The sequence below is a fragment of the Coffea arabica genome, chromosome 6e (assembly GCF_036785885.1).
Source record: "Coffea arabica cultivar ET-39 chromosome 6e, Coffea Arabica ET-39 HiFi, whole genome shotgun sequence".
NCBI lineage: Eukaryota > Viridiplantae > Streptophyta > Magnoliopsida > Gentianales > Rubiaceae > Coffea > Coffea arabica.
In genome coordinates, this window is record NC_092321.1 from 44,801,531 (window position 1) to 44,873,619 (window position 72,089).

General features: G+C 38.9%; 1 protein-coding gene across 1 annotated transcript; it reads right to left on the bottom strand.

Moving 5' to 3' along the window:
• Nucleotides 1-11,731: 11,731 nt before the first annotated feature.
• Nucleotides 11,732-50,397, bottom strand: LOC140009894 (uncharacterized). Its single transcript, XM_072056229.1, has 4 exons — nt 49,288-50,397; nt 48,908-49,056; nt 47,847-48,481; nt 11,732-12,000 (listed from the first exon to the last, which is right to left on the bottom strand). Exons 1-4 carry the CDS (start codon nt 50,395-50,397, stop codon nt 11,732-11,734), a joined length of 2,163 nt encoding a protein of 720 aa, XP_071912330.1.
• Between the last annotated feature and the right edge of the window lie 21,692 nt (nt 50,398-72,089).

Genomic DNA, 72,089 nt, shown 5'->3' on the forward strand with positions numbered 1-72,089 from the left:
GCGAAAATATTAGTCATTCTTTCTAGCCAATTCTCCGCTACCTCAGGATCAGGCTCACCAATGAACTTAGGTGGGTTGAACTTTAAGAATCTCTCTAAGGCTCTATCTTCCCCTCTATCCTGGCCCCCAGGTTGGTTAACTGGCACTGGTTCCTGTCTCTCAGCTAATCGTTCTAGGATGTCAGTCATCCTATTAATGGCAGTAGCCATTTGGTTAACCTCCATATTTTCTTGTCCTTGGGTCGGTCTAGTGGCCGATCCTTGTTCATCCCCTTGAGGTTGGGTTTGTCCAGTCCCTCGCCCACGGCCTCGACCACGGCCTCGACCCCTTCTTAGCCCTTCCATAACCTAAGTATGCCTAGTGCAAGAAATAAATCAATTACGCGAGAAAATACTTGAAACAAGGACCAATTGCGAAAACATTGAAAATAATAATAATTTACATTCATTAACATGTCAAAATCCATACAATTAGCAAGTCAGGGGAAAATCACAAAAATATAGTACACAGGTGCCACAAAAGTACTTTTACTCACAGAAGACTAAAGTCAAACAAGTGCCCCAAAAGTAGGCCATACAGTCATGCAAAATACAATGGCCTCAACACTTAGCATCACCCCTGACAATTCTAACTATATCAGTCAAAAGGGTCTAGTTTTTTTTTTTTCTCGTTCATTTCCCATAATGGAGATCTCAAGTCCAATACAAGAATCCTCCGGGCTCTGACCTTTGCCATCAGAATTTATCTCAAATCCACTTATGATTTTTATTCACACTATAATATACGAGACTATATCTCTTTCGAAGTCACAAGTATTCTCTCAGAAAAAGTATTTAGTACTCAAGTACAAGAATCCAGAACTAAGAGAATTTACAACTCAGGCCGTACGCTCCCAAGTGCAAATTAACAAAGTTTAAGATCCCTACCTGACGTACATATCTATCTACCTCAAATAGCATGATAAAGGTTTTACACTTACCACTTTCATAGTTCACAACTTACGCACAAGAAGAGTACTTAGTCTTTTATACATATTCACATAATTGGGACCATATCACGTCTTGGCCCAAACTCACTCCGTGCAGAGGCCACGCGAAGTTACTCTGATTTTTTTTTTTTTTCCTACAAGTAGTCACTTAACTTTCAAACCAGTCCCACAGTCCGGTATCCTAAACTTTTAAGCCTAGGATACACTACAAAGATCTAAAGCCTAAGCTCTGATACCAACTGTGACGCCCCCACTTCTCCCAAGGGCGAACCCAAGGGTATCCGCGGAACGCCTGCCTAGCTCTCGCCAGGACTCGAGACAAATCAATTCAAACTTAACAATATATAACAATTTATACCAGTCTAATAAGGAAAATTCGCTTCCAAAATCGAATATCCAAGTCTTGTACCACGTGTTCAAAATACATCCGTTATCCAATTCTTACGTCAGGATCCAAAAGATACATCAATTCCCAAATATATACAATAGCCAAAATGTCTAGCCAATTACAATTGAACCCTAATACAAAAGTACATCCAAAGGGTTCCAACGAGTTTCACTCCATCCATTCCTGTTAAGGAAAACAAATCTACGGGGTGAGCGAAACGCTCGTGAGGCCAAGAAAACACACATGCAAGCACGTTGTCCAAATAACAATCCCAATATTCAAGTAATTTACAGTTCGAGCGAGAAAAAAAAATAAACAGAAACAATTCAAGGATATAGGAGCTCTCAGGAGCTATTTTCCTCTTGCTTCGCCACGGCTCGATCCGATACCCCCTCGTGATGACACTCCGTTATCCTGGTGGGTATTTTATCCGTAGAAACTTCACTTATTACTTCCTCCGACCAACATTCCACCCTCTCGGATCCGAAACCAAACACGCACGAAAAAAAAAAAGGGCGATACTCGTCGAGTATGCCACACGAGATCTCAGGAGATCAAGTTTTGATTTTTGAACACGCACGAAAAGGGCGATACTCCACGAGTATGCCGAACAAGATCTCAAAAGATCAAGTTGTGTTTTGTTACTCTCTTGGTTTATCAAGCTTCTCGACCAAGCCCATGCCGGCTCGAGTTGCAAGATTGGTTAAGAGAATTGGGCGTCCCCATAAGTCGAGGAGGTTCACTCCACCCGACAACAAGACACGCACGACATACACGACATGCATGGCAACACGACACGCACACGAAAACGGGTATATTTTAATCGACGAGATTCACTCAATCGACTTTGAAAACCAAGTTAATACAAGTAAAGTGCAAGTAAAGGAGAGCGAGTGCGATAAAGTACACACTCGTCTCATCAAGTGATATTCACGTATATAAGCAGGTAAATCAAGTAAACACGACAAGTCATGCACTTGACACTCACCAATTCAAAAGTAATTGAGCGAGAAAATCCTTAGTTGTCCCCTCCGGGATTCTTTTCAAGACTCGCTTGAGCACCTGAAGCAATTAACAAGTATTTTTCACTCACAATCACGTATTAATCAAGAAAGGAGTTACGCTCATTTGGACTAGTCAATACCTCAAACCAAAAACCTTAGCCACTCAAAATAAAGGTTCAAAAGTGAGGTTTTATTAGCACAAGAAAAACTGATTTCCTTCATGAAATCAAGTTTAAGCGATCAATTATCATCAAGAAGGAGTAACAAGTTTTCAAATTTTCATTTTCTAAGAAATCAGCAAATTTCAGCTTTGCGCGTCAAATTTAGAAAAATCAGATCTTGCACTCAGTAGGTCCAAAATTATAAAACTTGGTACCGTTGGAAACCTCTTAGAAAGTACTACAAGTTCTTAGAAGACACTTTTCCATGAATCTAAGTGGAAGGTATTCAAAAATGGGCATGAAATTGCTGTTCCAGAACATTCAGAATTAAGCCGGGGTTGGTTTTTCGCTAACTTTGGAAATTCGGAAAAATTCACTCGTTGCAAACTAGCCCTTGAAATTTATAACTCAATTAGAGGTGTAAGTAAGGTTTAGGGCAGAACAAACGGATTGAAAATTGGAGTTTCGAGCACCGAGATACGGTAGCTCAAAGTTAGGAAAATTCAAGTCTGGTGAACAATTTCCAGATTTGAGTTTTCAAAATTGGAACCTTAGCTAAGAGTCAAAACGAACTTGGATTGGTATAAAATTTTGTAATATGTTACTCCTATATGAAAGGCATCTCTCTATCAAATTTAAGGGAAAAATACCTTCGGAAAGATAGTTAATTAATCATCCAATGTTCAGGAAAATTTCTAAAGCAACCTGTCTTTTGACTTCATTTCCCAATTCAAATCGTTTAATCAAGAAAGCTATCCAACCATGGTTCATTTGTGAAATAAAGGTCTAAGATACATCCATGATACCGTTGGTAAGTGTTTAGCATCAAGAACTTCAATTAATAAAATCATTCCCAAGTTTTGCCCCAAATCAGTCCAAATACTACGTTTTTCCAAAACAGGGCAGTCCTCTTGTTTTAGTCACAACTCAATCAATTTAACTCGGAATGATGCATGGTTTATGGCGTTAGAAGATACATTCACGGGACTAAAAGTTCACAGAAGGAAATGTTCTGAAATTCGGCAAGCAACCAGCTCAAAATTGAGCCTCAAGTTGCTGCCTCAACAAGCCATTCCAGCAAATCCGAGAGACAGGACAGCTAACTTAAAACGTTTGGTTCGGATCACTCACAAAGAATCAGAACGTGCATTTTATCTCAAATTAAAGCTAGGAATGTCTAGTTTCAAACGCCACTGACGGAACTTGATTTCGACACCCGAGGACAGAGTTATGGCCAAAATACTACCACTGGTCAGATCATACGCGAATCAGTTTTTCCACATTGCTAGTTTCGAACAAAAATTTCATTTGCCCAACCAAACCTCATTATTTTTCAATGAAATTTTCCACACCTCTAATACATCATATAGGCATCCAATTCAAGCCATTAGTTCGTTAAAAACTGGCCTTAAAATGGCCGAATAAAACAGGGGTAGAATCGGAAGTTTTTGCTTCTTACACCCAATGAAGTTCCTACTAATTACCCACCACTAATGCATCATTATAATCACTAAACCAACAATATAATCACCATCAATCATCAAATCAACAACAACAACCCAAGTGTGGGAATTCCAAGAGCCCACAATCACATTTTTACACCATAATCAAGTAACTAAGTGCATGCATGAGTTAAATCTTGCCATATAATCTCTAAAAGATAAGAATCCATGGGTTGATCATTACCTACTCCTTTGGTTTGCAAGATCAGAATTTTCGGCCCTCTTAAAGTTCCAAGAAACCGTGAAAGCTCCCCTCTTCCTTAGCTAGATATAATCTCCAAGGGGTTTGCTAAGTGGTCTCCAAGTTTGGTGTGATTTGGATGAATTTTGGTGCATGAATTGAAGATGAAAAATGAAGAACAATGGAGAGCTCTTCTCCTTTCTTGTTGCACGGCCAAGTGAAGTGAGGAGAGAAGGAGTGTTGGTTCAATTGTGGCTTCCTAAGAAAGATTCATTGTGTGGTGCAAAATGCATCACAAAGTCAACTTGAAATAGTGCAATTAGGATGCGTTTGGACTCGATTTTTCTCGTGCGTTTGGTTCACTAGTGCACTAAACCTCCAAGGCATATATATTCTTGTAAATATTATTCACTCTTAATTGTCCCGGAATAAGGGTCTAAAGTCCCTCAATCGAAGTCGCGCGCGTGAAAACGCGTACCGTCAAATTTAACGCTATAACGCGAAACTTTCGGAAAATTCTTATAACGATTACACTACTAACTATCACTTGAATATTTATTCATAAGATTACCTATTTTAGGACCATAGTACAAGTCTCCAATATTCCAAGCTTATTGTGCTACTACGCGGATAAAATCTCCAAGTACTATTCACTATTTTTACGAAACGCGCTCTAGGGAATTAATTTTCGAAACGAATCATTTTAAAAATATAACGAAGTTATATTACCATGTATTTAGGTCTAATAAGACTAGAAAATATTTCTTGGAAATAAAATCCAATTAAATAATTTATTAAGCCATAAATTAGGCATAAAATAATAGTTTTTTTTTTTTTTTTTTTTGCGAGTCCTCACATGGTAGATCAGCTGAGACAGATGGTTAGTGCTCAGGGCGAGAGGATCGCTGAGCTTGAAGAGGTAGTCGAGGGCGAGATGGCTACAGCTGCAGTTGCTCGTGAGGAGCTCCAGAGTACTAGGGCTCGACTTACCAGATTAGAAGAGGAGATCCGTGATCGGGCTTCCGGGATTCTGGCTGATGCTACTAGGTTGGTAGATGAGGTGATCGATGTAGTCCAGAGCCCCGATCAGGAGGAGGATCCTGAGGAGGAGATCCCCCTTGGTAGTCCTACTGTGGACTAGGCCCCTAGTGATTGACACTCTTTTGACTCTTTTGACCCTTTTGACTGGTACAGTTACAATTAGCTGGGATGACGCGAGTGCTGAGCCATTGCATTTTGCATGACTGTGTAGCCTTTTTTTGAGGCGCTTGCTTTTATTTTAGTCTTCTGTGACTAAAAGTACTCTTGTGGCACCTGTGTGCTATATTTTTTGTGATTTTCCCATGACTTGCTAATTGTATGGATCTTGACATGCTAATGAATGTAAATCATTGTATTTCCAATGTTTTCTTGATTGGTTCTTGTTTTCGACTTTTCTTGCATAATTGATTTATTTCTTGCACTAGGCACATCTAGAATAATGGAAGGACTAAGAAGTGGTCGAGGCCGTGGGCGAGGGACTAGACAGGCCCAACCCCATGGGGATGACTAGGAATCGGCAACTGGACCGACCAAGGAACAGAAAATTGTTGAGGGAAATCAAGTGGCTACTGCCATCAATAGGATGACTGACATCCTAGAACGCTTAGCTGATAGGCAAGGTCCTGGGCCGCTTAACCAACTTGGGGGATAGGATAGAGGAGAGGATAGAGCCTTAGAGATGTTCTTAAAGTTCAACCCGCCTAAATTTACTGGTGAACCCGACCCTGAAGTAGCGGAGAATTGGTTGGAGAGAATGACCAATATATTTGCCGCTCTACACTATTCTGAGGATAGGCGAGTGAATTTCGCTGTATTCCAATTTGAGGGAGTGGCACGTGCCTGGTGGGATGTGATAAAGGGAAAATGGGAGAGAGCCCAAACCCTTTGGACTTGGGAGAATTTTTTGAGGGAGTTTAATGAAAAATTTCTTCCACCTTTGATCCAAGAAAATAGGGAGGATGAGTTTATCAAATTGAAACAAGGGACCCTTAGTGTGGCAGAGTATGAAGGGAAATTTACTAAGCTTTCCAAGTACGCTCCTGAATTGGTGATCAATGAATGAAGGAGGATCAGACGGTTTGTACAGGGGCTTAATGTGGAAATCCAAGAGGGCTTGGCTGCAACCCAAATCTCTACATTTACTGAGGCTTTAGAGAAAGCGCAAAGGGTTGAAAGTGCAAGGATGCAAGTTAAGGACTTTCAGAATAGGAAGAGCAACTTTTCTAGTCGTACTTTTGGACAGACTAGTAAGAGTTCACAGCCTTCCAAAATTGGAAGAGGTATGGGAGGAATAAGGACTGCTGGAGCTTCTAGGGGAGCTTTATCCAGAGGAGGACGTAATGGACCGGTTCGAGCGAGGGGAGTGCCTTCTACTGGTTCGGCTGTGACCCCTCAAGTCACTTGTGGGTACTGCGGAAAACCCAACCACTCTGAGAACAATTGTTGGAGAAAGTCTGGGAAGTGTTTGGCTTGTAGTAGTACCGAGCACCAACTCGTGACTTGTCCAAATAAGTTGAAGGTAGGAGGTAGCATCCAAAGACCTAAAAAGTCAACCACTAAACAGACCAGTGTTGGAGGAAGCCGACCAAAGGTACCTGCTTGGGTTTATGCACTGCATCATCAACAGATACCTGATGCGACTGAGGTGGTTGAAGGTACGGTTCCTGTCTTCCACCGTTTAGCCAAGATTTTAATTGATCCGGGTGCAACACATTATTTTGTAAACCCTAATTTTATGAGTGGAATAGACTTGAAACCAATTAAGTTACCTTATGACTTGGAGGTTAGAACGCCTACTAGGGACCAAAGTTTAATCGCTAATTTGGTATATAGAAATTGTGAGATCTGGGTTGGAGAACGTAAATTACTGGCCGATTTGATAGGTTTAGCAATTAAAGGGTATGATGTGATCCTAGGAATGGACTGGTTTGCCCGTTTCAATGCTCAGTTGAATTGTAAGACGAATATAGTAGAATTGTGTATTTCGGGAGAGGCAACCCTGAAATCGGATGTAAGGGGTAGATTAGCCTCATCTACACTTATCTCAGGAATCCGGGCTAGAAAAATGTTAAGTAAAGGAGTTTAAGGATATTTGGCTTTTCTAATCAACACTCCTAGTGATAAAGTGAGATTGGAGGATATGCCTGTAGTGAAAGATTACCCGGATATTTTTTCCGAAGAGTTAGAGTTCTTACCCCCGGAAAGGGACATAACTTTTAAGATTGATGTGACTCCGGGAGTAGCACCTATCTCTTAGACGCCGTATCGGATGGCTCCAGCCGAATTGAAGGAATTGAAATTGCAATTACAGGACTTGTTGGAACGGGGCTTTATAAAAGAGAGTGATTCACCGTGGGGAGCCCCAATCTTATTCGTTAAGAAGAAAGATGGGAGTTTGAGGTTGTGTATAGATTACAGAGGCTTAAATGATGTTACTATTAAGAATAAATACCCGTTGCCCCACAATGATGAATTGTTTGACGAATTGCAAGGGGCGGTATTATTCTCGAAATTGGATTTGAGACAGGTTTACTATCAATTGAGGATTTTGGAGAAAGATATACCCAAGACTACTTTTAACTCGAGGTATGGACACTTTGAGTTTGCAATAATGCATTTGGATTGACCAATGCACCTGCCGCTTTTATGGATTTGATGCACAGGGTCTTTAAGCCTTATCTAGACCAATTTGTGGTGGTGTTTATTGATGATATTCTGGTGTACTCTAAGAATGTGGAGGATCATGAGAAACACTTGAGAATTGTTTTGCAAACTTTGAGGGAACACCAATTGTATGCTAAGTTTAGCAAGTGTGAGTTTTGGTTAAAAGAAATGACTTTCTTGGGACACATAATTTCTAAGGATGGGATTAAAGTAGATCCAAGTAAAGTTGAAGCTGTTTTAAAGTGGAAACGACTGGAAAGCCCTACTGAGCTTAGAAGTTTTATAGGGTTAGCAGGGTATTACCGGAGATTTATCCCGGATTTTTCTAGAATTGCTGGACCCATGACTGAGTTGATCAAGAAAAGTGGAAAGTTTATATGGAGTCCTAAGTGTGAAGAGAGTTTTCAAGAATTGAAAAGACGTTTGACACGAGCGCCTGTACTAGCTCTACCAAATGGGAAAGATAGCTTTGTGGTCTACACATATGCTTCTAAAGAAGGCTTGAGATGTGTTTTAATGTAAAATGACAAAGTGATAGCATATGCCTCTAGGAAATTGAAACCTCATGAAAGAAACTACCCGACTCATGATTTGGAGTTAGCGGCGATAGTGTTTGATTTAAAGAAATGGAGGCATTATCTGTGTGGAGTAACATTTGAGGTTTTTACTGACCACAAAAGCCTTAAGTATTTGTTTTCTCAAAAGGAACTGAATTTAAGGCAACGTAGGTGGATGGAATTTTTGGAAGATTATGATTGCACTGTCGCGCCCCACTTTTTGATGTTGTGTGTGGTGTGTGAGTAGTGGAATGTGAATGTGTGTAAAATGAAAAGTAAAAGGCCATGGGACTTGAGAATGCGACGATTTGGCCAAATAAAGTTCAAAAGGGGTTTTTTTTTTTTTTTTAATGAAAAACGGAGTCGCCACTTGGTATAGAGTTAGGGTGTACCAAGTCACCCAAAAAGTGTTTTTCTAAAGGAAAGGTAGAAAGAAACCCCTTTTAAACGACTCCTAGTCCACGTAAACCAACGAAAAAGGTTCGGGAGTCACATTTGACGAAGGGGAAGGCAAGGATAAAAATCCAAGGCACCCCTTCGACCTAGCCAAGGCTAGTTGCGTGATTTATCCCCACCTTTCCCAATTTTTCTACCCAAGATATGTATCGCGTGTTGGATATGACTATATGAATGCAAGAACCTAGACCTAGGGGGACATGGGGGAAATTTCTCTTCCAAGGTTGAGTGGTGCCAATCACATTAATTGTGAAGCCCAATAATGATCCTTTGGAGAGGTCACACATAATTCTAAATGACGTAAAATGAGTGGAATGCATGTCATGTAAAAATGTGAGTTTGTGTGAAGTATAAAAAAGTGATAAAAATAATAGGATGTAAGTGGAGGTGTGCCAATGTATTTACAAGGTAAGGTGAGTAAAGAATGATAATGTGAAAATAACATAAAGTGCATGTGTGCGAATGGTATTATATAAAGTGTAAATGTAGAAAAGAGATAGAATATAAAGTAAGTGTATGTGATAGTGAATGAATAAAATGCATGAATCCTATAGGAATGCATCAAGACGGGAACGGGGAGTCCTAACTTTGTGACTTTACTCTTCCCTTTGATTAGAAGGGAGAACTAGCGTGCTAAGGCTATTTGCGGAGCCACACTCGCTCGTTTCCCTTGTCGAAAGGGGACTCTCAAGCAAATGTACCCTATAACTAGCATGAGATGCAAAAACCTAAAAATGAGGGGAAAAGGGGTTCGAGGAGCATGCCAAATGATAAAACTAAGAAAAATGCATGACATGTAGTGAACATGCAAATATGCACTATCGAAAGGGACGGCCTATTGGGTCTAGCGTTGAACTAGCCCTTTCTATGAATTCCTACTAGCATTGGACTAGTGGAAACGGAACAAAGTACCACAACTAGCGTTGGACTAGTGTGGTGACGAGAAAGGGGGCCACAACTAGCGTTGGACTAGTGTGGTGACGTCCATTCATCCATCACATTCATTCATGATTATAAAAAGCGAGTAGACATGCGAATCACTTATAAACACGTAGCACATAACACTTAGCATGCTCGACTAAATGCAAGAACCTAATAAAGCACTTAACGCATAACACATAGGCATGCAACCAAGCTAGTGAATCTATTACATTTGCTAACTAAAACAAAAGGGGAAGGGGAAAATGGACCAAATTGCTCGCCAAGCCCTATCTATTACAAGCCAAGAGGTGTACACATACCCCATAATGAATAACTTAAATAAAAGTAAAAATGAAATAAATACAAGGAATTAAGGAAAGGCAAGGAAGGCGAAATAGACATGCATATTCACATAACACGTAGGAGCACGTAGGGTCAAATGAAGTGCAAATAAGGGATAGAATGTACCTCCCTTGAATCGATGCTCTAACGAAGTGCAATTATTAAATTACCCTCCAAAATAATAAAAAGGTCAAGGTACCAATTTATTTGGGAAAATTAAAGAAATGTGCAAAACAAAGTTCACTTGATCATAAAGCCCCTAAAGTCATGACTTAAGTGCAATTGACAAAGCATGGTAGTTAATTGAAGCAAATAAACAACGATGAAATTGCAAAAATTAAAACTACTAAGGATCAAATTGATGAAATTATTCAATTGATTGGGCCATAGTGAAGCAAAAGAGAACTTGGGGGGTCAAAGTGCAATTTCCAGAATTTATTTCATGCATGCAACGAAGGCAAAGTCTTCTTTACTTCTGCAATTTTCGGCTGCCACTTCCGTAGCTTATAGCAACCCAGAGAATACACAAAGTTCATTGTTTGCCAACCCAACTCACATGAATCCCAAATTGTCAACTTTAAGCAATAACTATCTATCATTAGTGATCCCAACAGAGAGTATTCAAGCAAGAAAACCAGGACAAAAACAGCAGAGGTTCTCAACCTTTGTTCAAAACTTCAAACCAGAACATTCAATAAAAACGTGCTAAAAAACTGAATCACAAAGCAGCCAAAATATTAGACATCTGTACAAGGATTTTCAAGGCAATCATCACACAATCCATGAAGATGCTTGCTGCAAATTCCTACAACTAATTCATGCAAAGTGCATGCAACCCACGTAGATTATGCTTCTGCAATTAAAAGGAATGAAGCCGGCTGCCCATTAGCTTCTAAACTTGCTGCAATTTGTATTCAAAAGCTTTTACAATCTCGTGAAACCTTCGGCAAACATGACACATACAAGGCTTTAATCCATTTCCAATTAAACAAGGCTAAACATCTCTTTAAAGTGCATTTTTTTTGTGGCAGCAAACTAACGACTTTTTATTCATGAGTTCTCAACAAGAAATCCCAAAACAAGATTTTTGAGTACAACCTACGGGACTTGCAAAAACAACAAAAACAAGTATTCACAATTAGCTTCCTTGTCATTTCTTGGTTCGAACAGAACCCACCCGACCCATAAAAATGTATCAAACCCAGCAAAACAACAAAAAACTGCATCATGAACCAGAAAAGGGCTAGATTTCTTGAACTTTTACGTGCAAACAGGTTGGAAAAGAAAGGAAAGTGAGGGAGGATTACCTCTTAACGTTTTATGGAGTCGAAATCTTAGGAGCATTTCGCAAAGGGATGAGTGAAATCCACCAGAATATTGAAGGAAGCGAGTTGCAGCAGAACCAGGGTTGATGATGCAGCGATTTTATGGCCAAATTCGAAGTCTTTCCAATCGTCTTTTCAACAAAATTTATGAACGAAAGCTCTTCCTCCAGCTACATAAATGGTGTAGAAATTCAAAGTTCCTCAAGAGAAGCTATGATGAAAGAGTAAAATGCCCCGAAATATGGCTGCAGAACCAGCCTTTCCCACCGCAGCTTCAACCTCCTCAGTCTCCAGGCAAAGAGCCACTCCGCCTCCAACTGTTTTCACTGGCGCACGGGAGTCATCAGCGGTGAGGTCAGAGACGAGGAAGGAAAAAGAACCCAGCTTGAGTTCAGCGGAGAGAAGGAGAGGAAGCTCCTGCTCGGCCTTCCTCTTAGCTCCAAGGCTCCATCTTGCGCAGCCTTTCTCTCCTCCAGCCCGTCATCAAGAACCTCCTCTCTGTCGTTGTTTCCTTTCTCCCTTGTTCTTCAGCCGTTATCCCCTCTCTCGGCCTCTCTCAATCTTTTCCCACAGCCCAGCCGTCATCAAGAACCTCCTCTCTGTCGTTGTTTCCTTTCTCCTCCCTCTCTCGGACTCTTGCCCAGATTTTCCCTTTCTTTGTAGCCGACCACTCTCTCTAGTCCTTGCTCCCCCTCACAAAGCCTTTGCTATCCTGTTTTTTTAAACCTCTCTCTCTTGCGGCTACCCTCTATGCAACTCCCATCATCCAAACCCTTTATCCTACGGCCTCTCTTTTCTCCTTGGTTTTCTTTCTTTTCTTCTTTTTTTCCCACCGCCCGTAACATCTCTCTATCTCTCAAAACCTAGCTATCATTCTAGATTCCTCCCCCCCCTCCAGGTGTCCTAGACACCTGGCCTTTTACAGCTCCAAATTTCATCTCCAGGACCTCTTCCAATCTCATTTGCAAGCTGCGGCAAAAAACGCAGCTTTCTGCATTGCCGTGACCTTTTGTCCCTTTTTTTTTTTTTTGAAAAGTAAGACAACATTGAATTTAAATAAAAACGACTAAAGCATATTTTTTTAAATATTTTTCCTTTTCTTTTTGAGAAATTCTATGCTAGAAACTTAAAAATAAAATAATAACATGAAAAACTAAAAGTAAAAAAAAAACTAATTGTGACAAATAAAAATAGAACAAATAAAAAACGAATAGTAAATAAATAATAAAACACCAAAAATTTGGTGTCTACAGTTTGCCCCTCTTTGTCTGAGTTTTGAAAAAACTTGAGACAAAGAAGTAGACACCAAACACTTACCTGTGTTATTTGGCTGCATTAAACTTGAACGACTGACACTCTAGAAATGAGGATTTCCCCCTTTTGACAAAAATTCTTGAAAAGGGACTGACCCAGACAAGAAAATTAACCAGAAAATTTTTAATCAGGACTGACCCGAGACAGGAATTTAAATGGGATTGACCCACGGGATAGACCCGGACTGAAATGTAAATGGGGTAGACCCACGGGATAGACCCGGACTGAAATGTAAATGGGATAGACCCAGACTGAAATGTAAATGGGATAGATCCACGGGATAGACCCGGTCTGAAATGTAAATGGGATAGACCCACGGGATAGACCCAGACTGAAATGATAGACCCGGATAGAAATGTAAATGGGATAGACCCACGGGATAGACCCGGACTGAAATGTAAATGGGGTAGACCCACGGGATAGACCCGAACAGAAATGTAAATGGGATAGACCCACGGGATAGACCCAGACTGAAATGTAAATGGGATAGACCCACGGGATAGACCCGGTCTGAAATGCAAATGGGATAGACCCACGGGATAGACCCGGATAGAAATGTAAATGGGATAGACCCACGGGATAGACCCGGACAGAATTTAAACGGGACTGACCCGAACAGAATTTGAAACGGGACTGACCCGAACAGGAATTTAAAACGGGATTGACCCGAACAGAAATTTAAAATTATGGGACTGAATTTAAAATCATGGGACTGACCCGAATAAAAATTAAAAAAACATGGGACTTGCCCGAACAAGCTTTTAATCATGGGACTGACCCGAATAAGCTTTTAAGCATGGGACTGGCCCGAATAAGCTTTTATTCATGGGACTGACCCGAATAAGCTTTTTAATCATGGGACTGACCCGAACAAGCTTTTAATCATGGGACTGACCCGAATAAGCTTTAATCATGGGACTGGCCTGAATAAAGTTAAAATCATGGAATGCACGCTAGTGGGACTGACCCACGGCTAGCGGCAGGGTAAAATGAAAGGCGCACTAGTGGGACTAAACCAACGGCTAGTGGCGGTACAAAATGAAAGGCACACTAGTGGGACAAACCCAACGGCTAGCGGCGAATGCAAATGAAAGGCACACTAGTGGGACAAACCCAACGGCTAGCGGCGAATGCAATTAAAAGGCACACTAGTGGCACAAACCCAACGGCTAGCGGCAAAGCAAATGAAAGGCACACTAGTGGGACAAACCCAACGGCTAGTGGCGAAAGCAAATGAAAGGCACACTAGTGGGACAAACCCAACGGCTAGCGGCGAATGCAATTAAAAGGCTCACTAGTGGGACAAACCCAATGGCTAGCGGCGGATGCAAATGAAAGGCTCACCAGTGGGACAAACCCAACGGCTAGCGGCGGATGCAAATGAAAGGCACACCAGTGGGACAAACCCAACGGCTAGCGGCGGATGCAAATGAAAGGCACACTGGCGGGACAAACCTCACGCTCCAGTGGCTGTGAAAATGAAAGGCTCACTGGCGGGACTAACCTCACGCTCCAGTGACTGTGAAAATGAAATGCACACTGGCGGGACTAACCTCACGCTCCAATGGCTATGTAAAAAATGAAATGCTTACTGGCGGGACTAACCCATGTTCCAGTAGCGATGAAAATGTCTTGACAATCGGACAGTGGGATCAAACCCGAGCCTGCCGTGATGAACTTGATTTGATTTTTTGATTTTTGGATTTTTGGATTTTTGATTTTTCCTGACTGAGAGAGACTTGTCGAAATTATTTGCCCCAGTGTAGGGCCCTTTTCCCTTCTTTCTTCTCTTTCTTCGGCATCGGCCTTCCACAACTCAGAAGCTCTTTCGTTGATTTCAACTATGAATACCTGCATAGGGGCTTGCCAAAGTATGACATGCACTTGAATTATTTTTGCAACTACTACTCATGGAAAGAATAGCGTGATTGATTTGAAAGTCTTGCTTGAATCTTTGATGAAATCCTCAAATGAACTATAAAAAATTTGCCCCAGTGTGGGCTTATTTTGCGAAATCTTGCAAATAAAAATTTTGCCCCAGTATGGGCCCATTTGATTGCAAAAATTGGTTTGGATGCCTCTCCATTTATTTGAACAAAGTAAGAAACTGTGTTTTCTGCATAATGTGAAGAAAATTGAATGTCTTGCTTAACTCATACAGAAAATTTCATGATGAATTTCTCAAAATAATGCCAAATTACAAGAGATTTCTTCCTTACCTTAGCATCGAGGCTTTGGGTAATGGGCGTTATTTCTGATTTGGAAATGGGAGGTCAAGATTTGTCTTATTCTTTGTGCCCAAATGGTGTGTAATCCCTTCAATACCACATCTTAGTGAAAGCAAAGAGTTTGTCACCCTTATTTCTTAAGAAAACTTAGTCAACGTATAAGCTTCATGGGCTTGCAAAATTTCGGGTAGAAATGATAGCTAAACATGTAAAAACTGGTTATACCCTTATGATCACGAATGATTGATGGACTTCTTATGAGCATATCCTCACTTTGGGTTGTCATGAAGGAATAAGTCAACGATGGACTTTATTAGCTTGTAATTTGGTTTGAAAACGATAGTTAAAAGATAAGTCTTTCAAGGACATTGCACCGAAGATCGCATTTTCCCAAAATTACCCCTATTCTGAACTCAAAGATCCCAGACTTTGTTTGTATTTCTCAGCATTCACCAGAGACTTTCAGCATCAAATCTTTTTGCATTTTTCTTTTGCATTCGCTCTCTTTTTCCTTTTTCAAAAATGCCCTCGCGGGGTTTCACATGAAGAGCAGTGTCAACCTCACACCTAATCAATTCAGAATACAGCTAAAATTTTCCGGCATCAGAAGTTTTCTTGATAGGGCCATTGCAAAGAACAGAAGTCAGGGCTTTCGGCTTTTGTAATGGGGTCAGGTGGGGTGCTTAGAAAAGTTAAGGCTTGAAAGCGGATTTCAAAAGCGGTTTGAAAAATCTGAGATCGCATTGTTGCGTCAACCCTATTTTAGGGTTAAATCAGAATCTGCCCCAGTTTATGCTCACTTGAGGCTTTTTCTCTTTCATTTCCTTTCTTCTTTTGATTTTTCGGCTTTCTGCCATTCTTTTGAACTTTCACGAAATTTGTCCCAGTTTATTTTTAACTGAGGTTCTACTTTCCCTTTTTTGTCTTTGATTTTGTTGCTTTTCACTTTTTCACTTTTTGAAACTTTTCCTTTTTTCAACTCAAACTTGCCCCAGTGTGGGGTTTGCGATTCTCAGGGGTTGCCAAATGAAGTATTTTATTCTGAAGGCTCAAAAGGGATAACTAGGGATAGAATGCTTGATTGGAAAAGAAGATGGCCTGACTTGTATTCCGTTCCTTACAATAACCCTGAAAGGAAACTTTCATTAACGGGAAATTTTTGGCATGTATCTGAATTAACTGATTGAGGAAGACCCTTGTTCATCCATATGTGTGAAACATAGGCGATCCACGCGGACAAAACTCTTCCTTTTCTTTTTTTTTCAAAATTGGAACCCAAGTGGAATCAAATTTCCCCAACTTGCGGTTCTCTTTCCCCTTTTTCTTTTCCCTTTTTTTCAAAATTCCCCAATCTCCTTCCCCAATGTGGGGTGCGATCATATGTGCACTCGAAAAAGAACCACCAATTTTTGCTCAAATAGGGATGCAAGGGGTAATCAGTGTTTAGGTTGTAGAAACGACGGCCAAAGCGTCATTCTTACACTTCATGACAACCAAAATAACGAAATGGTCGTTGAGAATCCATTCCCCTTTTAATATTTAAAATTTTTCAATGTAGGGTAGTGATCATTAGGACTCTTATTTGAAACGAGATTGTTCTTTCAAAGGCTCAAATGGGAGAACAAATGATAAAATGTGTATAGGTAGAGAAAAGAATGCTCGAAGTATCATTCCAAATTTCCCAGACAAACAAGAATAATGCACATTTTTGCTTTCACTTAGATGTGATTGAATCAAATTAGACACCGCGGATATTTTCAAGCAAAAGTTGCCCCAATTTATCAATCAATGTGACTGACTTTATTTTGGGATTAAGTGCGGGAGAAAAAGGTATCTCATGGGCCTTCTGAATGACCTCTTTCAATTTTTGAGCACTCTTATTGTGTAGCTCGGATCAGCAATCTAGTGTACACAAGGATTTTAGAAAGCATACACTTGCGAATTTTCAGGCTGGAGGTCGAAAAAATCTCAATTCGGTCGTATTTCTTAAAATTCATCATGAAATCTCCAATGAGCAAAAGAATGAAATGTACATGAATATACACAAAACAATAATTGTTCAAAACTTTATTACTAACAAGATTAAAACAAAATTTGTCGATCAACAATGAGAAGAGAGAAACTTGTAAAGAGCTCCACATATACACTTTTCATCTCATTTTCTTTTGGAACAAAATGTATTAACAAATCAAATAAACAGAATTTTCCTTTGAAAAAAAAAATAATTACAAAATCTCTCAGAGGCTTTAGCGTAGAGCTTTCAGATAGATCAGTTATGTTTTCATTGTAGGATCTGCTCAAGAATCACACAATACTTGCAATTTTGACACTTTATTAGATCAGAAGTGTCATCAGATATAGAAAAATATTTTCCCTTTATTGGAGTATTTTTACGAATGCAGGGGAAGGGGGGAAAACAAAACAAAAGAAAAATACCCTGAGTTAGTAAGCAAGAATATAAAATCGATATGCATGTCTTATGGGGGAACCCTTTTTGTGCCAAGGGTAGGCCTAGCATGAAAATGCAATCCTCCAGAGCAGGCACTATACAATACCTGATGGATCCAATCAGCTTATGGGGTGAAAAATGATTTGAAAAAAATTTGGCCCATTGGAATGAGAAGAGACGTTTGTTAAAATGAGGACCTCGTCCGAAGGGATTGATCACTTTTGATCGACACAAGAACTTGCAAAAACGCACGGGTTTGACCTTGACGAACTTCCTATCGGAGAGATTGGAATTCGTTTTGACAACTTTTCTCAGTGAAGCACGGGTCAAAACTCCGACTGGTCAAATGACTGGGTGCAATGGATGCTTTTCTCAAAATCGACTAGGTTTTCCATTTTGAAATTCGACATTGAAACCCTAATTGGTCAAATGACAATTTATTAAAAATCGACCGGATTACCCTAAAAAGGGAAACAGGTCAAATGAATTGAATTTTAATTTATCCAAAATTAATCAGATCACCCTAAAAAAGGGTAAATTGATCAAATAGATTGAACGAAACTTGATTTATTCAAAATCGGCTCGATTGCCCTAAAAATGGGTAAATTGGCCAAATGAATGATTTATTCAAAAATCGGCCGAATGACCCTAAAAAGGGTAAATCGGTCAAATGAATTGACGATTTATTCAAAATCGATCGGATGACCCTAAAAAGGGTAAATTGGTCAAATGAATTGACGATTTATTCAAAATCGACCCGGTGACCCTAAAAAGGGTAAATCGGTCAAATGAATTGAACGAATCTGATGACTTGAATTTATTCAAAATTGATTGAATTGACCCAAGAATGGGTGAACTAATCAAATGAATTGAATGAAATTGGTGATCTTATTCAAAAATCGACTAGATTGCCCTAAAAATGAACAAATTGATAAAATGGACTGGATGTAATTGGTGAATAAAATAGTCCAGTTGATTGAATGGAATTGACGGCTTATGGCGATGCATTAGTCTATGAACCTTCTAAAATCAAATTTTGGCCTTAATTTATTTTTCGTCTCAATAGCGAGGAATTATTTGTGAAATTCTTCAAATTAATGTCCTCTTCGCAAGGGATTTTTACCAATTTTGATAAAGTGGCCAAAAAGTGATTATTAGACGCTCATATTCCAAAGATCGCCCCATGAAAATGATCGGATTCCACCTTACCTTGTGCACTACCCCTTTGGATGGTACAAAATGTAAACGTGCAAATCTCCTTGGATTAAGTATCCGAGACACAAGGTGGCTTATTCCTGACACGGGATCCCCTAAATGGCATTCCCTTTCTAGGGTTTATGCATGATGCCATTTTATTAAAGCAGTAAAATATGCAATTCGAAATGAAACATGACCTAAAGGACCCTTTATTACGCCAAGGTAGGCTTAGAATGCTATGCAATTATTAATCTATGAATGCAATATCCCAAAATCTTTAAACGTGCAATAACCTCTCTACGAGGGTAGGTTCTAAAAGAAGGTCATGCCAGACCTCTTATTTGCTAGGGTTTGTGAATGCAATGGGGACACAAAACCAAGAAAAGTTAGTTCAGCCAGATAAATACACATAACACATTGTAGCAACGAGACAAAGCAATAATAATCAAAGACATAAAGCAATAAAAAGGGGTTGGATCCCTCCCCTCGTGAATCGTGTCCCTAATAGGGTAAGGCAGACTCTACCCTAGGTAAACTATCATGGATGCATGAGGTATTGGCTCACTAATGCAGCTAGACTCGATAGGTTTAGGTCCCCGAGCCTTCAGACTTGGAAACCAAGGGTCATCAATCCCAAGGTTCTTTGTCGGTGGCTCGAGCGATTCCCCAGACATTGCTACGCACACATCGTGTCACGGCTACATGTCATGAGTGAATCTATCAAAAATCCTCAATCTTCAATTAAAAGCTAAAGGCTATGAACCCAAAGCTTAAAATGGAAGATTAAGTGACTCCTCGGATCATGCTACGCACACATCGTGTCTCGATCGCAAGTCCAAGTGAGTCGCCTAAAATCCTAATAGGGTGGAGTGGCGTGACAAGCCACTAAAAGAAAAATAAAAGAGGGGTGACAAATTAAAGCGTATGCACGTATGCTAGTGCTCGTTTGGAGGGGAGGGATCAAGAACCAACGCGAGGCTCTAGGGTACATCCCCCACCCAAATGCAATGCAAAGCGCGGAATAAAACATACATCCAAATAACCAATCATACATACGTGAGTGAGGGAATAGTTTGATACGTGCGCGAGGCGAAAAGTCCTAAAATAGAAAATGCAACCCTAATATCCAAATGCAATGCATAAAAAGGGTAGAAAAGGGAAAAGAATGGCCAAATCAAATGCTTGGACCCACTTAGGAAGTCCCCAGTGGAGTCGCCAATTGTCGCGCCCCACTTTTTGATGATGTGTGTGGTGTGTGAGTAGTGGAATGTGAATGTGTGTAAAATGAAAAGCAAAAGGCCATGGGACTTGAGAATGCGACGATTTGGCCAAATAAAGTTCAAAAGGGGTTTTTTTTTTTTTTTAATGAAAAACGGAGTCGCCACTTGGTATAGAGTTAGGGTGTACCAAGTCACCCAAAAAGTGTTTTTCTAAAGGAAAGGTAGAAAGAAACCCCTTTTAAACGACTCCTAGTCCACGTAAACCAACGAAAAAGGTTCGGGAGTCACATTTGACGAAGGGGAAGGCAAGGATAAAAATCCAAGGCACCCCTTCGACCTAGCCAAGGCTAGTTGCGTGATTTAGCCCCACCTTTCCCAATTTTTCTACCCAAGATATGTATCGCGTGTTGGATATGACTATATGAATGCAAGAACCTAGACCTAGGGGGACATGGGGGAAATTTCTCTTCCAAGGTTGAGTGGTGCCAATCACATTAATTGTGAAGCCCAATAATGATCCTTTGGAGAGGTCACACATAATTCTAAATGACGTAAAATGAGTGGAATGCATGTCATGTAAAAATGTGAGTTTGTGTGAAGTAAAAAAAAGTGATAAAAATAATAGGATGTAAGTGGAGGTGTGGCAATGTATTTACAAGGTAAGGTGAGTAAAGAATGATAATGTGAAAATAACATAAAGTGCATGTGTGCGAATGGTATTATATAAAGTGTAAATGTAGAAAAGAGATAGAATATAAAGTAAGTGTATGTGATAGTGAATGAATAAAATGCATGAATCCTAAAGGAATGCATCAAGACGGGAACGGGGAGTCCTAACTTTGTGACTTTACTCTTCCCTTTGATTAGAAGGGAGAACTAGCGTGCTAAGGCTATTTGCGGAGCCACACTCGCTCGTTTCCCTTGTCGAAAGGGGACTCTCAAGCAAATGTACCCTATAACTAGCATGAGATGCAAAAACCTAAAAATGAGGGGAAAAGGGGTTCGAGGAGCATGCCAAATGATAAAACTAAGAAAAATGCATGACATGTAGTGAACATGCAAATATGCACTATCGAAAGGGACGGCCTATTGGGTCTAGCGTTGAACTAGCCCTTTCTATGAATTCCTACTAGCATTGGACTAGTGGAAACGGAACAAAGTACCACAACTAGCGTTGGACTAGTGTGGTGACGAGAAAGGGGGCCACAACTAGCGTTGGACTAGTGTGGTGACGTCCATTCATCCATCACATTCATTCATGATTATAAAAAGCGAGTAGACATGCGAATCACTTATAAACACGTAGCACATAACACTTAGCATGCTCGACTAAATGCAAGAACCTAATAAAGCACTTAACGCATAACACATAGGCATGCAACCAAGCTAGTGAATCTATTACATTTGCTAACTAAAACAAAAGGGGAAGGGGAAAATGGTCCAAATTGCTCGCCAAGCCCTATCTATTACAAGCCAAGAGGTGTACACATACCCCATAATGAATAACTTAAATAAAAGTAAAAATGAAATAAATACAAGGAATTAAGGAAAGGCAAGGAAGGCGAAATAGACATGCATATTCACATAACACGTAGGAGCACGTAGGGTCAAATGAAGTGCAAATAAGGGATAGAATGTACCTCCCTTGAATCGATGCTCTAACGAAGTGCAATTATTAAATTACCCTCCAAAATAATAAAAAGGTCAAGGTACCAATTTATTTGGGAAAATTAAAGAAATGTGCAAAACAAAGTTCACTTGATCATAAAGCCCCTAAAGTCATGACTTAAGTGCAATTGACAAAGCATGGTAGTTAATTGAAGCAAATAAACAACGATGAAATTGCAAAAATTAAAACTACTAAGGATCAAATTGATGAAATTATTCAATTGATTGGGCCATAGTGAAGCAAAAGAGAACTTGGGGGGTCAAAGTGCAATTTCCAGAATTTATTTCATGCATGCAACGAAGGCAAAGTCTTCTTTACTTCTGCAATTTTCGGCTGCCACTTCCGTAGCTTATAGCAACCCAGAGAATACACAAAGTTCATTGTTTGCCAACCCAACTCACATGAATCCCAAATTGTCAACTTTAAGCAATAACTATCTATCATTAGTGATCCCAACAGAGAGTATTCAAGCAAGAAAACCAGGACAAAAACAGCAGAGGTTCTCAACCTTTGTTCAAAACTTCAAACCAGAACATTCAATAAAAACGTGCTAAAAAACTGAATCACAAAGCAGCCAAAATATTAGACATCTGTACAAGGATTTTCAAGGCAATCATCACACAATCCATGAAGATGCTTGCTGCAAATTCCTACAACTAATTCATGCAAAGTGCATGCAACCCACGTAGATTATGCTTCTGCAATTAAAAGGAATGAAGCCGGCTGCCCATTAGCTTCTAAACTTGCTGCAATTTGTATTCAAAAGCTTTTACAATCTCGTGAAACCTTCGGCAAACATGACACATACAAGGCTTTAATCCATTTCCAATTAAACAAGGCTAAACATCTCTTTAAAGTGCATTTTTTTTGTGGCAGCAAACTAACGACTTTTTATTCATGAGTTCTCAACAAGAAATCCCAAAACAAGATTTTTGAGTACAACCTACGGGACTTGCAAAAACAACAAAAACAAGTATTCACAATTAGCTTCCTTGTCATTTCTTGGTTCGAACAGAACCCACCCGACCCATAAAAATGTATCAAACCCAGCAAAACAACAAAAAACTGCATCATGAACCAGAAAAGGGCTAGATTTCTTGAACTTTTACGTGCAAACAGGTTGGAAAAGAAAGGAAAGTGAGGGAGGATTACCTCTTAACGTTTTATGGAGTCGAAATCTTAGGAGCATTTCGCAAAGGGATGAGTGAAATCCACCAGAATATTGAAGGAAGCGAGTTGCAGCAGAACCAGGGTTGATGATGCAGCGATTTTATGGCCAAATTCGAAGTCTTTCCAATCGTCTTTTCAACAAAATTTATGAACGAAAGCTCTTCCTCCAGCTACATAAATGGTGTAGAAATTCAAAGTTCCTCAAGAGAAGCTATGATGAAAGAGTAAAATGCCCCGAAATATGGCTGCAGAACCAGCCTTTCCCACCGCAGCTTCAACCTCCTCAGTCTCCAGGCAAAGAGCCACTCCGCCTCCAACTGTTTTCACTGGCGCACGGGAGTCATCAGCGGTGAGGTCAGAGACGAGGAAGGAAAAAGAACCCAGCTTGAGTTCAGCGGAGAGAAGGAGAGGAAGCTCCTGCTCGGCCTTCCTCTTAGCTCCAAGGCTCCATCTTGCGCAGCCTTTCTCTCCTCCAGCCCGTCATCAAGAACCTCCTCTCTGTCGTTGTTTCCTTTCTCCCTTGTTCTTCAGCCGTTATCCCCTCTCTCGGCCTCTCTCAATCTTTTCCCACAGCCCAGCCGTCATCAAGAACCTCCTCTCTGTCGTTGTTTCCTTTCTCCTCCCTCTCTCGGACTCTTGCCCAGATTTTCCCTTTCTTTGTAGCCGACCACTCTCTCTAGTCCTTGCTCCCCCTCACAAAGCCTTTGCTATCCTGTTTTTTTAAACCTCTCTCTCTTGCGGCTACCCTCTATGCAACTCCCATCATCCAAACCCTTTATCCTACGGCCTCTCTTTTCTCCTTGGTTTTCTTTCTTTTCTTCTTTTTTTCCCACCGCCCGTAACATCTCTCTATCTCTCAAAACCTAGCTATCATTCTAGATTCCTCCCCCCCCTCCAGGTGTCCTAGACACCTGGCCTTTTACAGCTCCAAATTTCATCTCCAGGACCTCTTCCAATCTCATTTGCAAGCTGCGGCAAAAAACGCAGCTTTCTGCATTGCCGTGACCTTTTGTCCCTTTTTTTTTTTTGAAAAGTAAGACAACATTGAATTTAAATAAAAACGACTAAAGCATATTTTTTAAATATTTTTCCTTTTCTTTTTGAGAAATTCTATGCTAGAAACTTAAAAATAAAATAATAACATGAAAAACTAAAAGTAAAAAAAAAAACTAATTGTGACAAATAAAAATAGAACAAATAAAAAATGAATAGTAAATAAATAATAAAACACCAAAAATTTGGTGTCTACATGCACGATAAAGTACCATCCAGGGAAGACCAATGTAGTGGCCGATGCTCTAAGTCGCCAAGTACAAGTGGCCGGATTGATGATCAAAGAATTGCACTTGTTAGAGGAAGTTAGTTATTGGAACCCTAGACTTGAGCCGAGAAAAGTAATTCTTAGGAATATTGTAGTAAATTCCACTTTGTTGGAACGTATTAAAGAAATTCAGGAAAAGGACCCTGAAGTACAAAAGTGGATGGAGAAAGTCAAAAAGGGAGAAAAGTTGGATTTTATCTTGGGATCAAATGGTATTTTGAAGTTTCGAAATCGGATAGTGGTGCCAAAAGATGAGGGACTTAAGAAGAAAATCTTAGAAGAGGCACACCGATCGAAGTTTACGGTACACCCTGGAGGGAATAAAATGTACCAAGACTTGAAGAGACTGTATTGGTGGGAGAGCATGAAGAAGGAAATTGCTCAATTTGTCCAGACTTGTTTGACTTGTTAACAAGTAAAAGCCGAACATCAGAAACCATTGGGACTTTTGCAACCTTTGGAGATACCTGAGTGGAAGTGGGAGAATATCACTATGGATTTTGTATCGGGATTACCAAGGACACAAAGAGGCCACAATGCTATTTGGGTGATAGTGGATAGATTGACCAAATCGGCTCATTTTCTGCCGATTAATATGAAATACCCATTGGAGAAGTTAATTAAATTGTACTTGGATGAGATTATTAGGTTACATGGAATACCTGTAAGTATTGTGTCCGATAGAGATCCAAAATTTGTTTCAAGATTCTAGCAAAAGATGCAAGAGGTGTTGGGGACTAAATTGAACTTTAGTACCACTTATCGTCCTCAAACCGATGGGCAATCTGAGAGGACAATTCAAACCCTTGAGGACATGTTGAGAACTTGTGTTCTGGATTTTGGGGAAAGTTGGAATAAGTTTTTGACATTGGCGGAATTTGCCTATAATAATAGTTTCCACTCTTCGATTCAAATGGCTTCGTATGAAGCACTTTATGGTCGGAAGTGTAGGTCTTCGATTTGTTGGGATGAAGTAGGTGAACGAAAGATCTTAGACCCAACTACAGTGCCTTGGATCGAGGAGGCTAATGAGAAAGTAAAATTGGTACGCCAGAGGATTCGAACCGCACAGAGTCGTCAAAAGAGTTATGCAGATAATCGGAGGAAGGACTTAGAATTTGCGGTTGGAGATCTAGTATTTCTTAAGATTACACCTCTGAAAGCAAGTTTAATGTCTCGGAAGGGAAAGAAGTTACAACCGAGATTTGTAGGACCTTATAAGATTATCCAATGCGTGGGAAAGGTAGCATATAAGTTGGAATTGCCGCCGAGTCTGTCTCGAATTCATGATGTTTTCTACGTGTCCATGCTTAAGAAGTATCATCCAGACCTTTCACATATTTTACAACCAGAAAGTATAGAGATTGATGAGACTTTGACCTCTGAGGAGAAACCGGTAAAACTTCTGGATAGGAAGGTGAAAGAATTGAGGAATAAACGGATACCGTTGGTAAAAGTTCTTTGGAGGAACCACGGGCTAGAGGAAGTGACCTGGGAAGTTGAAGAAGCAATTCGAGAAAAGTATCCAGACCTATTCGCAGATCAAGGTAAATTTCGAGGACGAAATTTTCTTAAGGGGGAGAGGATGTGAAGACTCACAAAATTTATCTATTTTAAACTCCTAATTCTAGCTCATTTAATTATTTATTGGGCCAATTGCCCCGAATACTATTTTCTAACCTTTTTAGACCTAATCATATGGATCTATAGTTTAGTTATATTTTTAAAGTGACTTGTTTCAAAATTTAATTTTTGAAGGTTCGTTAAGTGAAAATAGTGAATACGCAATTGGAGTCAATAATTGATTTGAGGATACAATAAACTTGGAAAATTGGAGACTTGTACATTAGCCTTAAAATAGGTATTTTTATGTTTAAGTGTCCAAGTGTTAGTTAGTTATACTATCGTTATAAGAATTTCTTGAAAGTTCCACTTTATCGCGCACAAATCAAAAGTACGCGTTTTTACGCGCGCGATTAATTGAGGGACTTAAGACCATTATTTTTAGACCATTGAGAGTGAATAATAATAGTATGAAAATAAGTGCATTAGAGATATAGTGCACAAGTGAAACAAACTCGAGAGGAATCGAGAATGAAACGCGCGCGTGCGCGCGCAGGGAGAGGATTGACTTTTGAACGAATCGTAGCCACACATTAAAGCTTCTCTTGGAAGTTTCATTTCAGACCAAAACCTCTCTCTCTTGCTCTCTTCTGGCCGGCCACCCTCACGAAGAAAACAACCAAGTTCTTCAACTTTTCCTTCATCAAATCTTCACCATTTCATCTAAAATTTCACCTACACTTAGCTAACCACTTGGAGACCACCTCAAGCTAGGAAGAGAGCTTGCTTTTCGCGGTTTTGTTGAGCTTCAAGAGGCCGAAAATTTCTGCTTTGTTCATCAAGAGAGTTAAACCATGATCAACTACAAGAATCTTAGTTTATAAAGACTATTTTGCACTTATAAGCTTATATAATCATGTGGGTAGCTTTATTTATGTTGGAAAGTTGTTGTGTGGGTTTTATGAACTCCCACTATGGCTTGATGGACTGATTTTTTGTGTTTTGATGTTATTAATGTTTGATTAGTGTTTAATCTAGTGGAAATAGGTTGTATTGTTGAAGGAAAACTCAAAGGAAGTGATGAGAGAATTTTTTCATTTCTGCCCCTGTACATGCCGTGGCCCTTAGAGCAATTTTTTGTGGTTCTAATGACTTGTTTATGATGTATACATGTTGTGTGGGTTGTGTAGAAAGTTTCATCAAAAAATTTCGGGATTTGGATGAGTAGATGTTCAGTTTTCGAAAGTCTAGTAAAACTGGAATTTTCTCGAAACTGCTCTGGCAGTGTTTTTCAAACGGCTATAACTTTTTGTTCCGATGTCGAAATAGAGTGCCGTTTGTAGCACAGGAAACTAGACATTCCCAGATTTCCATCGGTATAATATATACATTCTGATTCCACCTGAGTAGTCTATACCAATAGTTTGAACATGACTGTCCTGTTTCGCAGCTACACTGGGAGCTCTGTTTTGAGCAGCGAATTGATGCTCAAATATGAGCTAGCTGTGGATAGATTTTGAAAATGATTTCTTCTAAGAAATTGTAGATTTTTTAATATAGTTTTCAATGCCACTAACCATGCTCAATTCCAAGTTGAATTGAGTAAGTTGTGGCCGAAATCCGAAACTGACTCAATGATTTGAAACCCTCTTTTTGGCTAGTAAATGTCTAAATCTTGATTGGAACTTGTTGTTTCCAAATTCTTGGTGTTAATCACCAACCAAATGCATCCTGGATGTTTCTTAGACACTACCTACACAAAGGGACCATGTTTGAGACATTTTTGTTGGCCAAACGTTTTGAAAACGGAAAACTCATGTACAAGGCAGATTTGCCTCAAAAATTTGGAAACTTTGGTGATCTGGTTAACCAATTTTCCGTGCGTATTTTTCCATGAAAATTGATAGAGGAATAGCTCTCATATGATAGTATAATACTGCCATATTTGGTGCCATTCTGAGTTCATTTCGATGCTCAAACAAAGTCCCAAAGTTTGTAAATTGAACCTGGAAATTTGCCTAACCGTCTCAATTTTTCAGCAAATTTGAGCCACTATATCTTGGTGCTCAAAACTCCGATTCTTGTTCTGCTTATTTTGTTTTAAACTTTGATTACAACTATAATTGAGTTTCAAATCTGAGGGCTAGTTCAAATTCTGTGAATTTTGCCGAATTTCCAAATTTGGCGAAAAACCAACCTCAAAACTGTCTTGCAAGCCTAAAACAGTAACTTTGAGCCAATTTTTGAATACCTTCCGTTGGGAATAATGGGAAATTGTATTCTAGGAACTTTTAGTACTTTGGAAGAAGTTTCCAACGGTACCAAGTTTTCTAATTTTGGACTTGTAATGAGTGAGATACGATTTTTCAAAAATCTCGTATCAAAGCTGAAATTTTGAAAATTTAAGGAAATGGAGTTTTTCGAATTCTCCTTTTCCCCTTGATATCACTTGAACGTTTTATACTTGATTTCGAAGATGAAAACTCGATTTCTCTTGTGCTTTAAAAACCCCACTTTTGAGCCTTGATTCGCGAGTAATTTAGGCTCGCTTTCGTGAAATTTTCTTAGATTGTACAAGTGTACAATCATTCGTGATAATTGGGGTTTATACATGATAGTTCACTATTAATTGCTCAGGCTCGCACGAGGACCTTCAAGAGGATCCCACGGTGAACGTCTGAACTTCAAGTGACATTTCTTCCTTGTTTACTTGGTGAGTGTCAAGTGCATGATTACTTGAACTCCTGAATACTTGATACATGCTTAATTGCTATAATTGTTTGGAGATTTTGAAAATAGAGGCGAGTGTATACTTTACCACACTCGTTCTTATTTGAAAAGAATGACTCATGATTGACATGAAATGAATGAATTATTAATGACTTGATTGAATGGAATGAAATGATTAAATGCTTGAATGAAATGAAATTGTATGCTATGGCTGCATACGTCGTTGGAGTGAATCTCCTCGACTCTCAAATGTACATGGGGGACGCCCAAATTCATAGGCCGACCTTGGGACTCGAGCCGGCATGGGTTTGGTCGGGAATCTCGGTGAGCCATGAGAATAACATGATAAGCTTGATCTATTGAAGAGATCTTGCTTGGCCTACTCGTGCAGTAGCGCCTTTATCGTCGTTCGGGCCCGGTGGGGGGGTTTGTAAGGTGGACGGACATGAGAAGTAAGTGGAGTTCTATGGATTGGAAATATCGACCCGGTTGACGGTGAGTCATCACGGGAAGATATACGAATGAAATTTGCAAAATAAGTGGAAATTAGCTCCTGAGAGCTACAATATCCTTGAATTGTTTCTGTTTACTTTTCTTGCTCGAATTATTATTTATTGCAATATGATTGCTCTACTTGTTAAATTGGGATTGTTACTTGAACAACGTGCCTGCATGTGTGTTCTTGGCCTCACGAGCGTTTTGCTCACCCTGTAGTTTTGTTTTCCTTAATTGGAAAGGATCGAAAGTGAACCTCGGAGAAACCCCTTTTGAATGAACTTTTGTATTAGAGTTTTCAATGTACTTGGCTAGACTCTGGATTATTGCATATTTTGGGGATTTGATGTAACTTTTGGATCCGATGTAAGGATTGGATAATTGTTATATATTGTTAAGTTTGAAAGTTTTCCACACTTTCTTTCTTTTACCATCATGATGGCTGGTATTTCATTAACCTTGAACGGGATTTGTCTTACCCTTTGGTTCTCCTTAGGGAGAAGTGGGGGCGTCACGCTGTCAACCATAGGAATATAGTATCAAATCCAGTAGAACACTACTTAACGCTGATCTCCATCCACTGATCATCTCTTTCACTGAGACCAAACGCCAAATATAACAAGAGGGGTAATACTCGAGTATACCAAATAAGAAACACTATCCATGGTTTGTCAATCTTCTCGACCAAACCCTTGCTGGCACTATTCAACCAACTAGCCAATGGGATTTGGTTTTGGAGCCCCAAGTAATAGGATAGCCAATGTGGTAAAGGCACACAATCAACTTTCAAGTTAGTCACGTGGTGGAGGCTCTAGGGTAAAACACCCAATGCTCAAGTATTGCATGTCACGTGTTCAAATCACTTGTAAACAAGATAGGAATCCTTCCTTTACCTAAGGCAGTCTAGCCTACCCGACCTTGCTAAAGCTGGCCTCGAATGGGGTTACAGCGAAGGGCCCAGTTCAGCCAATGCAATAAAGTACGTATCAGGTCTACATTCATGCACATACATATTCAAGTCTGCATTCAAGATCATAGAATTCAAGTTCACGAATGTCTAGCGCGATAAAGTACACACTCACCAATGCAATAACAAGTCAAGATATCTAGCAATTTCGACCAACAAGTCACATGAAGCATCAATCAAGTAAATCTCATGGTCCTAACATGCAGCTGGAACACTCACCAATTAATCACAATCTTTTCACTTCAAATCCTAGTTCTTCTTCTTGGACATTCTCAAGTCCCTGTAATCGGATATTATATCAAAAGTCTATCAACTCAAAGCCAATATAAATGAGAAAAGTGGAGTTTCAAATCTTCACTTAGAAGACACATCAATTTACAGGTTTTACCCCTAATATAGCTTCCAAAATTGCAACCTTTTCTTGTTCAAATCAAGGGGAAAAATTGCGTGTATAAGAGATCAATGTTTCAAGTATAATATGGAGCAAGAACATGTCGATGCCAAGAATTTTGAAGAAAACGAGACAAGATTCTTGAGATTCAAAGCTGGAAATTTCAAGCAAATCATTTTCTTCCTCCCAACCTCTTTGTTTTGGCTCAAATCAAACACACATGTGTGATGATCTTGATCCCTGTCTTTTGATATTTACAAAATAATTGGATATTACTAATCTCTTTTCAATAAGAAAACTTTTCAGCTCTGAATCAATTTGATTCAAAGAACAATTGAAAGAAGATAAAGAAAGATGAAAGCTATCAGACGCTCACAAAGACAATACCGGACATCTGATAAACAGTGCAGATCATATCGGACACAAAACATTTTCACCGGACGTCCGATAGAAGTGAGATGATCTTTCAAACTCTTTGTCTGCTATCGGACGCAAGTATCGGAAGTACCGGACGTCCGATGGAATTGAGATGATCCTATCGGATGCAAGCAACGGTAGTACCAGATGTCCGATACTCCCAATGGCTAGTTGACTTTTCAGTTACCTTCTATCCGTTGGAAGCATTAATGAAGCACTTTCTTGGTCTCATATAAATAGAGCATGTTCAGAAACTTCAAATAAATTTTGCACACTGAAGATACAAAAGATATAGAGTAGTTTTAGTGAGAAAACACTCTCCAAGGAAGATTTGTAGTCTTAGTGGTGTGAAGTTCATTGTAATTTTTTCATTTGTGAGTGAATACTTCAATAGTGTAGCTCTGTGAGGGTTGTCCTGAGGGATAGTAAAACTTCTTAACTTGACCGAATGGAGCTTGGGGTAATGAGGAAGTGAGCCTTCCTTTGTACACAAGATTGGTTATATTTCATCAACTTGAAGAAGCTTGTTTGAATTGATCTTCAAGCTCAAGAGGAGTTTGGTAGTCAATTGGTTTTCAATTCCTTTCTTCTTATTTATTTGTTGTTATCTTGTGATCTTTAAATTTCTTATAACTTCTATTTCTCTCAAGTGATTTTATTCATTTATTGATTGATTCATTGTGTGATCACTTAAAAAAAAGCGTAAATTTCATATTGAGCAAAAAGTACCCATAACTTGATTAGCTTTATAATCAACCTAATTCATACCCCCTCTTAGGTTGTTTTCGGGTCTAACAATTGGTATCAGAGTTTGGTCTCCAAGAGATTAAGCTCAAGCGACTTAGGAGTAAAGATGACAACCAACAATGTCATGTTTTTTGAAGGACAATCTGTCACTAGACCTCCAATGTTTAATGGGTCGAATTATGTGAGTTGGAAAGAAAGAATGATTATTTTCTTGCAATCGATAGATATTGAATTGTGATTTATTGCTAATGAAGGTCCATATGATGCCTCTATAATAGATGAAGATATTCATCGACTAAGATAAAAAACCAGAAATGAATTGACTGGTGATGATAGAGCCCACCTCACTTTAAATGCAAAAGTTATGAATGTGTTATATAGTGCTTTAGACTTAAATGAATTTATTAGGGTCAAAGGCTGCAAATCAGCTAAGGAAATTTGGGATAAACTGAGAGAAATTCATGAAGGTAGTGAAAATGTTAGAGAATAAAATAAGTCTATCTTGGTTACTAAGTATGAGTCATTTAAGATGGAATCTCATAAAAATATTGATAAAATGTATTGTAGATTCAATGATCTTATTAAGGATTTAGAGGTTCTTGAAAAGGAATACTCCTTAAGAGAGAAAAATTAAAAAAATCTTGAATGACTTATCCAAAAATTGGGAGAGTAAGGTGACTACTATTGAAGACGCTAAAGATTTGAATTCTATGCCTATTGAATCTCTTATTAATTCTCTAATCTCTTATGAGCTGAAACTTAAGACTAAGGTACAAGAAAAAGAAGATGTAAAGGTAAGAACGAGCATTGCTCTAAAAGCATCTCAAGATAAAGATGACTCGGCTTCTTTGGATGGAGAAGATATGGATGTTGATGACAATGATCTTGCTCTTATCACAAAAAGTTTCAAGAGAATCCTCAACAAAAGGAGATTCAAAAAATGAGGATCTAGCAAATTATTTTCAAATCAATTCAACAATGCAAGAAACAAAGGAAAGCAAGAGGCCAACAAAAAACAAGCTGACAAATGCTATGAATGCGACCAAATTGGACACTATATGAGTGAGTGTCCAATGAAGAAGAAGAAAGAAGGGAAAGCTGAAAGAAAACCAAGATTTAACAACTTCCAATTCATATGGAATGAGTGCAACTCTGATGGTGAAATTGAAGAGGAAGAAGAATCTGCTCAATTGCCTTTTATGGCCATTGGAGATAATGAGGTAACAACTTCTAACCCTCAATTTGAAAGTGATGATGATCATGAATCTTTCATTGAAAACTACATGATAGTTTGAAAAAATCTTATACTAGAAACAAGGAATTAAAACATAAAATTGGCTTTCTTCTTCAGGATAATACACGTATTTTTCAAGAAAACAAGAAGCTGAAAACTGAAAATGATTTGTTGAAAAGGAATGAGATTGATTTACAAAATAAGCTTGATAGAAAAATAAGATTTTGTGAAATGTTCAAAGAGGAACAAGGTGATCTGAAAAGAAGAATGGATAATTTAAATGAGTTTCTCCAATATAAGAAACAAAACTGTTTTCAAGGAAATGGAACAAAGCCTCATCTTGGAACTTATGAGAAGAAGATAAATTCTGGTGCAAATGATTTTGTTGTTTATAAGAGAAGACAAGTAAGATTTATTAAACCTATTTATGCAAATGACTCATTGGTTATGTGTAGTTTTTGTTGTAAAAAATGTCACATGAAAAGCAATTGCTATGTGAGGAAGAACATGAGAAGAGGCATGAAATGCATATGGATAGTTAGACATGATGCTAACTCTCAAGAACACAAAAATTAAAAAGTACCAAATATTAGTTCTTGAACTCTTGAGTAGGTGAACCTGGTGAACATCATTAAGGAATCAAAGTGGTTCATAGACAGTGAATGTTCAAGATACATGACCTGTGATCCATCACAATTCATCAAGTTCAAACCAAAGTCTAGTGGTATAGTGACATTTGGAGATGACATGAAATCTAAAATAATTGGAGTAGGAGATATTGGTAAGATTGGTGAGATTCTTGTTCATAATGTTCTTTTGGTTGACAATTTGAGTTATTACTTGCTAAGTGTTAGTCAATTATGTGATAGAAATTTGTTTGTTTTAGTCAAGAAGCATGAGTGCTTAGTTCTTGATTCAAAATTTAACATCATTTTCAAAAGAAAAAGATGACATCTATGTTGTGATTCTCGAAAATATTATTTCCTCTAACCTTCAATGTCTTAAAGTTTCAAATGAAGATTCTTGGTTTGTGGCATAGAAGGCTTTATCATTTCAACATGAATTTGTTAAAAGAAATTTTTAAAAAGGATCTTGTTAGAGTTTTGTCAAAAATTAAGTTTGAAAAAGATAAAATCTGTGATGCTTGTCAATTTGAAAAATAAATCAAAGTCTCTTTTAAAGCCAAAAAAATGTGTTTCTACCTCAAGACCATTGAAACTTTTACATTTTGATTTTCTTAGTCCTACACAAATTGTTAGCTTGTATGGTAAGAGATATTGCTTAGTCATTATTGATGATTATTCTAGATACACTTGGGTGATTTTTTCTTGTTCACAAAGATGATACTTTCAAAAATTTTTGTTTTCCTATTTGTAAAAGTTCAAAATCTGCTTGGTTTGAATATTGTTAAAATTAGAAGTGATAATGGTTCAGAATTTAAATGTTGTGACTTTTCGAAATTTTGTGATCACACTTAAGGTACTCTAGGGTCATTTGCGCTTCATATTAGGATGCATTTTCAAAGTTCTTTTGTAATTTTCTTTTGATGTTTATGATGCTCTGAACTGAGTTTCCTTTGATGTTTGTTGAATGATTAGTGAAATTTAGTTGATATTACTGGATTTTCTGCTGTTTCTGTTTTTGAATATTACTGGATTTTTATGATGACAAAAAGGGGGAGAAAAGATTAATGTTGATCTAATGATGATTTGTTTTGATAATTATTTTGATGTTTTGGATTTTGCTAAGGGATGCAATATGGAAGGGGGAGTTTATTCTGATATGTGTAAGGGGGAGATACTATGAGATTAGTACTATATGATTTTTGATGAGATTGGTACTTATTTCTCCATCATCATCCATTGTTTTGTCATCATAAAAAAGGGAGAGAATGATGATCTTGATCCCAGTCTTTTGATTTTACAAAGTAATTGGATATTACTAATTTATTTTCAATAAGAAAGCTTTCCAGCTCTAAAGCAATTTGATTCAAAAAATAATTGAAAGAAGATAAAGGAAAATGAAAGCTGTCGGACGCTCACAAAGAAATACCGGACGTCCGATAAACAGTGCAGATCATATCGGACGCAGAACATCTTCACTGGACGTCCGATAGAATTGAGATGATCTTTCAAACTCTATGTCTATTATCGGACACAAGCATCGGAAGTACCGGACGTCTGATAGAATTGAGATGATCCTATCGGACGCAAGCAACGGTAGTACCGGATGTCCGATACTCCTAACGGCTGGTTGACTCTTTAGCTACCTTCTATCCGTTGGAAGCATTAATGAAACACTTTCTTGGTCTCATATAAATAGAGCATGGTCAGAAATTTCAAATAACTTTTGCACACTGAAGATACACAAGATATAGAGTAGTTTTAGTGAGAAAACACTCTCCAAGGAAGATTTGTAATCTTTGTGGTGTGAAGTTCATTGTAAGCTTTTCATTTGTGAGTGAATACTTCAATAGTGTAGCTTGTGAGGGTTGTCCTGAGGGATAGTAAAACTTCTTAATTTGACTGAGTGGAGCTTGGGGTAAGGAGGAAGTGAGCCTTCCTTTGTACACAAGATTGGTTGTATTTCATCAACTTGAAGAAACTTGTTTGAATTGATCTTCAAGCTCAAGAGGAGTTTGGTAGTCAATTGGTTTCCAATTCCTTTCTTCTTATTTACTTATTGTTATCTTGTGATCTTTAAATTGCTTATATCTTCTACTTCTCTCAAGTGATTTTGTTCATTCATTGATTGATTCATTGTGTGATCACTTAGAAAAAAAGGTAAATTTCATATTGAGCAAAAAGTACCCATAACTTGATTAGTTTTATAATCAACCTAATTCACGCCCCCTCTTAGGTTGTCTTCGGGCCTAACAATGTGAAGATCAAAGTCTTGTCAAGTGTCTCGAGTCAAAATGGGTCAAATTCATTATCACGATTATGGAATAAAGTGGAAATTCTCTCCCACCCTCTCGACTAACCCTAGCAAAAGTTTCAGTAATAACTTGCCAACTTTTCCTCCAAAATCCTAACTTTTCTTACTTAGATTCATGGCAAAATCTAGTATAACGCATCTAAAATAAAAGAAGGCAAGTAGCGGGTAATTTTAGGGAAGAATCCCACCCAGAAACTACATATAAAGCTATCACATACCCAATGTCGTGCCCTATTTTTTGAAAAATAAATTTACGAGTTATAAAAGTGAATTTTTGAATAATTTTGAGTAAAATGAGTTTTTCATTTTTGGAGAATAAACAAAGAAAAAGGATCTAAAATGGGACTTAAAATGTGCGACGGTTTTGGCCCAAAATAATAGTCTAAAAAGGATTTTTAAGGAAAATAGGAGTCGCCACTTGGTATTGAGTTAAGGAGTGAGGACCTGAAAATTCCTTTAGAATTTCCTCCCATTTTGAAAAATTAATTTATATTACCTTCTATAGTTCTTTACTTTGACTATTTAACTATTTACTAGCCCTAAATTTCATGGTGATTTTATTAGTTGAATCAAGAGTTTTACTTTTACTTTTAAAGGTAGAGTAAGTTAGGGTTTTTGTGCATTTTGGTCGCGTGATCACTTGGTGAGGTATGTGTACTAAATTTGGTGGATAAGAGTAAGTATTAGGTAAGATGAAGTGTGTGCTTAGAGGTGCCAATAATAAGTTAGTGAATCATAAGTTAAAACAAAAGTACAAGGGAGTTAAGGGAAATAGACTCGAACCGACGTGCGCCGTTTGTTACCGATTGAGTACACTGCTTGACCAATACTTTCTTACCCTAATTTCCTTGTTTTTATTTCATTTAATTTCCCCTAAATTAACCCTTAAGTCAGCCACCATTTTTAACTAAAGAAAGGTGAAAACAAGAAAGAATCTTGAGTTGCCAAGTGTCAGCAATCGAGGAAATGTTTGACCAAATGAGTTTTCTTTCTTCTTGTCTTTCTTCTTGGCTCATTTTCCTTCATGGTGGCCAAAATTTTGGGAGAGAAAAACAAGATGGAAGAAACCTCCAACTACATCTTGATTTAGCCTTGTTTGAGTTGAACCATAAAAACTAAACCGATTAAACCTTCACCTTGGTGCTTAGGAAGCTTGGTGTAGTGAACGTTTGGTAGAAGTAGCTTGGTTCTTCACTTTCAAGAAGGTTTTGGAAGGTATAAGTTCATCCACTTCTTGTCTTTACCTTAATCTTGCTAACTATGCTATGGAGGCTTTGAATCTTGGAATATTATGGATGATTTTCTAGTTTTGGGTTGTTTAGTGAAAATTTCAGCTAGGGTTTAATATTTTTCATCTTTGATTGTGTTGTTTAACTAGCAAATGTTGGTATTGAGCTTGGATATGGAATTTGTGAGGTGATTAATGGCATGATTGTGACTTTTTAGCATTAAAAGATGAATTTTCAGCTTTGATGAGAAAATTTTCAGATTTGGTAGTGGTGGAATATTTGATAGATATGAGTTATATTTGGATGGTTTTTAACCTAGATGAAGAGCTATATTGATATGCTTACTTGTGGTTGTGACGGCCCTACCTCCCCCTGGGCGTACCCAAGGGTTTAGCGGACCGCCTGCCCAACTCTCGCCAGGACTCACTCCCTCGTATCACGTGCATACAACCGTCGACAATAAATAACATCGTAATTCAAGCTTATAATTTACATTGATGCACAAACAAGATACAAAACCTCAATATACCCAAACTGGTTCAAAGTGTATACAATCCAGATACAAAACATTCTATTCGAGTAATAGCGCGAGTACAAGTCAAAAGTCAAAAACAACTAGTCTACGCTAGTCTTTACATATCTCACGCCTCGCTCGCACCCCTGAAAGGAAAACAAATGGAGTGGAATGAGCTAAAAGGCCAGTGAGGTTCCAAATAGCAAATTGACCATTATTTATAAGTACAAGTTTTCGATATAGCAAAGTAACGAGCAGGAAGAGTTCATAAAAGGGAGCAATAACACGTCAAGTAGCAATCTCAAAATGAGCGAGTGTAAAAGTTTTTCAAAATAAACAATAATCCAATAAGCAATTGTGAGAACCCGTAACTTTTCCATTTTCTAGGTTTTATTATCTTTAATGGCATGTTTTCTGCATTTTCTTGATTAGGAAAATTTCTAGATAATTTGTATGAGTAAATAGAGGTTTTAGGTGATATTTCTAGTATCGAATAGGTTTTGAGAAATTAAGAGCGTATACCGGACGTGGGACCCACTAGGGCGAAAAGTTCGGAAAAATTCGGCCAACTAGGTTAAGTTATGGATACTGGGCTTAAATTACCAGGTGTTGTGAGATAATTAGAGGTTGCTATGTGGATTGATGTGAGAGGGAACAAAGGGATAGAGATGCATTAATAGAGTGACAAGTGTCACTTGGACATTGGTGGCACTTTTTGACTACTATTCACACTTTTACCATTTGGTTAAAATAACTCAAAATTGACCAAAAATTCACTCAAAATTTGCTCTTCATAGCCGACCCTTTCCTCCAAGAAAGAAAGAAAAAAAACTCTTCAAATTCTTGCCTCCATCGTGCTCAAATTCAACTAATCAACCACTTAATCTTGCTTTTGTTCCATAGAAACCTTTAAGTGAGTGATTGTGAGGTGTTTGGTGGAGTTGTTTGGAAAGCTAAGGTGACAAGTTGCTCTCTCTCTTGTGTTGCTAAGGTAAGTTGAGAAGGACCCCTCTCCTCCCTCTAATGATGCTTAAATCATGATTGGTGGTAGTATAAGATGCACTTTTATGGATTATATCTTGATTTTGATTGAAGTGATGAAGTTTTATAATTTTTGGGGATTTTTCTGTTTTCAAATGAATATGATTATTTGGTTATGTATGATGATTGGAAATGGTATTTAAAGAAGCTAGAAGGTGGAAAAAGTGGTAAATTGCAAGCAATTTCTGTTTTGGAAGAAAAATTGGAAAGTTAGGGTTCTTTGAATTACCTTCTGCCTGGTTTTGTAGCTCATAGTTAGAGGGCGAATTGGCCTTGGGTTAAAACATAAAAGTTTTAGGGAATGATATTATAGAGGTTCCTGCAAAATTTCAGGTCAATCGGAGTAGTGTAGCTTGAGAAAAGACGGAATTACCCTTGCTGCCCTGGTTTTACCCGAAATTGAGAATTGCTTCTGTAATGGGTAATTTTGGTTGGGAATTCTTCCGAATTGGTTGTTGAGGTCTTCTGATGAAATGTATCCCTGTTTCTTAGCTTTCATATGGCTTTGGAATTTCTGGATTTGGACTTAGGTAGGCTGATTTATGATGTTTGCACTAGAATACGTTCTGTGAATCTGTTTTTGCTGTTCTGGTGTAGTAGATTGCATTTTTGACCTGGTTACACTCGAAACTGGGTTGAGTGACCTTCTGTAATATTGTATCCCTATTTATTAGCTTCTAAACGGTGGGTCTTGGACCTTCATCCGATAATCATAGTGCCTTTGGTGCCATTACCGTAAAATGATGTCAAAAACTGTTTTTTTCAGGGTTAAAGCTAGTTCCATTTCCGGATTTTTCTGGTTTCCTCTATTGCTTGTGTGTACTTATGGAACCCTATTTTGGGAATATTTGGCATTGGTTTATGACTCGTTATCGAGTCTCATTGTACTTGTTTGCGTGTTTTAGGGCGTGACGGTGGTTCACGACGTTCCTTCGACGGAAGTGCATGAAATATCACTTTCGAGCTTGGTGAGTGTACTACTCACTTGTGTGTTACTATATGGCTTTGATACTTGAACTTGATGAGTTAAATGTTTATTGTACCATTGATATTGATTGAAGTGAGGGTGTACTTTATCACTCTCACTTATTTCTCATGTTATTGGAATGTTACATGAAATAAAAGTACATGACTTGGTGTCGTTTGGACGAGTATCCAACGACCATGATTGTTATCATTGAGCTCAACCCCATTGGTAGTTGATTGAATCGAGCCGGCGAGGGCTTGGTCGTGACAATTAATGAGCCTTGGGGAAAGTTATATGGAATCTTGTAGTATGCGAGACTCTCGATTCCGGTGTACTCGAGTAATACCATAGTGCAAGTGTTTGGAGTTCGGGCCCGGTAGGGGTATGTTGGGTGGAAGGAATGGAAGTAAAGTGGAGTCTACGGTTGGTTACTTTTAAACATTGACGGAGAGTCAATGAGATCCGATCAAGAATGCAAACGAGGAAAAGGGCTCTTGAGAGCCGCCCGTATCCTTTTATCATCATTATTGATGTGTGTCTTTATTTACCTTTGATGAATTGGACTGAAAAGCTTGATGTATCTATGAACTTGGTTGCTTGAGTAGTATTATCTCACTGGGCAATTAGCTCACCCTATTCCTTTTGTTTTCCTTACAGGAAAATAAATACTTTTGGACTGCAATTGATAATTGGTTGCCGAATTGAGTTAGTTGGACATATCTTTTGTATAGCTCATTTATTGAAACCCTAAATGTACTTTTGGGACCGTTTCTCTTTTGATTTGGCAAACCGTACTTGTATCCACTTTTGAATCACTTTGGTATGCCGCTTTGGATTGTATCTGCTAAATTTCAACATGTAAATATTTGTTTGATGTTTGGTTGAGGTTTCGACGGGTCGGTTACTATTCATGGCCGACTCCGGTTTTATTTTTTTTATTTTGACATTTTGACTTGTTTACGCGCGTTTGTAAGTTCCGGATCGTAGCTCGCTCTACACAGAACTGTTAGTCCTGGCGAGAGCTGGGCAGGCAGTCCGCTAACCCCTTTGGTTCGCCTTAAGGGAAGGTGGGGCTGTCACAGGTGGTATCAGAGCTTAGGCTTCAGATCTCTGTAGTGTATCCTAGGTTAAAGTTTAGGATGCCGGACTGTGGGAATTCGATTTGACTTTAAAGTTAAGCAATTGAGGGATAAAACCTAGAGCCACTTCGCGTGGTCTCTGCGCGGAGAGAGCTTGGGCCAAGTGGTGAATGCGTCAAAAGGTATAGGTGCTCTTTTGAGCGTAAGCTATGAACTGTGCATGTCATAAGTGTAAGGACCATTATCATGGGACTTGAGGAAGCTAGATGTGTACGTCAGGTAGGAATCTTAAACCTTGTTGATTTGCACTTGGGAGCGTACGGCCTGAGTTGTAAATTCTCTTAGTTTGGGATTCTTGTACTTGAGTACCAAATACTTTTTCGAAGGGAATACTTGTGAATTCGGAAGTGGTATAGTCTTGTGTATGATGAGGTAACTAGAAATCATAAGTGATTTTGAGATAAGTTATGGTGACAAAGGTCAGAGCACGGGGAATTTTTGTATTGGACTTGACATTGACCCGATTGAGGAGATTGGAATGAGGGATGCTATCTCGGATTTGCCCAATAAAAGTTGAGCTAGGGTTTTGATAGATAGTGGTTAGATTTGGACTGTAATAGTTACTATGGATGTTTAACGTGTTAGCTTTGAAAACCTATTTTGTTTCTCCTATGAATGTTCACATTGTTATGTGTTTACTTGATTTTCCTGTGGACTACTTTAAACTACATATGTAATTATCTTGTGCTATACCAGATAAATATATTTTGGATTCTTGATTGATTACCTGTGTCTATGTGCCTAACTGAACCCTCTAAAGAAAATGATATTTCGGCATCTGAGTAGATTTAGACGATCTTGGGATTAAGGAAGGGCCATTGGAAATCTGTGACTGACCAAATCGAGAACCTAGGACCGAGAGAAGGGACCCAGTAGTGTAGGCCTATGTCTTAGATTCAAAACGCCATAAGATTTTTTTCAATCCGAGAGGTGTAGCTTCAGGTGTAATAGGAAATGTAAAAAGGTGAGAGGAACTTGATGATTTTAGATTTCCTTTGCTTGATATGATATTTGTGATCGAGGGAATTGGACTAGAGCTAGGAAACTATCTATGAGGGATGAGGATCATGAGCTGTGGTTGGTAAATGATTTCAAAAAAAAAAAAAAATTTTTTCAAAATTATTTTCGAACTATTTCCTGTATTAAAACCAACGTCTCCATTTTAGTGACAATTGACTTGAACATGGGAGCACCGATGGCTCATTTGTACCGCTTGACTGATACTGAATTTTATTGGAGAGTTGCATGTTTAAGTACCATGATTTTCCTGGCTCACCAGAGCAATAAACGTACATTTGAGTACTGATTCATGATACCAGCTAAATGCACTACTGCGAAACTTATTTGCATATTGAGTTTTCTGGTTACTTGTGGAGCTTTTAGCTCACCTTAAAAAATGTATTTCCTCTCCACAGGACTCGAGGCAAAGGAAACACTTGTATGAACTTGTTAGTGTGACGGGATGGGAGATCTTGGGTACTTTTTGAATTTCGATTAGAGTGATCCTTAGTGCCTGAGTGATTTTCGAGAACTATCCTAACTTGACTAGGGCATGAATGAGGAGAAGCTCCTGTAAGATAGAATAATTCACTGTAGAATCAATTTTTGTGAGCAAAAGAGAGAATTTCGAGGACGAAATTCTTTTAAGGGGGAGAGAGTGTGAGAACCCATAACTTTTCCATTTTCTAGATAATTTGTATGAGTAAATAGAGGTTTTAGGTGATTTTTCTAGTATCGAATAGGATTTGAGAAATTAAGAGCGTATACCGAACGTGGGACCCACTAGGGCGAAAAGTTCGAAAAAATTCGGCCAACTAGGTTAAGTTATGGATACTGGGTTTAAATTATCGGGTGTTGTGAGATAATTAGAGGTTGCTATGTGGATTGATGTGAGAGGGAACAAAGGGATAGAGATGCATTAATAGAGTGACAAGTGTCACTTGGACATTGGTGGCACTTTTTGACTACTATTCACACTTTTACCATTTGGTTAAAATAACTCAAAATTGACCAAAAATTCACTCAAAATTTGCTCTTCACAGCCGGCCCTCCCCTCCAAGAAAGAAAGAAAGAAAGAAAACTCTTCAAATTCTTGCCTCCATCTTGCTCAAATTCAACTAATCAACCACTTAATCTTGCTTTTGTTCCATAGAAACCTTTAAGTGAGTGATTGTGAGGTGTTTGGTGGAGTTGTTTGGAAAGCTAAGGTGACAAGTTGCTCTCTCTCTTGTGTTGCTAAGGTAAGTTGAGAAGGACCCCTCTCCTCCCTCTAATGATGCTTAAATCATGATTGGTGGTAGTATAAGATGCACTTTTATGGATTAGATCTTGATTTTGATTGAAGTGATGAAGTTTTATAATTTTTGGGGATTTTTCTGTTTTCAAATGAATATGATTATGTGGTTATGTATGATGATTGGAAATGGTATTTAAGGAAGCTAGAAGGTGGAAAAAGTGGTAAATTGCAAGCAATTTCTGTTTTGGAAGAAAAATTGGAAAGTTAGGGTTCTTTGAATTACCTTCTGCCCGGTTTTGTAGCTCATAATTAGAGGCATAATTGGCCTTGGGTTAAAACATTAAAGTTTTAGGGAATGATATTTTAGAGGTGCCTACAAAATTTCAGGTCAATCGGAGAAGCGTAGCTTGAGAAAAGACGGAATTACCCTTGCTGTCCTGGTTTTACCCGAAATTGAGAATTGCTTCTGTAATGGGTAATTTTGGTTGGGAATGCTTCCGAATTGGTTGTTGAGGTCTTCTGATGAAATGTATCCCTGTTTCTTAGCTTTCATATGGCTTTGGAATTTCTGGATTTGGACTTACGTAGGCTGATTTATGATGTTTGCACTAGAATACGTTCTGTGAATCTGTTTTTGCTGTTCTGGTGTAGTTGATTGCATTTTTGACCTGGTTACACTCGAAAATGGGTTGAGTGACCTTCTGTAATATTGTATCCCTATCTCTTAGCTTCGAAACGGTGGGTCTTGGACCTTCATCCGATAATCGTAGTGCCTTTGGTGCCATTACCGCAAAATGACGTCAAAAACTATTTTTTTCAGGGTTAAAGCTAGTTCCATTTCCGGATTTTTCTGGTTTCCTCTATTGCTTGTGTGTACTTATGGAACCCTATTTTGGGAATATTTGGCATTGGTTTATGACTCGTTATCGAGTCTCATTGTACTTGTTTGCGTGTTTTAGGGCGTGACGGTGGTTCACGACGTTCCTTCGACGGAAGTGCATGAAATATCACTTTCGAGCTTGGTGAGTGTACTACTCACTTGTGTGTTACTATATGGCTTTGATACTTGAACTTGATGAGTTAAATGTTTATTGTACCATTGATATTGATTGAAGTGAGGGTGTACTTTATCACTCTCACTTATTTCTCATGTTATTGGAATGTTACATGAAATAAAAGTACATGACTTGGTGTCGTTTGGACGAGTATCCAACGACCATGATTGTTATCATTGAGCTCAACCCCATTGGTAGTTGATTGAATCGAGCCGGCGAGGGCTTGGTCGTGACAATTAATGAGCCTTGGGGAAAGTTATATGGAATCTTGTAGTATGCGAGACTCTCGATTCCGGTGTACTCGAGTAATACCATAGTGCAAGTGTTTGGAGTTCGGGCCCGGTAGGGGTATGTTGGGTGGAAGGAATGGAAGTAAAGTGGAGTCTACGGTTGGTTACTTTTAAACATTGACGGAGAGTCAATGAGATCCGATCAAGAATGCAAACGAGGAAAGGGGCTCTTGAGAGCCGCCCGTATCCTTTTATCATCATTATTGATGTGTGTCTTTATTTACCTTTGATGAATTGGACTGAAAAGCTTGATGTATCTATGAACTTGGTTGCTTGAGTAGTATTATCTCACTGGGCAATTAGCTCACCCTATTCCTTTTGTTTTCCTTACAGGAAAATAAATACTTTTGGCCTGCAATTGATAATTGGTTGCCGAATTGAGTTAGTTGGACATACCTTTTGTATAGCTCATTTATTGAAACCCTAAATGTACTTTTGGGACCGTTTCTCTTTTGATTTGGCAAATCGTACTTGTATCCACTTTTGAATCACTTTGGTATGCCGCTTTGGATTGTATCTGCTAAATTTCAACATGTAAATATTTGCTTGATGTTTGGTTGAGGTTTCGACGGGTCGGTTACTATTCATGGCCGACTCCGGTTTTATTTTTTTTATTTTGACATTTTGACTTGTTTACGCGCGTTTGTAAGTTCCGGATCGTAGCTCGCTCTATACCGAACTGTTAGTCCTGGCGAGAGCTGGGCAGGCAGTCCGCTAACCCCTTTGGTTCGCCTTAAGGGAAGGTGGGGCTGTCACAGCAATAATCATTCCAAAGCATAAGGATACGGATGGCTCTCAGGAGCCAACTTCCATTCATCATCAGGAGCTTGATCACGTAATAGTTGACACTTCGTCAACTTTCAAGTAATTAACCAATCCAATAGAACACCACTTACACTACTCTCCGTCCACCATTCAAACCCCCTACTGGGCCCAAAATCCTCAATAAACACGGTTGATAATACTCGAGTATACCGATTAGTCGAGAAGATATCACTCCACTCAACAATCAAGAGACCCAGGGTTCGTTACGCAATCGACCAAGGCTTTGCCGGCTTGACCCGAGTAACTAGCCGCAGGGTTTTTAGAATTCCAGGAAGTGCGCACAACATAAACAAGTATATCAATTCAATTTCAATAATAAACAAGTATATATCAAATAAGGGCAAGTGCGATAAAGTACACTCTCGCCCTAACAATTCACGTATACAACATGTAATCACATTGGCCACGTATCAAATACAAGTATCAAGTTCAATTCGGTATTTGAATGCACTCACCAAAATGAAGTGCCCCTAGTAATCACGTCTGGTTTATACTCCGGGTTCGGAGTCCAAATCTGCGATAAAACTCAATTTGAGAACTTTGAAACATGACTAAGATTCGAAACTTAGACATTTCGTTCAATAAGAATCAAGAAATGGAAATTCACTTGGAGAATATTCGTGAAACACTCGCTCGCTTTTCAAACTATATAACTTTATAACATTTATACTTTGAAATGCCATTTGAGTCGAAAGTACCAGGAAAACATACTTCGAGCAATCATTATTTAATTTCCCAAGGGTACATGATATAGGCAACCCTAGGGGAAGACCCTCCTAGAACCTCCCAACCTTGTAATTATCAGAGTTGGATCTCTTCTCCCAACAGAAATTGAACTCGATTGTTCTCATGAACTCAAGACCTCTGACACACAAAGGTAATCAGCAACCTTAAGCAAATAAGGATGGTTGAAGCGACACCACGATTAGGGAACAAGCTAATCGATAAAGTCTGATTTGAATCCTAAGCCATGAACTCAAGAATTCAAGAGTAAGTTCGATTAAGAACTTGAAGGAAAATTCCTCACGATTTCTTGTTGTAATATTCTGTCTTTTACTCTTACAAGAGGTGCCTTTTATAGGCTAAAACTAGGGCAAAAATCCGGCCCACATAAACCTGGAAGAAATTCGGCCCACACAAAGAGCTTAAAGAGCCAGCTCTTTAAGGCTTTCCGGTAAGGCCCAATAAGTAATAAACCTGGAAGAAATTCGGTCCGCACAAAGAGCTTAAAGAGCCAGCTCTTTAAGGCTTTCCGGTAAGGCCCAATAAGTAATAAAATACTAAATGCCTAACAACTACTAAACTAGATAGTCTTAAAACAACTACCAACTAAGCTAACAAGTATGAGATCATTCCTTCGCTTCAAACGTACAAGTGAACGAAGTAACTTCATGGTCTATCGAATCTTCAAACCTAGCTTGCCCCTTGCTTGTATGGTGAATGATCAAGGCTCGTAAAGCTTCCTTCACCTTCTTGGTTCTTGATCTTGTCATCGGACCACCAATGTTGATCAACGGGTCCTTGACCCAAGATTGGAGTTGTTGTGCGCCCGTATCCTTATCATTCCCTCCCCCTTCGAAAGGATTCGTCCCCGAATCTTCAAAGTCTGTATCAAAGTCAAAAAGGGATAGGTCAGACACATTAAAAGATGCGCTTATGCCATACTCACTTGGAAGTTCCAATTTGTAGGCATTGTCGTTGATCCTCTCTAGTACACGAAAAGGTCCATCTCCTCTTGGATGTAACTTGGTCCGTCGAGATGCAGGAAACCTTTCCTTCCGCATGTGCACCCAGACCCAATCACCGGGTTCGAATACAACATGTTTTCTACCCTTATTCGCATGTTGTGCATATTGCGCATTTTTCTTCTCAATTTGAGCTCGAACTCTCTCATGCAAGGTCCGAACAGCCTCTGCCTTTTTGACACCATCTGCGCTTAAACACTCATCAACAGGAATAGGTGATAAATCTAGAGGGGTTAGCGGCTGAAACCCATAAACAATTTCAAAAGGAGAATGATTAGTAGTAGAATGAGTGGTTCGGTTATATGCAAACTCAGCGATAGGCAAACATTCTTCCCACTTTTTCAAGTTCTTTTGAACAAGGGCTCGAAGTAAAGCACCAAGGGTTCGATTGGTTACCTCAGTCTGACCATCCGTTTGGGGATGACTAGAAGTAGAAAACAGCAACTTAGTTCCCAACTTTCCCCAAAGTGATTTCCAGAAATAGCTTAAGAATTTCACATCCCTATCACTTACAATAGTACGCGGTACTCCATGCAATCTAACCACATCCTTGAAGAATAAATCAGCAACATGGCACGCATCATTTGTTTTCCTACAAGGGATAAAATGAGCCATTTTAGAAAATCTATCCACGACAACAAAGATACTATCCATACCTCTAGAAGATCTTGGTAAACCAAGCACAAAATCCATGGATAAGTCTGTCCAAGGAGCATGAGGTACGGGTAGAGGAGTATACAATCCATGAGGGTTACTCCTTGACTTTGCCTGCTTACACTTTAAACACTTATCACAAATGTTAGCAATGTCACGCCTCATTTTAGGCCAATAAAAATGTTCATGCAAAATGTCAAGAGTTTTATCAATACCGAAATGTCCCATCAACCCTCCACCATGAGCTTCTCTAACAAGTAATTCCCTAAGCGAACAATTGGGAATACATAGGCGATTTTCTTTGAACAAGAAACCTTCATGCCTATAGTACTTTTGAAATGCAGCATGTTCACAAGCTTGAAACACATTAGAAAAATCGTCATCATGTGTATACATATTTTTAATGTGCTCAAAACCAAGTAGCTTAGTGCTCATGTTAGTGATCAAAGTATACCTCCTAGACAATGCATCCGCAACGACATTATCTTTCCCCTTCTTATACTTAATGATGTACGGAAAGGAATCAATAAATGCAATCCACTTCGCATGTCTTTTATGCAACTTTCCCTGACCCTTAAGGAATTTAATTGATTCATGATCAGTATGTATCACAAATTCCTTAGGCATAAGATAATGCTGCCACACTTCAAGAGCACGCACAACAGCATACAATTCTTTATCATAAGTAGGGTAATTAAGAGCTCCCCCACTCAACTTTTCACTGAAATGTGCCAAGGGTCTATTATTTTGATGTAAGACAGCCCCTATGCCGATCCCACTAGCATCACATTCAACTTCAAATGTCACATCAAAATTAGGCAAAGCAAGAATAGGTGCTGAAGTTAACAAATCCTTAAGCTTATTAAATGACTCTTCTTGCTCTTTTTCCCATTGAAACCCCACATTCTTTTTAATTGTCTCATTCAAAGGTGCTGCAATAGTACTAAAGTCTTTAACAAATCTCCTATAGAAACTTGCAAGACCATGAAAAGACCTTACTTGAGACACATTGGTTGGAGTCGGCCACTCTAAGATGGCTTTTACCTTGGCGGGATCAACACGTATGCCATTTGCACCAACAATATATCCAAGGAAATTAACTTCAGGAGTGCAGAAGACACATTTTTCCATGTTAGCAAACAACCTATTTTTACGCAAGGCACTTAAAACAAGGCGCAAATGCTCAACATGTTCATCTAAAGACTTGCTAAAGATCAATATATCATCAAAATAAACAACAACAAACTTCCCAAGAAAATGCCTTAAAACATGGTTCATTAACCTCATGAAAGTACTTGGAGCGTTTGTTAAGCCGAAAGGCATCACAAGCCACTCATAAAGACCATACTTTGTTTTGAAAGCAGTTTTCCATTCGTCTCCTTCCTTTATCCTTATTTGATGATAACCAGATCTTAAGTCAATTTTAGTGAAAATGATTGCCCCATGCAATTCTTCTAACATATCATCTAACCTAGGAATAGGATGACGATACTTAACAGTAATTTTATTAATTGCACGACAATCCGTACACATTCTCCAAGTCCCTTCTTTCTTAGGCACTAAAATGACTGGGACTGCACAAGGACTAAGAGATTCACGTACCTGGTCCTTTTCAAGGAGGGAATCGACTTGCCTTTGGATTTCCTTTGTTTCCTCCGGATTTGCTCTATAGGCTGGTCGATTTGGGAGAATTACTCCAGGAACAAAGTCGATTTGATGTTCGATACCTCGAATTGGAGGTAATCCTTTTGGTAGTTCCTCCGGAAACACATCCTTGAATTCCTGCAAAAGAGAGTAGATTGCACTAGGAAGAGAATCGGTTATGCCTAGTGTGTAAAAAGAAGAATAATCAGCTTCCCTGTACAGAAGTACTATGAGAAGACTTTGTGCATTCAAAGCCCTACCTACCTCACGCACACTTGCATAGAAGCTCTTTTTGTTCACTTTCAAGCTCTCGGCCTCACTAAGTTTTTTTCCACTCGAATTTTCTTTTTCACTCAACTCGGCCTCTACTTTCTTTTTTCCCTCATCCTCAGGCACATTCGGCTTTTTCTTTGCCTCTCTCAGTTGCCTTTTCTCTCGCTCTTTTCTGAGATGCAATTGTTCCTCATACACTTGGGTAGGTGTCAAGGGTGAAAGAGTGATCTTGAGGTTGTCCATAATGAACTTATACTTATTAGTGAGTCCAATATGATCAGCCTGCCGATCATACTCCCACGGACGACCTAACAAGACATGACTAGCTTGCATAGGAATTACATCACATAAAACTTGGTCCTTGTATCGACCAATAGAAAAAGCGATTAAAGCTTGTTTGGTCACCTTGACTTCCCCCCCATCATTTAACCAAGATAGTCTATAGGGTTTAGGGTGGTAAGTCCATGGAAGGTGCTTTTGCTCGACAAAGTCAGCAGCTACGCAATTAGTACAAGAGCCACTATCAATGATCATGAGACATACCTCATCTCCAATTTTGCATCTCGTATGAAAAATGTTGGTCCGTTGGAGATCATCTTCTTGAGCTTGTGCATTTAGCACTCTCATAGTCACTATAGTTCGAGCCACGGGGTCCTCTTCTATTTCAACCAGGTCAGCATCCTTCCCCTCTTCTTCAAGTGGTGGCATGTCCGCATATTCCTCCTCTCCTTCGCTTTGCCACATTCCCTCTTCATTCAGGTACATGATACTTCGGTTAGGGCATTGAGCCATGAGGTGGCCAATTCCCTTGCATTTGAAACATGCCTTTGGCTGGTTGGTAGACGTATTGACCCTTGGAAGAGCCGGCCGCGGGGTTGGTTTAGAAGGAGTTGCACTCAGATGGAACGGTTGCTCCATTCGCCTGTTTTCCCTTTCTTTATTGCCTTGCCTCGGCCAAGCATTGGATGTTGGCAATTGATCTCTTCTCCAAGGTGTGGAAGAGGATGTAGTGGTTCGGCCACTAGGTGTCTTTATAGGTAAGGCTTGCCTTTCCACCTTCTCTGCATAAGACACCATTTGTTGTAGCTCAAAGTGGTCTTGAAGCTCAACCTTCTTCCGAATTTCAGGATTTAATCCATTAAGGAATCTTGCCATGGTTGCTTCCGAATTCTCTTGTATATTGGCCCTTATCATTGCTACCTCCATTTGTTTGTGGTACTCATCAACTGAACTGGACCCTTGGGTGAGTCGTTGGAGCCGATTGTACAAGTCCGTGGTGTAATGGAAGGGTACAAATCGTTTCCTCATCACTTGCTTCATTTCAGCCCAAGTGTCAATTGGTTGTTCCCTATTTCTCCTCCTTGTGGCACATACTTGCTCCCACCAAATGGATGCATAATCTTCAAATTCAATAGCCGCAAGTTTCACCTTTTTCTCTTCGGAGTAATTGTGGACTTCAAACACTTGCTCAACTCTCCTAACCCAATCTAAATAAGCTTCAGGATCATTTTTCCCATGAAAGGTAGGCATCTTAGTCTTGATGGAACCAAGATTGTCATCGGTTCTCCTAGGTCGGTCTCGGCCTTCCCTCGCTTCCCTGTGGCTTTTCCTTGATCGGAATGAGGTGTTAGAATGATACCCCTCATCATCCGCATCATGCTCAACACTCTGAGCACTTGAAGCCCTATTGGGAACATCTCCAGTACCTCGCATCTCAATGGCAGCCAACCTGTCGGATATTTGTGCCATCGTAAATTCATGTCTCTCCGCTTGTTTTTGAAGAGTTTGGAGCACCAGTTTGAGTGACACGTCGGTCTCAGACGGCTCAGGCATGTTCCCCTCTTGAGACATATTGTCCAACCTGCAAAACAAGTGTATCCTAGTCTACCTTGCAAAGCACTCGTGTATCACTCAAGAAAACACACTCACTCCCAATTTTCCTTCTCAAAGTTCTTAAGACAACTCAACTCTAAAAAATTCCAGAATTAATTACCCTATAATCAAGTAATAAGACACAAAGCAGAATTTTGTAAATCCTAGAAAAACTCTACCCGAAACTGGAAATTTTTTTTTTTGAGCTGCTGTTTTGCTGAATTTCTGGTCAGTATTTTGGAGGGTAGGTGGTACTTTTGGGATGTTCAAATAATGCAAGAACCAGTCCTCAAATTTCAGTCAAATCGGATTGCAAAACTAGCTCAACCGATTTTAGAAACTCAAGAACTCCCAAGGCGGTTTGGGGCTAAGGTGTTTGGTTTGGTTTTGAAAACAGAATCTGGTGTGTTTGGGGCTGGTGAGGTCGTTTGGGGTCTTCGGAATTCAATCAAGATTGGAACTCAAGAATTGGAAACCAATCAAGATTAGGAAACTCAAGTTTTGGGAAATCAACCAAGATTTGGGAACCCACCAAGAATTGGAAACTCACGATTTTTTTTTTCTTTTTGGAAACTTGATTTCCTTTGTATGAGAGCCAATTCCTTCTCTCTTTTTTTCTTTCGTTTTTTTTTTCTCTCTTTTTGTTTTCGGCTCTTCGAGGAACACAAATTCAGATCACACCAACAAGTTCAAGAAAACGGATGAAAGGCTATGCAAATTTCAAGAAGGCCCTAGTTCTTGATTTATTGTTCAAGAACTTTCAAAACAAGACTTGGTGGTTCAAGAACTTCAAGAATTTTGTTCAAGGAGCTCAAGAACTTCCCCAAACTATGTTGTGGTGTCTAGGTTTTGCAAGAACAACAACCAATACTCAAGAAATAGGCAAAACAGAATTTCAGCAATACTCAAAAGAAAATTCCAGCAATACTCTAGCAACTTGGACACTAAAACAATATAAGGTACGTGACTCTTTTTTTTTTTTTTTTTCTTTAAACCCTAACAACCCAAACAAAAGTATAACAGACTCAAGAACAAAAGTTGGACATAAAAACACAAAAGACAAACACCAAACAGTTTTTTTTTTTTGACTCGGATGAACAGTAACGTGAACAGTACGCTACAGTACGATGAACAGTAACGATGAACAGTAATCGCTACAATTTTTTTTTTTTTTTTTTTACAAAAGACACAACTAACAAGATATGAACAACTTCAATTAAAAGAGAATTAACCTGATGCTCTAATTACCAACTGATATAGGCAACCCTAGGGGAAGACCCTCCTAGAACCTCCCAACCTTGTAATTATCAGAGTTGGATCTCTTCTCCCAACAGAAATTGAACTCGATTGTTCTCATGAACTCAAGACCTCTGACACACAAAGGTAATCAGCAACCTTAAGCAAATAAGGATGGTTGAAGCGACACCACGATTAGGGAACAAGCTAATCGATAAAGTCTGATTTGAATCCTAAGCCATGAACTCAAGAATTCAAGAGTAAGTTCGATTAAGAACTTGAAGGAAAATTCCTCACGATTTCTGGTTGTAATATTCTGTCTTTTACTCTTACAAGAGGTGCCTTTTATAGGCTAAAACTAGGGCAAAAATCCGGCCCACATAAACCTGGAAGAAATTCGGCCCACACAAAAAGGGTCCTTGACCCAAGATTGGAGTTGTTGTGCGCCCGTATCCTTATCAGTACAAGTTCGGCCAAGTCCTTACTTGTATATACCTCGGAACAAGAAGATGCAAGTATCCTAGATAGTTCAAATAGTAATCACTCTTAACCCTTACTCAAGTCGCAAGTATATTTCTCTAGTCCTCGAGCGTAAATTTGGGCAGCATGCCCTTTATATTTTCCTATTTCCAGCCATTTATGGCTTCATTATTCTCCTAATTCAAACCCAAAGGTACACACACAAAAATCTAATTTCAATAGCCATTCCATAAGCTCAAGACAATACAAGGACAAAAATCAAACTAATAACAAGTGCGGAAATGAGCTTTAGTAAAAGACAGATTTGATAGAGTTTTACGTAACGGACACAACCTAAGCTACGCTTATCGGATTGGGGTGAAACTTATACCATTTCGAAGCTAAGACGAAGGTCTACAACTTTCATGAAGATCACTTAGTCAAATTTCCAGTTTAACCCAGTCAAATTCCCAATTCACAGAACCGACTTCTAACTAACTAGCTAGTTAACCGTACTACATTTAAATGGCCATATCTCAGGCTACCAAAGTCCGTTTAAGGAGTTCTTTGAGGCGTTGAAAATATAAGACAGAGTAATAAAACTTTCATGTTTTGTAAAATGGCTAAATCAGCACGGATCATAGTGAATAGACACGGTCAACTAGATTAACTGTCAAACTCGAAGCACTACACTTAATCAAACTCGAAGCACGTGAATAATAAGGATCCCAAATCCCATGAATATCTTCAATATATTTCAAGTCTAGACTATTCGCATTCCCCATGCCTTTGTTTTCGCCATCCAAACTTATCCTAATATTACGCGAGATCTCAACTTATCGTAAAGATATCACTCTTTGGTACTCGAGGACAAGAATCCGAAAAGATGATAATAATTCACCACTCAAGCTGGCCAGGCTCAAGAGCAAATCAACCGTATTAGAGATTCCTACCCAACATACATATCTAATGTCCCCAACAATAGACAATCGTTCCACACTTAACAAGTCAATCCCCACAGTTCAAGAACCCTCTCCCGACACGAGCTCAATAGGAGCTCTGATACCATCTGTGACGGCCCCACCTCCTCCTAGGCGTACCCTAGGGTTTAGCGGACCGCCTGCCCAACTTTCGCCAAGACTCACTCCCTCGTATCACGTGCATACAACCGTCGACAATAAATAACATCACAATTCAAGCTTATAATTTACATTGATGCACAAACAAGATACAAAACCTCAATATACCCAAACTGGTTCAAAGTGTATACAATCCAGATACAAAACATTCTATTCGAGTAATAGCACGAGTACAAGTCAAAAGTCAAAAACAACTAGTCTACGCTAGTCTTTACATATCTCACGCCTCGCTCGTACCCCTGAAAGGAAAACAAATGGAGTGGAATGAGCTAAAAGCCCAGTGAGGTTCCAAATAGCAAATTGACCATTATTTATAAGTACAAGTTTTCGATATAGCAAAGTAAAGAGCATGAAGAGTTCATAAAAGGGAGCAATAACACGTCAAGTAGCAATCTCAAAATGAGAGAGTGTAAAAGTTTTTCAAAATAAACAATAATCCAATAAGCAATAATCATTCCAAAGCATAAGGATACGGATGGCTCTCAGGAGCCAACTTCCATTCATCATCAGGAGCATGATCACGTAATAGTTGACACTCCGTCAACTTTCAAGCAATTAACCAATCCAGTAGAACACCACTTACACTACTCTCCGTCCACCATTCAAACCCCCTACTGGGCCCAAAATCCTCAATAAACACGGGTGGTAATACTCGAGTATACCGATTAGTCGAGGAGATATCACTCCACTCGACAATCAAGAGACCCAGGGTTCGTTACCCAATCGACCAAGCCCTTGCCGGCTCGACCCGAGTAACTTGCTGCAGGGTTTCTGGAATTCCAGGAAGTGCGCACAACATAAACAAGTATATCAATTCAATTTCAACAATAAACAAGTATATATCAAATAAGGGCAAGTGCGATAAAGTACACTCTCGCCCTAACAATTCACGTATACAACATGTAATCACATTGGTCACGTTTCAAAGACAAGTATCAAGTTCAATTCGGTATTTGAAAGCACTCACCAAAATGAAGTGCCCTTAGTAATCACGTCTGGTTTATACTCCGGGTTCGGAGTCCAAATCTGCGATAAAACTCAATTTGAGAACTTTGAAACATGACTAAGATTCGAAACTTAGACGTTTCGTTCAATAAGAATCAAGAAATGGAAATTCACTTGGAGAATATTCGTGAAACACTCGCTCGCTTTTCAAACTATATAACTTTGTAACATTTATACTTGGAAATGCCATTTGAGTCGAAAGTACAAGGAAAACATACTTCGAGCAATCATTATTTTATTTCCCAAAGGTACAAGTTCGGCCAAGTCATTACTTATATACCTCGGAACAAGAAGATGCAAGAATCCTAGATAGTTCAAGTAGTAATCACTCTTAACCCTTACTCAAGTTGCAAGTATATTTCTCTAGTCCTCGAGCGTAAATTTGGGCAGCATGCCCTTTGTATTTTCCTATTTTCAGCCATTTATGGCTTCATTATTTTCCTCATTCAAACCCAAAGGTACACACACAACAATCTAATTTCAATAGCCATTCAATAGGCTCAAGACAATACATGGACAAAATTCAAACTAATAACAAGTGCAGAAATGAAATTTAACAAGAGACATATTTGATGGGTTTTTACGGAATGGACACATCCGAGGCTACGCTGATTGGATTGGTGTCCAACTTATACCGTTTCGAAGCTAAGACAAAGGGCTACAACTTTCATGAAGATCACTTAGTCAAATGTCCAGTGTAACCCAGTCAAATTCCCCATTCACAGAACCGACTTCCAACTAACTAGCTAGTTAACCGTACTACATTTAAATGGCCATATCTCAGGCTACCAAAGTCCGTTTAAGGAGTTCTTCGAGGTATTGAAAAGATAAGACAAAGTACTAAAACTTTTATGTTTTGGAAAATGGCTAAATCAGCACGGATCATACTGAATAGACATGGTCAACTAGATGAACTGTCTAAAACGGATCACTTGAAACATCCTAGGGCAGCGAGGGTATTTTGGTCTTTTCATAATCTACGTTACTCCGATTGAGCTGAAATTTTGTAGGAAACTATAAAACATCATTCTATATAACTTTCATGTTTTGTTATAAGCCTAATTCGGCCTCTAACATCACGAAATGGAACCGGACAGAACAGGGCTACATTTTTCCAGAAATCTGGAATTTTTCGTTTTGAATGGAAACTTTCTTCATTTCTTGCTCCAATCATCACCACAACCTCTTATATAAGTTTAGATACAACATATATTATCCATACAACAATTTTAGGCAGAAAATCATCAAACCCTAACTTACATTCATCACCTCAAATTCATCCCAACAACTTGGATAACTACTAATCTAACCAAAATATGAGTTATATAACAACTTAAGCAAAAATAAAGGGACCAGAGCCATGGTTAGGCCTTATACCTCAACAAAAGAAGCTTGCAAGAGTAATACTTCACCTCCTCTTGAAATTTTTTTCCCCTAGTTTCCCAAGGTCACAACTCACAAATTAATCGGTTTAGAATTTTGTTTCCTCACTTGGATGGCTCAAACTCAAGATGAAGGAAGGTTGTTTCTTGCTCTCTCTTTCTCCTCTCTTGTCTCGGCCAACCAGCAGAAAAATGAAGGGGAATGGAGCAAAATGGAGGATAAGAAGGTTGGACTTTTGGCTTGGTCAAGTGGCCATAGGTGAGTGACACTTGTCACCACCAAAGCCAACCAAAATTTCTTTTTCTTTCCTTGCATTTTTAGCCCTAAATTTCGGTCAAAGCCAGCTGGAAATAAGGAGATATTTTGCTGAAATAATAATGATCTTGTATGGTAAGAAAGTGGTGGTCAAGTGGTGCGTTCAATCGGTTGTGCACGGTACACGTCGGTTCGCACCGTTTTTCTTTAAATCACACGTACTAGGGTTTTTACTTCCTATTCATTAACTTTTTATCATTGCTTCTAATCACATATTATTTCTCACCTAAAAGTCACTCTTAAGTACCAAATTTGATCCTTACTCCATACCGAAGAATCACCCTACGGAAAAACGTGAAAACCCAAACTTGCTCCAACTTGAAAACGAAAAGTGAAAACCTTTACTTTCATGTTCATCTGCACTTATTGTGGGGTGATTGGCTGGTAGGGCTATTATAAAATCATAATTTCCAATAAAAAGGGCATTTTTAAGAAAACGTGAGGGGTTTTACAATTTCATAAATTGAATTTAGGGTTTCGGTTAAAATATGAGAAATTTGAGAAAAGGGTTAGTGACAAGTAAAAACTAGGGTTTTGATTAGACTTTAGGGTTTCTAGTCTTTAAAACAAAACAATATCTTAAAATAAAAATAAACTAAAGGAAGCATAATATTTTTTTTTCTTTTTAAACTAAACAACAATAGTATCCTAAAAGTTGGGGTATCACAATCTCCCCTCCTTAAAAGAATTTCGTCCTCGAAATTCATCCATGCACTCCTAAATAGCGTAGGGTATTTTCTTGTATATCCATTTCTAGCTCTCAGGTCTCACTGTAGCCAAAATTTAGCTTAACAATAGAAATCACGAATCGTACCTTCTACTATCTCAGATGATTCAGGTAATGCCTGTTGATCCAAGGCGTACACTCTAGCTGGCACTCTTGGCTTAGCCCCTCCTACATTTGCTTGTTCAGGGTTTAGGTGTGATCTACAGGGACAAGTTGCAAGCTGGTGCTCGGCACTACCACACCATAAACATTTTCCTGCCTTTCGCCAACAATCATTCTCCGTATGATTGGCCTTCCCACAGTACTCACAAGATACTAGAGTTTGACCTCCTTGTGAGGCACTTCTTGCTTGTTCCCGGCCACGCGAGGCTCCTCCTGGAGTAATTTCTTTAGATGTCCCTGAAATTTTCTCACCACCATCTCCTCGACCCATCTTAGAGGGTGGCATGTCTAAATCACATTTTCCTTGCCTTTGACTTCCACCAGGCGCACCTTTCCTTTTTGCATGAAAAGCTCTCACTTGTGCCCTAGCAATTTCTATTCGTTGGGCCTTCTCCAAGACCTCCGTAAACGTATTAATCTGGGCCGCCGCCAAGGCCTCTTGTATCTCCACATTGAGCCCTTGCACAAACCTCCGGACTCTTCTTTGCTTTGTAGCTATCCATTCAGGAGCAAATTAAGACAACTTCGTAAATTGGGTTTCATACTCAGCTATACTCAAAGTTCCCCGCCGAAGCTTAATAAAATCATCTTCTCTTTTCTCCTGGACAATAGATGGGAGGTATTTTTCGTTAAACTCTCGCACGAAATTCACCCACATCCATGCAGTCCCCTCTCTCTCCCACTTAGCTTGAACCACATTCCACCAAACCCTGGCCGGACCTTCAAATTGAAAAACGGCAAAGTGCACTTGTCTATCCTCCGCATAGTTCAAAGCGGCAAAGATATTGATCATGGCCTCTAGCCATCTCTCGGCTCCCTCCGGGTCTGGTCCTCCCAAGAACTTAGGTGGGGAGAACTTCAGGAATCTCTCAAGAGCCCTATCTTGCCCCATATTGGGGTCCCTAGGTTGATTTACAGGGACTTGACCCTGTTGTTCCACTAAACGGGCCAGAATATTAGTCATTTGTTGGATTGCAGTTGCCACTTGATCTCCCCCTACAGCCTGGGGTTCAGGTTGTGGCTCAATCGTTGCCTCTCTCTTCTCTCTCGGTTCTTGCACCGGTTCCTGTGCTTGTCTACCCCGACGGCCACGACTAGGACCGCGTCCTCAGTTAGTTCCCCTGGCTTGACTTCTTCTACCCTCCATGTTTTGGATTTAACCAACTATAAACATGTAAACAAGGTAAGGTATGGCTCATGTAGCACATTTCAAAAGGATAAACAGAGGCAATAAAATGCATAATAAACAGGTTCTTTATATACATAGCAAACAAGTCACATAACCTATAGGACATTAACCCTAGGTATTGCTCAGGCACTACACTTAATCAAACTCGAAGCACGTGAATAATAAGGATCCCAAATCCCATGAATATCTTCAATATATTTCAAGTCTAGACTATTCGCATTCCCCATGCCTTTGTTTTCGCCATCCAAACTTATCCTAATATTACGCGAGATCTCAACTTATCGTAAAGATATCACTCTTTGGTACTCGAGGACAAGAATCCGAAAAGATGATAATAATTCACCACTCAAGCTGGCCAGGCTCAAGAGCAAATCAACCGTATTAGAGATTCCTACCCAACATACATATCTAATGTCCCCAACAATAGACAATCGTTCCACACTTAACAAGTCAATCCCCACAGTTCAAGAACCCTCTCCCGACACGAGCTCAATAGGAGCTCTGATACCATCTGTGACGGCCCCACCTCCTCCTAGGCGTACCCTAGGGTTTAGCGGACCGCCTGCCCAACTTTCGCCAAGACTCACTCCCTCGTATCACGTGCATACAACCGTCGACAATAAATAACATCACAATTCAAGCTTATAATTTACATTGATGCACAAACAAGATACAAAACCTCAATATACCCAAACTGGTTCAAAGTGTATACAATCCAGATACAAAACATTCTATTCGAGTAATAGCACGAGTACAAGTCAAAAGTCAAAAACAACTAGTCTACGCTAGTCTTTACATATCTCACGCCTCGCTCGTACCCCTGAAAGGAAAACAAATGGAGTGGAATGAGCTAAAAGCCCAGTGAGGTTCCAAATAGCAAATTGACCATTATTTATAAGTACAAGTTTTCGATATAGCAAAGTAAAGAGCATGAAGAGTTCATAAAAGGGAGCAATAACACGTCAAGTAGCAATCTCAAAATGAGAGAGTGTAAAAGTTTTTCAAAATAAACAATAATCCAATAAGCAATAATCATTCCAAAGCATAAGGATACGGATGGCTCTCAGGAGCCAACTTCCATTCATCATCAGGAGCATGATCACGTAATAGTTGACACTCCGTCAACTTTCAAGCAATTAACCAATCCAGTAGAACACCACTTACACTACTCTCCGTCCACCATTCAAACCCCCTACTGGGCCCAAAATCCTCAATAAACACGGGTGGTAATACTCGAGTATACCGATTAGTCGAGGAGATATCACTCCACTCGACAATCAAGAGACCCAGGGTTCGTTACCCAATCGACCAAGCCCTTGCCGGCTCGACCCGAGTAACTTGCTGCAGGGTTTCTGGAATTCCAGGAAGTGCGCACAACATAAACAAGTATATCAATTCAATTTCAACAATAAACAAGTATATATCAAATAAGGGCAAGTGCGATAAAGTACACTCTCGCCCTAACAATTCACGTATACAACATGTAATCACATTGGTCACGTTTCAAAGACAAGTATCAAGTTCAATTCGGTATTTGAAAGCACTCACCAAAATGAAGTGCCCTTAGTAATCACGTCTGGTTTATACTCCGGGTTCGGAGTCCAAATCTGCGATAAAACTCAATTTGAGAACTTTGAAACATGACTAAGATTCGAAACTTAGACGTTTCGTTCAATAAGAATCAAGAAATGGAAATTCACTTGGAGAATATTCGTGAAACACTCGCTCGCTTTTCAAACTATATAACTTTGTAACATTTATACTTGGAAATGCCATTTGAGTCGAAAGTACAAGGAAAACATACTTCGAGCAATCATTATTTTATTTCCCAAAGGTACAAGTTCGGCCAAGTCATTACTTATATACCTCGGAACAAGAAGATGCAAGAATCCTAGATAGTTCAAGTAGTAATCACTCTTAACCCTTACTCAAGTTGCAAGTATATTTCTCTAGTCCTCGAGCGTAAATTTGGGCAGCATGCCCTTTGTATTTTCCTATTTTCAGCCATTTATGGCTTCATTATTTTCCTCATTCAAACCCAAAGGTACACACACAACAATCTAATTTCAATAGCCATTCAATAGGCTCAAGACAATACATGGACAAAATTCAAACTAATAACAAGTGCAGAAATGAAATTTAACAAGAGACATATTTGATGGGTTTTTACGGAATGGACACATCCGAGGCTACGCTGATTGGATTGGTGTCCAACTTATACCGTTTCGAAGCTAAGACAAAGGGCTACAACTTTCATGAAGATCACTTAGTCAAATGTCCAGTGTAACCCAGTCAAATTCCCCATTCACAGAACCGACTTCCAACTAACTAGCTAGTTAACCGTACTACATTTAAATGGCCATATCTCAGGCTACCAAAGTCCGTTTAAGGAGTTCTTCGAGGTATTGAAAAGATAAGACAAAGTACTAAAACTTTTATGTTTTGGAAAATGGCTAAATCAGCACGGATCATACTGAATAGACATGGTCAACTAGATGAACTGTCTAAAACGGATCACTTGAAACATCCTAGGGCAGAGAGGGTATTTTGGTCTTTTCACAGGATACGTTGCTCCGATTGAGCTGAAATTTTGTAGACAACCATAAAACATCATTCTATACAAATTTCATGTTTTATGCTATGCCTAATTCGGCCTCTACCATCACGAACTGGAACCGTACAGAACAGGGCTACATTTTTCCAGAAATCTGGAATTTTTCGTTTTCAATGAAAACTTTCTTCATTTCTTGCTCCAATCATCACCACAACCTCTTATATAAGATTAGATACAACATATATTGTCCATACAACAAGTTTAGGTAGAAAAATATCAAACCCTAACTTACATTCATCACCTCAAATTCATCCCAACAACTTGGATAACTACTAATCTAACCAAAATATGAGTTATATAACAACTTAAGCAAAAATAAAAGGACCAAAGCCATGGTTAGACCTTATACCTCAACAAAAGAAGCTTGCAAGAGTAATACTTCACCTCCTCTTGAAATTTTTGTTTCCCCTAGCTTCCCAAGGTCACAACTCACAAATTAATCGGTTTAGAATTTTGTTTCCTCACTTGGATGGCTCAAACTCAAGATGAAGGAAGGTTGTTTCTTGCTCTCTCTTTCTCCACTCTTGTCTCGGCCAACCAGCAGAAAAATGAAGGGGAATGGAGCAAAATGGAGGATAAGAAGGTTGGATTTTTGGCTTGGTCAAGTGGCCATAGGTGAGTGACACTTGTCACCACCAAAGCCAACCAAAATTTCTTTTTCTTTCCTTGCATTTTTAGCCCTAAATTTCGGTCAAAACCAGCTGGAAATAAGGAGATATTTTGCTCAAATAATAATGATCTTGTATGGTAAGAAAGTGGTGGTCAAGTGGTGCGTTCAATCGGTAGTGCACGGTACACGTCGGTTCGCACCGTTTTTCTTTAAATCACACGTACTAGGGTTTTTACTTCCTATTCACTAAAATTTTATCATTGCTTCTAATCACATATTTTTTCTCACCTAAAATTCACTCTTAAGTACCAAATTTGATCCTTACTCCATACCGAAGAATCACCCTACGGAAAAACGTGAAAACCCTAACTTGCTCCAACTTGAAAACGAAAAGTGAAAACCTTTACTTTCATGTTCATCTGCACTTATTGTGGGGTGATTGGGTGGTAGGGCTATTATAAAATCATAATTTCCAATAAAAAGGGCATTTTTAAGAAAACGTGAGGGGTTTTACAATTCCATAAATTGAATTTAGGGTTTCGATTAAAATATGAGAAATTTGAGAAAAGGGTTAGTCACAAGTAAAAACTAGGGTTTTGATTAGACTTTAGGGTTTCTAGTCTTTAAAACAAAACAATATCTTAAAATAAAAATAAACTAAAGGAAGCATAATATTTTTTTTTCTTTTGAAACTAAACAACAATAGTATCCTAAAAGTTGGGGTATCACAGTGGTGGTTGAATTGGGTTGATTGAGAAAAAACTTGAAGCCTTTCATGGCCGGAAAAAAATTGGTAAACACAAAGGAAATGCTGTTGAAATTTTTCCCGTAGGAGATTTCCAGTAGTCTTGGGAAATCTTTTATATTTTGGTGTAGAAAAATCCAAATTAATTTCTGCTTGCTTTGTTTGAAAGAAGATTCAGAGTAATTTCTACCGTGAAAATTTCAGAATATTTCTCAATTCCTATGAATATCTATGATTTTTCCAAGTTGACTGAATTTCCATTCCTGTTCTGTCTTTCTACTGGATAAAGCAGCCATTTGAGATTGGAATTTGGCAGACTTGTGGACAGAATCTAGCAAAGATGTCTTCTGAGAAATTGTAACTCTTTGAATGTATTTTCCAACGGTATAAAGATTATAAATTTTGGACTTAAGAACCATGAGATATGATTTTTCAAATAGCATCGCGTAAAACTGAAAAAAATTCTGTTTTCCTAAAACTGTCTTTACTTTTAATTCCAACTTTAAGCTGGAGTTGTTAAACCATTTTGAGCTTGGTTTATGATTGGAATGAAGAAATTCTTGGTTACTCATGTCCCTTGGGTCTAAATGTTCTCTTTTCACTCCAAAACCATATTTGCACCTTTGTACTAGTAGTTACCCGGATTTTCTCTGGTTCACCTAAACTTTGGATGGTTGAACCATAATATTTTCTCTTGGTTATTCTTAGGGTTTGTCGGTGATCATGGGCATAATCTGGAAGGAAACTTTTGACGTTATTTTGCTTAAACTGGTGAGTGTTCTTTGCATGTTGTGCTTCCAATGACTATGTGAATTGTTTTGAATGTTTACTTGAATGTTAAATGTTTTTCAATGATTGTTAAATGAATTTTCGATGGGCGAGTGTGTACTTTATCGTACTCGACCTAAGTTAACGTGAAATTTTCAATGATTAAATGATTGAATGCTACTTGTTCATGAATGTAAGCCTTTTGGCTGAATTGGGCCCTTGCCCTTCATTGCCAGTCGACTCGAGCCAGAAGCGGACTCGGTCGGGCTGCTGGTGACCCTGCGATAATGTTTGGTATACTCGAGTATTACCACGAAGTCTGGTGGAGAACTGGCCAGTGAATTCAATGCAATCATAACAATGAATGAATGACAAGATCACCGAAAGAGTTTTCACTGGCAAACATTTTCTAATGTCGGAGGGATAAGAAAAATGGTTGGCGAATGAATGAATGACTTCAATGAATGGCTCCAAGTGAGTACGTATCCTTCCAATGTTGAGTGTTTATTTCTTGAATGACTAGATATTGCTGTGCAAAGTATGCAAATTGTTAAATGTAATGTTTCCGTGGTTTCCCTACCTGATTGCTTGTTTAGGAACCTCACTAGGCTTTTAACTCATTCCTTTAGTTTTTATTTTTCTTACAGGAATGGAGGTCTGGAGCAATTAAGTGTGACCTAGAGTGTACAACTCTCTTGTACTTGTACTCTTGGTTGATAGGATGTATTTTGACATTTGACGTTGTATCATAAATTTGACTTTTTGGATTGTAAATAAGTTTACATTTTGGTTGAATTGTAGAACTTAAATTTTATTTTGGAGGCCTGAATGATTAATCTTGAGAGTTGATTGAGTGAGTGAGTGAGTCCTGGCGAGAGCTGGGCAGGCGGTCCGTCAAACCCTTGGGTACGCCCAAGGGGGGAGGTGGGGTCGTCACTGGTGGTATCAGAGCTACTTCGCGTGGTCTATGCATAGGGGTAAGCTTGGACCAAGCGGTGTTATGGTCCCGATTACGTGAAAAGCATAAAGGATTAGATGCTCTTCTTGAGCGCAAGCTGTGAATCATGAATTTATAGGTATAAACCCTTTTTCTTGATACTTGGGGAGGATGGATATGTACGTCAAGTAGGAATCTCTAATGTGGGTGATTTACTCTTGGGACCGGCCGGCTCGAGTTGTGAATTATCCTATTTTTGGATTCTTGTGCCCGAGTACCAAAGAGTTAATACTTTTATGACAGTTACGAATGAAATTGAGGTAAGTGTGGAAGATGCGATTATGCCATGCTTATATGAATTATTTATGGATCGAAAGAATAGGTTATTAGCTTGGATTGGCATTACAAATGATGTATTTGAATTTGTATCTGCAATTGAAGAGTTTTGTACTTTGACTAATTTGAGATGCTTGTGGATGAGGTAGTACAAGTGAACCTAGCTAAGGGAAGTCAAGGGTTTGCAGCCCCTAATGAATGTAATCTTGAGGGAAATGTAGGGCAATCTGCACTGTGAGAGAAGTAGAATCAGTTAGTTCGATATTAACCTACGTTAGAGACTTGAGAATGCCGGACGTAGGTGTAGGTAATTGGGATGGCAAGCCATTTCTTGTTCTACCACTGTATGTATGCTGCTAGTGACATATCAATGCTAATGTGTATGGTATTTGCTTTGTTTTACGCACTTGGTTTTTAATCAAATTGATATGTAAAGTATCTTTGGAACCTAATGAATGAACTTGAAATGCTATAAATGTACTAAGTGCATTTCCTTATCTTTGATAATGTGATTTAAAAATGTCTTTCTTTTGCTGCTATAGTCAATTGATTTTGTTTATATTTAACCTTTTGAAAAAAAAACAAAGATAGAGAGAGAAGGGTATGGAGGGTAGACGAAATCAAGGACGAGGAGCTAGTCGGGGACGTGGGGCTAGCCGTGGACGTGGAGGTAGGCAAGTACAAGAACCAAGAGAAACAAGAGACGCGGCAGCAAAGCAGCAACAAGAACCAAGGGCCGAAGCAGGGGATCAAGTATCAAGTGCAATACAACAATTGGCTAATATCTTAGCGCAATTAGTAGAGCAACAAGGTCGAGCTCCAGTGAATCAGCCTAGGAACCCTGAGATAGGAGAGGACAGGACCTTAGAGCGTTTCCAAAAGTTTTCTCCACCGAAATTTTTGGAGCGTCTGACCCGGAAATAGCTGGAAATTGGTTGGAGGCAATGATAAATATTTTTGTAGCCTTGCATTATACGGAGGAAAGACAAGTGGCTTTTGCTTTCTTTCAATTTCAAGGACCGGCTAGGGCAAGGTGAAATGTTATTCGGGCAAAGTGAGAGAGAGAACAGACAGCATGGATTTCGGTAAACTTTATGAGAGAATTTAATAAGAAATACTTCCCACCTCTAGTCCAAGAGAAAAGAGAGGATGATTTCATTAGGTTACGCCAAGGAACCCTAAGTGTGGCCGAATATGAAACCCAATTCACTAAACTGTCCAAATTTGCTCTTGAATTAGTAGCTACGGAGCAAAGGAGAGTAAGACGATTCATACAATGATTGAATTTAGAAATTCAGGAGGCTCTAGTAGCGGCTCAAATCAACACGTTTACGGAAGCCCTTGAGAAAGCCCAGAGAGTTGAGAATGCGAAGGTACAGGTAAAAGATTTTCAAGCACGAAAAAGGGGTGCGCCCAGCAGTAAGTCTGAAGAACCTAGTGATAACATATCCCCTTCCAAAGTTAAAAGAGTAGACCATTCACCTTACCCACCATGGACACTAGGAGCACTAGAAGAAGGGTCTACTAGAGAAAGCCAAGTGGGAAAATGGCAATAAGAGAAAATCCCTCGAGAAGCCAAAAAGTGGCTCCTCGCTTGGTTTGTAGATACTGTGGAAAGACAAATCACACTAAGGATGAATGCTGAATAAAAGGGTGAAAGTGTTTGATTTGTGGAAGTAGCGATCATCGAATTAACAACTGCCCGAAGAAGTAGCCACGAGAGAATAATGTTCAACAAGTGGATAGAACCAAACCTAGACAAGCTAATGAAAGAGGGAACCGACCGAAAGTCCTAGCAGCGGCATATGCCTTAGACAAGCAAAAGGCTCTGGAATCTAAGTACGGAGACGGGAATGAGAGGCACCTCCCACTCGGATTGAGTGTGGTACATACTGCCGCTCCGCACATACAACTCAAGTACAAGTATATCGTGTGACAGCCCCACCTTCCCCTAAGGCGAACCAGAGGGTTCGGCGGGCCGCCTGCCCACCTCTCGCCGGGACTCAGTCGTTCACTACATTCCTCAAACAGATTACAAGATAAAACTCAAATATTACATGAAATTCTCCAATAAATAATTACATATCAAAAGCGAAGCGTCCATGCTTCCACTGCGCCACTCTGATCCATGATCCAACTATTATACAAGAGGAAGTCCAAATTCAAAGTACACATGAGATAATTCATCCGATCACAGGAATAAGTACTACAAGCCTTCCTTCGCCTTGAGCCCTGTGGAGGGGAATAAAATATTTTTGGGGTGAGCTAGAAGCTCAGCGAGTAACCAGTAAAATCAGAAATCAAATCGATTTAACAATAGTTCATTTCAATGATGTCATAATTCAAATAAATAGTCCAGAAACAATTACAACATTTACAAAACATTAAATATGGAGTATCAATAATTCAAGAAACATGAACAATGGAAAGCGATAGTAACATTCATGAAAAGGATACGTTCATTCTCCTGCCATTTCCTTTTTTTTTTTGTTTCATTTGAAATTGCATTTTTTCATTCAACCTTTCCCGGACATCGTCCAGGCTCCACCAACCTCCACCAACCTACAAAGGTAATACTCGAGTATACCAAACGTTCACCCAGGTCCCTAATCGCCCGACCGAGTCCGCTTCTGGCTCGAGACGACCGGTAACAAGGGGCAATGGCCAGTTCAGCCCAAAAGGCTTACATACATGCGCAAGTAGCATTTAATCATTAATCATGAAAATTTCACATTTATTTAGGTCGAGTACGATAAAGTACACACTCGCCCAGAAAACTCGTTTTAACAATCATTGAAAGCACTTAACACATTATCAATCCATAATAACAAGCCAATAAGTCAAGGAAAAATATCAAACAAGGAACACTCTCATATAAGCACGCATGATATGTAAGAAAACAGTTCAAAAGTAACTTTGGAAATAGGTCAAAAGTAAATAATGCAAGAAACGTTTCACAAGTACTTTGGAAATAGTTTAGGGTCACTCACCTCCACGGCTCAGAAATCATCCAGCATATAACATTGCCTTGCTCAATCCAAGTCTTAGATCACAAACTCATTGCAAACAAATCCCTTCAAAGCTCGGACAACACTTCCACTAAATTTGCTAACTTTTCCAGCCATCATGGCTTCATTATTTCCTCATTCCAACCCAAAGGTACACACACAACAACAAGTTCATCCAATAGCCATTCAGCAAGCTCCAAGTAGTACTAGTACAAGTCAAGCTAGGGAAAAGTCCGGAAATGAAAGTTAAGCTCAAAACCAGAAAAACAGTTTTGACGTCATTTTGCGGTAATGGCACCAAAGGCACTACGATTATCGGCTGAAGGTGCAAGACCTACCATTTCGAGGCGAAAAGACAGGGCTACAACATTGCAGAAGGTCACTCAACCCAGTTTTGAGTGGAACCATGTCAAAAATGCAAGATACTATCCCAAAACCGTAAAACAGATTCACAGAACGCATTCTAGCGGAAACATCATAAAGCAGGCTATCCAAGTCCAAATCCAGAAATTCCAAAACCAGCTGAAATCTAAGAAACAGGGCTAAATTTCATCAGAAGACCTCAACAACCAATTCGGAAACAATTCCAGCCAAAACAACCAATTACAGGCGCAATTCTTACATTCGGGTAAAACCAGGACAGCAAGGGTAAATTCGACTTTTCTCATTCTACGCTACTTCGATTGACCTGAAATTTTGCAGGCACCTCTAAAATGTCATTCCCTACAACTTTCATGTTTTAAGCCAAGCCAATTAGGCCTCTAAATAGGAGCTATAAATTCGGGCAGAATGCAGAACATCAAACCCTAATTTTTTCCAATTTTCTTCCAAACAGCAATTGATTGTAATTAACCACTTTTTCCACCTCATAGAGTCCTTAAACATCATTTCCAATCATCATATATAACCACACAATCATATCCATATGAAAACAGAAAAATCCCCAATAATTATAAAACTTCACCAATTCAACCAAAACCAAGATATAATCCATAAAAGTGCATCTTATACCACCACCAATCATGAATTGAACATCATTAGAGGAAGGAGAGGGGTCCTTCACAACTCACCTTAGAAATACAAAAGATAGAGCAACTAGTCACCTTAACTTTCCAAACAACTTCACAACCAAGCTCAACTCCACCAAACTAAGAGGTTTTATGGAGTAAATTCAAGTTTAATCGGTTGGAATTGAAGATTGAGTGAGATGAGAAGCTAGAAAGTTGAGAGATTTTTCTTCTTTTCCTTTGAGAGAGAGCTGGCCATGAAGCATAGAAATAGGACGATTTTTGGGTCAAAATTGAGTATTAGTAAAAGTAAGAAATAATGGTCAAAGTCCAAGATTAAATCACAAGGTGACACTTGTCACCTTTTTGGTTTAAAACTTATCTTTTTGTCTCTCCATTACAAATATCTTAACACCTTATAAAATAATATCACTTAATACAAAATTCCAACAAGTTGTCAAAAATATAATGCATTTACCGCACTAGCGGGTCCCACGTCCAAAATACGCTCTTAATTTCTCAAAAACTAACCGATACTAGAAAAATCATTTTAAAACAATCTTTGCTCATAAACTTTATCTGGGGAATTTTTCTAATAAAGAAAATGTAGAAAAGGCAGGCGATTAAATAAAATAAACCTCAGAAAATTAGAAAACTTCCGGGTTCTCACACTCATTCTTTTCGGGGCGTCACATATTGAATCAATTGTAACAATAAACAAGTATATATCATATTAGGGCAAGTACGATAAAGTACACCCTTGCCCGGTCAACAAATCTCGTATCATGTATTTCATGGATCAAGTATCAAAACAAGTGTCCAGTTCAACCAGATATTTGGAAGCACTCACCAAAATGAAGTGCCCCTAGTAATCACGTCTGGGTTATACTCCGGGATCGGAGTCCAAATCTGCGATAAAACTCAATTTGAGAACTTTGAAACATGACTAAGATTCGAAACTTAGACGTTTCATTCAATAAGAATCAAGAAATGGAAATTCACTTGGAGAATATTCGTGAAACACTCGCTCGCTTTTCAAACTATATAACTTTGTAACATTTATACTTGGAAATGCCATTCGAGTCGAAAGTACAAGGAAAACGTACTCCGAGCAGTCATTATTTTATTTCTCAAGGGTACAAGTTCGGCCAAATTCTTACTTATATACCACGGTAAAAGAAGACACAAATATCCTAGATGATTCAAGTAGTAATCACTCTTAACCCTTACTCAAGTCGCAAGTATATTTCTCTAGTCCTCGATCGTAAATTTGGGCAGCATGCCCTTTGTGTTTACCTAATTTTTCAGCCATTTTGGCTTCATTATTTTTCTCATTCAAACCCAAAAGTACACGCTCAACAATCTAACTTCAATATCCGTCCAATAGGCTCAAGACAATACAAGGACAAAAATCAACTAACAACAAGTGCGGAAATCAAGTTTACAAAAGACAGATTTGACGGGTTTTTACGGAAAGAACACATCTGAGGCCACGCTTATCGCATTGGTGTGAAAATTATACCATTTCTAAGCTAAGATGAATTCCTACAACTTTCATGAAGATCACTTGGTCAAATTTCCAGTGTAAACTAATTAAATTCCCAGTTCACCGAACCAGGTTCCAACTAATCGGCTAATTAACCGTACTACACTAGAATGGTCATATCTCAGGCTACCAAGGTCTGTTTAAGGTGTTCTTGTAGGTGTTGAAAATCTAAGACAGAGTACTAAAACTTTCATGTTTTGGAAAATGGCTAAATTAGCACGGATCCCAGTGAATAAACATGATAAACTGGATGAACTGACTAAAATGGAACACTGGAAACATCCTAAAACAGTGAGGGTATTTTGGTCTTTTCACAGGCTACGTTGCTCCGATTGAGCTGAAATTTTTTAGGCCCCTATTAAATACCATTCTATACAACTTTCATGTTTTATGAAAAGCCTAATTCGGCCTCTAACATGGTGAAATAAAACCGGACAGAATAGAGCTGAAATTTTCCAGAAATCTGGAATTTTGGGATTCAATGCAACCTTTCTTGATTTCTTGCTCCAATCATCACCACAACCACTTATATAAGCTTAAATACAACATATATCATCCATATAGCAAGGATAGGCAGCAAATACCTCAAACCCTAACTCACATAAATCACCTTTAAATCATCATAACAACTTGTATCACCACTAATCCAACCAAAACAAGTATTATATAACAACTTAAACCAAAATAAAAGAACCAAAGCCATGATTTAGCCTTATACCTCAACAAATGAAGCTTGTAAGAGTGATACTTCACCTCCTCTTGGAATTCTGGGTTCCCCTAGCTTCTCAAGCTCACAACTCACTCTTTAATCGGTTTAGAATTTTAGTTCCTCACTTAACACTCACAAACTCAAGATAAAGATGGCAGCTCTCACTTGGGTTTTTCTCTCCCTCTCTCTCGGCCAAACAGCAGAAAAAATGAAGAAGAAATGCAGCTCCAAGGTGATAAGAAGGTTGGACAATTGGTCTTGGTCAAGACCCTTAATGGTGTGACACTTGTCACCACCAATTACCAAGCAAAATTTTCTTTTTCTTTCTTGTAATTTCAGCCCCAAAATTCGGTCAAGGCTAGCTGGAAATTAAGGAGATATTTTGTTCAAATATTAATGTGCTTGTACGGTAAGAAAGTGGTGATCAAGTGGTGTGTTCAATCGGTAGTGCACGGTATACGTCGGTTCGCACCGTTTTTCCTTAAATCACACGTACTAGGTTTTTTTTTCTTCCTATTCACTAACTTTATATCATTGCTTCTAATCGCATATTATTTCTCACCTAAAATTCACTCTTAAGCACCAAATTTGATCCTCGCTCCGTACCGAAAAATCACCCTACGAAAAAACGTGAAAACCCTAACTTGCTCCAACTTGAAAACGAAAAGTGAAAACCTTTACTTTCATGTTCATTTGCACTTATTGTGAAATGATTGGGTAGTAGGGCTATAATAAATGAATAATTTCGAAATAAAAGGGCATTTTTGAGAAAACGCAAGGGATTTTACAATTCCATAAATTGAATTTAGGGTTTCGGTTGAAATATGAGAAATTTGAGAAAACGGTCAGTCACAAATGAAACTAGGGTTTTGATTAGACTTTATTTCTAGATTTTAGGGTTTCTAGTCTGTCAAACAAAATAATAAAATAAAGAAACCGTAATATTCTCTTTGAAACTAAACAACAATAGTATCCTAAAAGTTGGGGTATCACAAGTGAATTCAATGCAATGATATCAATGAATGAATGACAAGATCACTGAAAGAGTTTTCATATGCAAACGTTTTCGAATGTCGGAGGGATATGAAAAATGGTTCGCGAATGAATCAATGAATGACTTCAATGAATGGC

Excerpts from the sequence above, each read along its gene's own strand:
- LOC140009894 (XM_072056229.1), bottom strand. The coding sequence starts at position 50,397 with ATGGAGGTAGCAATGATAAGGGCCAATATACAAGAGAATTCGGAAGCA. Across the intron at positions 48,482-48,907 it reads GAAACAAAGGAAATCCAAAG|CAAGTCTTTAGATGAACATG; the intron begins GCAAGTCGATTC and ends ATTGATCTTTAG. Across the intron at positions 12,001-47,846 it reads ATCAATTAAATTCCTTAAGG|GAGAGAAAGGCTGCGCAAGA; the intron begins GTCAGGGAAAGT and ends GACGGGCTGGAG.